Raw genomic sequence first — 72,089 nt, forward strand, 5'->3', positions numbered from 1 at the left:
AGTTTATATTGCATTTTCCTGATAGTAAGTAATGATGAATATTTTTTTATATGCCTGTTGGCCATTTGCATTTATTCTTTATTTTTTGCTTTTTTAAAAGATACATTTTATTTATACAAGTGCTAGAATACAGGCCAGATGCACGGGAGCGTGAAAGGATTCACCAGAGACAGAGCGGGGAACAGAACAGGCAGACTGATGAAACACACTGCTGAAGGGAACAGCAGGCGAGACAGGAGAGGAATTTCAGTTCTTATATTTGCAACTTGCTTGTTGTATATGTTTCTTTATTATATCAAGGTAGGTTTCTTGTATGCCTAGCTCTTGTTAAGAGTTTTGTCATTAAGAGTTTTGTCTTGTATGCCTAGCTCTTGTTAAGAGTTTTGTGCTGTATCTTCTCAATGCTTTTGTTTGCATAAAATTATATTATCATATGAATTTTATCTTTATTTTGTTGACATGATTTAACATATTAATTGATTTACATACATGGAATTAAGCTTTCATTGATTGGATAAACTCACCTAGATAATTGTCAATAATCCTTATGAATTAGTTTTGCTAACATTTTGTTGAAGATTTATATACTGATGCTCATCATGGATATTGGTCTGTAATACATTTTTTTTTTTCCTGTGCTGTTTTATCTGGTATCATTAGAATACTGTGTACTTCATAAAATACCTTAGGGAATGTTTCCTTTTATTGTATTTTTAAAAATATTTTTTAGGGAACATTCATTCTTCTTTAAAGACCTAATACAATTAATTTATAAGCTATAGTTATTTTAGTTCTGCTTATTTTCTCATATCTTGGTGCTTCATTCTTTGGTGCATCTATTGTTATTTGTGCATACATTGTGTTATTTCTTCTTGTTGGATTAGACCCCTGTACTGCTATAGTGTCCATTACTATCAGTTATTACATTATTTTTTAAATTGGAAGTCTATATTTACAGATTTAAGTCTAGCATTTCCTATTTTTTCCCAGTTGCCATTTGCTTCTTTACCTGACTATCTCCCATTCTTTAGGTCTGTGATGATCTTGTTGGTAAAATTGTTTCCTGTAAATAGTAGAAGTTTGGCGTTTTATTAAAAGCTATACAGACACTCTATATCTTTTGACCATCTACATATAATGTGATTATTGAGACAGAAGTGCCCATTGTCATTTTTTTTATTTTATTTGTTATGGTTTCCCTTTTGTGTTTTATTTTGGACATTTTCAATTTTTTCAATTGGTTTATATGTTAACTGTATTAATGTTTGTGGTAGGGTTCTGCTGAGGTTAGTATATGATGGGTTTTTTTTTTTTTTTTTTTGAATCTTTGAACAGTCTGGTCTCCAATTTGTTTTTCTCTTGCTATTTCTTCTCTATGACAATTTAGGCATCTTTTATTGTTGTTGTTGTTGTTGCTATTATTATTACTGCTTTGTTGTTTTATAATATCCCTTTAAGAATTTATTCATGTGTGGCTGGATGTTGATAAATTCTTTTAACTTTTGTTTTACAGTGAAACTCCTTCTTCTTCTTTCTGCATTAAATGTTGATCTTGTAGAGAAAAGGATTCTGGTCTCAATGTGCTTTTAGTTAATTACTTTAAATATCTATCAGTCTGTTTCTGCTTGTCATATTTCTACTGAAAACCAAGATCTTACTTGTAATCCCTTATAGGTTTCTATACTTTCTCATTGTTTAAAAAAAAAATTGTTTATGCATACAAGAACTGGGGTGAGGGTCCAGGGATGGAGGAATGAGATGATTCACCAGAGACCAGTGGAACAGGCAGATCTACTGAAATACACTGCTGAGGGGAGCAGCAGGGGAGACCGGAGAGGTCTGCTGCACCCTGCCCTGTGGGTTAGCTCCCTGGCTGGGGTTCAAACTCAGATCTCAGTGGCTGGTAATAGATTGACAGTGCTGAAACTTAATCACTGAGCCACCAGTGAGGCCCCTTTCTCTCTCTCTCTCTCTCTCAATCTCTCTCTCTCTCTCTTTTAGTATTTTTCCTTGTTTTTGGATTTCCATGTATTTATAATAATTTATCTTAGTGTATATCTCTTTGGTATTATTTTCTTGGAAATCCTTTGGGCTTCATTGATAAGGACATATGAATCATTTGTGAAATTGAGGGTTTTTTTATTTATTTATGCATATAAGAACTGGGGTATAGGCCAGAGGTGGGGTGTGATAGGACTGATCAGAGTCAGAGTGGAGAACAGAACAGTCAGATCTACTGAAATATACTACTTAAGGGAGCAGTGGGTGAGACAGGACAGTTTCCTGTGTCATGTGGGTTAGCTTCCTGGCCAGGGATAGAACTTGGGCCTCAGTGGCTGGCAGTAGCTTGATAGCACTGAAACTTTAATCCCTGTGCACAAGGGTGGCCCCAGCATTTGTTTCTTTAAGCAAATTTTCTGTGTCTTTCTTTATATTCTTCTCCTTCCAGAATCCCCATTATATGGTTGTTTTTAATTTTTGAGTTTTGCCAAAGCACTTTTAAAAAATTTTCAATTTTTATTAATTTCCTCTATTTTGTTCTATTAATGTGTTCCCTCACATTGCTTCAAACATATTAATTTTTTCCCTTGCTTCTGTTTTGGTTTGAGTCCCTCAATGACTATTTTTTAAATGTGGTTATAGTATTTAATCACTCTAGTACTTCTAGTTATCACCGACTCATATTTTCCTTATGTTTACTTTTTGCTATTTTACATCACCATTATTTATTTATTTATTTATTTTTAGTTCCACAAGCACAGTTGAAAATTACCTTAAACTTTTTTTTTTTCAATTTTGCTTTTATTTCCCATGGCATGGGTTCAATTTTCCAAAAGCATTTTTATCATAGATGTCATGAAACATACTGTCAATGTTTTTATCTACATATTTTATTGTTATAGGTCTTAAATTTCAATTTTTAATTCATTTGGAATTTGTTTGTGTGCAAGAAGTCCAAGAGTGATCCAAATTCATTCTTTTACGTCTACTTTCACAGCACCATTTCTAATGACACATCACATCATTTCTAAAGACACAGCACTGTATGGTCATGGCAGCTTTATCATAAAATAAGTATTAACATTTATGTTGGCAAGGTTGTGGAGAAAAAGGAACTCTCCTGCATTGCTAGTGGGAGTGCAAACTGGTCCAACCACTATGGAGAACTGTGTGGATATTTCTTGACCTACTAAAGATGGAGCTTCCATATGATCCAGCAATTCCACTCCTAGGTATTTACCCTAATGACACAGAAACATTAATTCCAAAGGGCACCTGCATCCCTATGTTTATAGCATCACTATTTATAATAGCTAAGCTTTGGAAACAACCCAAATGCCCAAAAATAGATGACTGGATCAAGAAGATGTGATATTACTCAGCAATCAAAAAAGATAAACACATGCAGTTTGCAGCAACATGGATGGAGGTAGAAGGGATCATGCTCAGAGAAATAAGTCAGAAAGAAAAAGAAAAATACCAGATGGTCTCACTCATAGCAGGGATATAGAAAACCTAAATAAGGGACCAGGAAAAAGGCTAATTAATACAAAGTAAAAATCAAAATCAACAATCAACTATAAATCAGAGACACACTATGGGTGGGGGGGAAGGAAGGGGAGAGGAAGGACTAGGGTCAAAATAAGGGGGGGTGCAATTGTATGGGGAATATAACCAAAATGATAATGAGTACATTTACCTTAAACTTTTTATCAGGCATACTCTGTATTTCTGCTGGATTGATCATCTTTAAGGGTATTTTTTTGTACAGCATTGGTTCTATGTTCTTTGTCTCATCATTTTTAGCCTTTATGTGTTTTAATAGACATAGATGTCAGACTGTTGCCTGTGCATCTTTTCAAGTAATCACAGAATTAGTACTGGTATGGAGTAATAGGGTTATAAAAGGATCACATCCTACAAGCATCAAATTTAATTTTTTGTACTTCGCATAATTTCTTGTAATTTTATCCAAAATTTTCGATGCATGAATCAAGAGTAAGTTCCTTTTTACTGACATATGGTATCACAAAGAATATATGTACTATAGTTTCTTTAACCATTGTCATAGTCATATCCCTCTCGATTCTCTCAGGCAGGATGAATAATCAAAACAGCAGCAGTTCAATTAACAATAGAAAAACAATGAATTAAATGACAAACACATAAATAATCCACATGGCTGTAAATCATAAAGAATAATGAAACAGGTCATGTTATTTATCCTGGGTTTTAACATCAGGTGCATCAATGAGAGAGAAGGGTAGACTTCACATTCACATCACACACAAGAAAGGGGTGACTATCCAATCTGTACTCTGGATTGAATATATACTTAGATAGAAAGAACATGTTTATTGTGAGTACCCATAGCACATTCTTCCAGGTCATAAAAGGGAAATCACTGCTTGCTTCCTTGATTAGGGAGGGCTGAAAGACTTGGTCAGGTACAGAAACATCTCCTCAAAGCCTTCAACAAAAAAACAACTTGAATCCTTTCAGTAATGGTAGGAGAGCTCCTGAGTCTCACAGATCCTTGATTGACCTCTAGTTCTCATACCAACATGACAAGAGGCTTACTCTAGGTTTATTGAGAAAACTCTTATCTCACTATTTTAGGACAACTGATGTCAGACCATTCACATATGAAGGAAATAAGAGTTTTTCCCCCCTGGTTTTTGACTACTTAGAATGAAACTTCTATGAATATTTGGCTACAGATTTTTGTATAAACACAAATTTTCATATCTCTGAGATAAATGCCCAGGAATATAAGTCCCAGATTGATACAGTGCAGCAAAGGGACACTAAAACTGGCCAAGGGCATACCACAAATAGTTTACCAGTCACTGTCTTAGTTCTTCACCCACCCACACAAATGCAAGACTACTCAGGTTCAGAGAACAACAATAATGGAATTTATTTAACAAGCCAGGGAAAAACAGTTATTGAAGCCATTTCCAGTGTTTTGCAGTCCTAAACACAAATGTTCCCAAGAGGGCATCTTCCAACCATTGAGGATACGGAGTGGGTGGCAGTCAGATTATAAACCTGGTTCCATCTCACCAAGATAGCAGAAGACACACCAGGAAATACTCATGAAGCTGTCAAGATGCCCCAGCACAGCACCAGACAAGCAACACACAAAATAGTAGCTGCAGTGGCCGAATAACCTGACAAACGACCACACTTATGTAGCTCAGCAAGGTGCCAGGCTCTGTGTCTTTGCCTTCCCTGCCAGGTTGTAACAGCAGAAAAAACAGAAACAGATTCAGTCACTTGGCAACCTGCAAAGCCTCTGAAATTTTCCTCTCTGAGGTTGGCTGCTGGAGTCCTCTCCATGTTCTTCAGAGACCCACAACAGCCAGAGGTGTCGGGAGTGAGAAGATATACCAGAGAGAGAGTGGGGAACAGAACAAAAAGATTGACTGAAATACACTGCTGAGAGGAGTGGGGTGAGGGGGCAGGAGAGGTCAGCTCTCTGGCCGGGGATCGAACTTGTGCTACAGTGGCTAGTGATAGCTTGATAGTTCTTTGTCTTCAACCCCTCTGCCACCGAGGTCTATATTTCAGTATAGACTCTTGCAGAGCTCTGAGAAACATCCATCCCTCAACCCCTGCCACATTGCAAGCTCTATGACTGCCAAGGTCTCCCCTACTGTGCACAGGGTCTTTTCCACCTGCTGTGGGAATCCACCTGTCTGGCTATTCATAGGAAGATCCATACTGAGAAAGGAGGCTGGTCATCACGTTCCACCTACTTGTGGCCAGCCACCCTCAATCCCAAGGCCTCAGAGGACTCCAGGCCCATCGGTGTTGAACCCTGCTGACTATGCCACTAATTGTGCAACCATGCCAGGCCTGGCAGGTTGACTGCTGACTCAGGCAAATGGAAGAGGAATTCTGGAGCCTTATATGTGTCTGACATGCCTTTAATGTTGAAAAAGGAATGTATACAAAGACAGACAGGCAGATAGAAAGAGACAAAAAGACTGAATGGCAGAATAACCACTGAGCCTCCTAGCCTCCTTTATTCCATTGAGCACCAGTGACTACAAAGCTGATACCTTATTGCACATGAAAGGCCCATCTGTTGTTTTCTGGATGTCAAAATGTAGAAAACATAACAGTTTCAAGGTTACTAGTTGTCTGTTGTTTGTAAGAAAATATGGCCTTTATTTTCTTTTAAAAATGTCCTTTATTTTACTCATTTTCTTTACAGCCACTCTTTCTCTAAAGAGTTGTGATATGAAAACAGATACTTATATTTTTCATTTCTGTATTTTTATAGCTTAGAAAGTCAACTAGCACACCATAGAACCTAAATTAATAATTGTTGGATAAATAAAAAAGTTAATGAATGATAAAATAACTTTTAAATCTCTAAAATATTGAAGTCCCATATATTTAAATATTCCAACACAATCTCTTAAAAATATGAATTGGTATGGAGTAGACAGTGAAACAGCTGAACATGAACTTTCTTTTCTTTTTTTTGATTTTGAATAGATTGTTTGAAATCATGACACTACCAGCTGGTTAAAACCTGAAAGCATTCAATGAATTATGTGCTCTCTTAAAAATTTCTGATATTATTTTACAGTGAAAATGTTATCCCAGGATGAGAGTCATAGTTATTTTAAATATAATTATTTTTTAAACCTGAATGTGCTGTAAGTGAAGTTTTAGAAAAAAAATATTTCCTAATGAGTAATTGCATTAACACTATGTTTCATTAGCAATAGTGACACATTCATCTTCTTTCACAAAACACTTCAGCTATTATATCATCACAGTAAATTACCGTAGAAAACAATACATTAAAAATTCTCACATTAGGGTGTGAAGATAGAATTTTATGTTCTGCATTTCATTTGGGATAAAATATTTTTATCATTTGAAAATATAAATTGGTATGGAATAGACAGTGAACCAACCAAACTTGAGCTTTCTTTGCTTTTCTTCCTTTCTTTCTTTCTTTCTTTCTTTCTTTCTTTCTTTCTTTCTTTCTTTCTTTCTTTCTTTCTTCTTTCTTTCTTTCTTTCTTTTTTTTTTTTAATTTAGGGCAAAAGAAAAACGAAAAACTCAAAATGAAATTACTTCATCAGAATTCACATTTGATTTTCATCTTTTCAGCTATCCAGCTGCATCAATGATCAACTGACTATACACCCAGCTGTGTTATTCAAGGGAGTTATTCCAGAAGGAATACTTGCAATGTGTATTATGCTGAGTAGCAAGGCAATTAAAGTAAATTCACAGCTGGAATTTTAGAAGGGCTTACTCATAATTGTAAGGTGCAAAAAAAAATGCCTAATGGTTGGATTTTGTTCCTTATACCCTAAATTCAAGTCTACCCTTATAAAACTAGTGATAAGAACTGTTCGTGAATGGATGAGTGAAACCCTATCTCTGCTCTGTTTTCTCCTGTTAATGCTTAATGTACTTGGGATCATATATATTTTTTTTACATTCAAAGAGGTCCCATGCTTTGGAGTTATGGTAAGAATGTAACAGTATACCCATTTCACCAATTTGTGTTCTGAAAAAGGTATTCCCCTAATTTAAGACATATTTGCAATAATTTACTTTGGTTAATTTCTTTCTTATCTAAGTGTAGGGCTTCATTTTCCCTAAAGTGTGTAATGTAAGATTTAGGTTACATTAGCTCTAGAAGGGTAGAGGGGAGACAAAGATTATAGTGGATCTAAACAGAAAAATAACATAATCGAATATAATTAACATAATGACAATGACATTGGTTGAATGTGCAGCAATACAATAACTAGGTCCTAATCTAGTTTTGTCACTGACAAATAGTGTGAATGTGAATCTGTCATAGTTTCTGCAAATTTATTTATTCAACTACAAATGTGTAAGTTGATAATTCAGTTTTCTAAATTCCAGAGGTAATATTTTTAAGCAACTGAAAATGTATTCCTACTGGCATAAGCAAAATAAGGGCATTTAAAGTAAGGGTAACATAACACATTAATTATATCAAAAACGGAAAGTATAGTTGGGGTTTATATGGAATTCGAAATCCACCAAAAAGTGGTCTTTCTGAAGCTATTTTGTTTCTTCTCTCTGCTGTGCTCTCAGATTAAATTTTGTTTGTTCTGTTCCCTCTAACTTTCTCTTTACCAGCACCTCCTTATTTTCTTTATATTCTTTGAACAAGTCCTTGATCAAGTGCCTACTCTTGCTAAGTAGAGTTGATATGTTCTCAATACAAATCACTCATAAAAAAAAAAAATTGTCAAGTGTGAATTAGAATCTGACTCTTTGAATCAACAGACATTAGGAATGTGTGCACATGAATTAATTACTTCTGTTTATCAGCTACCCTGGTAACTACACTGAGAAAGGATATCAAGAGGATAGAACATAATGATTGAAAAACATGTCTACCTTACTGAAGAGAGACTATTTCGGATCTTAGTAAAAAGATAAAAATATTTTCTTTAAGCATGTAACAAAAAAATCATCTATTCTAAATAAGATTTGCATATAAATATAGATTTAAAAAGTGTATTGATGAAAATAGATTTTCTTGAAGAGAGACTGCATTTTTTTTGTAACAATTTTACTTTCATTATTAAAACTAATTTGGAGAAGTCTGTTTCTCTTGGTCTTATATGAATATGAGTTGCTAGACACTCTTTGGATTATTTCCATTTTCTGCAAAATAATATGCAAAAGTAGTAGCTTTATAAAAAGAACTGGGTGTTATTTAGAAAACTAGATAATTTACATATATTAATATTAAGTTAAATGAACTGAGATTCTTATTTTCAAAAATGTTCATATTCTTAGGACATGGTTTACCCACTACCATAAACCATCTCAGTATTTTCTTAAGTTATTTATTCATCAATAAGTTAAAATTACATTAATGTCTTAATTTTAATTATAATTTTCAGTTTTTCAAAAAAAAACTTTTAAAAAGTTGAAGTATTTAGCACTTTTAAATTTTCAAAATTATTGTCTTTCTTATTTAACAGAACTTTCTCCAAAATCTGAATTACATATAGTCACCCAGATAAAGATGTGTGGACAACTAATATTTTAAACTCATCATTGAGTTTGCCAGGAAGGATGTGATTTATTTAGAAATAAGCATAACAAGCAAAGTGATGGACCAGTGTAATGATTTCCCTGGTAATTGAGGCAAAATAATAAAAATAATAAATGTTATTATTACATATATTTGATATTGTTTTATTTTTTTAAAGACTTTTTATTTATGCATACAAGAACTGGAGGGCAAGTCAGAGGTGTGGGGGGTGAGAGGGTTCACTAAACAGTGGGGAGCAGAACAAGCAGATCTACTGAAATACACTGCTGAAGGGAGCTGTCGATGAGACAGGAGAGGTCTGCTGCACCATTGTAAGTCACCAGCCTAGCCAGGATTTGGATTCCTGCTTCAGTGGCTGCCAATAGCTTCATAGTGCTGAGACTTATTACCTTGTGCCAGGGAGTACCTGATACTGTTTTATTATTTAAAAGATCAATTTTTTTATCTGATCTTAATTAAAATTCAGAAGAAAAGATAGAGATTATTATTCATTCTACAATGGAAAATATTCATAAAATGAATTATCTTACCTATATCAATGTGGCTACAGAGAAGAACAGAAAAGACAGCCATACCTACTCTGATTCAAATTTATCATACATTTCCATTATAATTCAGAGTTTAATATTCATGAATAATTACTATGTGCATGATAATCATCCTGCTCATTTAAAATGATCCAATTGGAATATTATTTTATCTTTAGCAGAAGAAATATAGTTTCTTTCAGAAGGTAATGATAAATTCTTTTCAGTAATTTTCTTTAAAAAATCCTAGAATGTAATTATGTAACCCATAGATGCATAATTTTGAATAGTTATTTATGATTTATATAAATTCTTCTTGAGTTTATTTAGAATTCCATGCTCAACTCTTTCTTAGAGCACTGTCCACTGTAATAGTTTATTTTCCTCCTTCAATTCCAATACCAAAGTCTCAATACTAGAATTCTATGATTTGAAGATTACTTTCACATGCAATGTAACACAATATTTAATACTTTCATCCATATTTTAAAACACTAAATAATTAGATTTTATTTAATTTGGGTCAACCTAATTTGAACAATGACTGCAGACTCAATCTAAACTCATTTTGGTGCAGAAAAACAGCTATCAGAATTGAAAGTTATTGATAAAATTTTCCTTTAGGAAAGGTAACAACTAGGACACTTTTATTGCCAGTACTAATACAGAATTCAAACCTGCATGGAAATTAAAGTTTATTTTGTTTCTTTAGAGTGTACTACTTGTTTTGTATATGCAGACTATTTTATATTTGTTGAGTTGTATCAGCACTTTGTAGACCAAATCAAAAAAATGGGTATAAGAGCTAAACAGGTACTTCTCCAAAGAAGACATGCAGATGACCAACAGACATAAGAAAAATGGTAATCAGTTATCATCAGGGATATAAGATCAAAATCACAATGAGATACCACCTTATATTAAAAAAAAAAAGTACTGTGAGGATGTGGAGAAAAAGGAACGTACTTGTGCTGTTGGTAGACTGGTGGAGTCCTTATGGAAAGTTGTGTGGAGGTTCATCAAAGCACTAAAAGTGGATATTACATATGACCCAGCAATTCCACTCATGAGCATCTACCTGAAGAACACAACATCACGAAATTGAAAGGGAATCTCCACTGATATATTTGTTACACCACTATTTACAATAGCCAAGAAATGGAAACAATCTTAATGCCCCAAAACAGATGAATGTATCAAGAAGATGTGTTATATATACATACTTGGAAACAACACAGTGATCAAAAAAGATAAATCCATGCCATTTGCAGAAAAATGGATGAAGTTAGATCAAGCTTAATAAAATAAAATAGAAGAAGAAAGATAATTACTGGATGGTTTCACTTATGTGGGGACTATTGAAAAAGTAAAGAAAAGTTCACACATATAGCTTGAAAGCTGACCACATATCTTAGGCATTTGGGAGGGGAGGGGAAATGGAGAAGGAGAGGCTGAGGGCTGAAAACAGAAGGGGAACAGAACATGGCACTACCTGAAAGGGGGTGTAGTGGGGTGGGAACAGTCAGGAGAATGTGTATAATTAAGGATTTCTGGGGCTTCAGTTGTGGGTTTTTGGTGAAATAGCATACAATTGTAGAAGTGTGAACTGATTTCCCTAAGACATATATGATGATGTAAATGAGCCTCATGACAGTAAATATAATAAAATGTTTTATATTTAATTTTTATTCACTTTATTCAGTTGCTATTTTAAATAAAATTGTATTTTTAAAAGTGTACAATTGGGCCTCCCCTGGTGGCGCAGCAGTTGAGCGCTGGGCTGCGAAGCTGCCCGCAGCTTCTGCAGTGCCGGTTCTATCCCTGGCCATGGGGCGAGGGTCTCACATGGTGCGCAGACCTCTCCTGCTGTGCCCGCTGCTGCTTCCCTCAGCAGTGTATTTCGATGGTCTGCCTGTTCTGTTCCCCGCTCTGGCTTTGGTGAATTCTCTCCCCCTCCCATGCTACTGACTGTACCCAGTGCTTATATAAATAAATAAATAAATCTTTAAAAAAAAGAAAAAGTATACAATGGGGCCTCCCTGGTAGCACAGGCAGTTGAGCGCACGCACTGTGAAGCTGTTCACAGCCTCTGTAGCGTGGGTTGGATCCCAGCTTGCCAGGGAGAAACCCACATGGTGCAGCAGACCTCTCCTGTCTCTCCCGCTGCTCCCCTCAGCAGTGTATTTCAGTCAGTCTGCCTGTTCTGTTCCCCACCCTCTCTCTTGTGAATCCTCTCACCCTCCCCCACATCTGGCCTGTACCCCAGTTCTTGTATGCATTAATAAATAAATCTTCAAAAAAAATCTTAATTGTTCAAATCATTCCTATCTCCAACTCTTTCATGAACACTGAGAAGACTAGTATATAGTATTAGAATTTAACTTGCTTTTCATTCCAATTATATCTATCTTACATCTATCACCTATGTATGATCTATCAACCTTTCTGTCTATCTCTCTATTTCTCTTTCTAATCTCCTCTGACCATTGTCAAGACTTCAGTATAAGCAGATACATAGAATTGTATAACAGCACATAGATGGTATTTTCTCTAAGTTAAAATTTTTTGAGCAATATTCATTCTTTATTCTTTATTCTCCTACTGAGCAATGGGATGTGAAACAATGAAGAAGATACATAAGTAAGTATAAATTTAAGTGACAAGTTTGAGAGTAGTATCAGAACAAATATAAATCAAGCCAGGTTTCCTTCAGTGCATGTTAGACGAGCCTTGGCTGGGAAAGGAGCAGCATGATGGAAACAGCAAAGTTCTCTTTATTTCATTTTTCCCTATTTAGTTAAAATCTATAAACATAAAAGTGAATCGATTCTCTCAAATATTCTTCAGCTATAAACAATATATGTGTGTTTGTTTTTTCCAAACTTTGGGTGGTCCTACTGCCTATCTCTAACTGGTAACTGCAACACACACATATGAATCTATTTAGTAGTCTTTAGTCCAGTCCAACATATATTTATAATTATCTTTCTTGGTTCACTACTTTGAAATTAAATGTAGCCATGTGTCTGACTTTGGTCAATATGAGAACAAGTGACATGCATCTCCTCTAGTAGACATTTTAGGAGCTAAGGTAAAAGTTGCTATACATTTTTAGCTCGCTGACAGGATACCACCAATTATTTGTTTGTTTGTTTATTTATTTTAATTATAATGCTTTTTTTTTAATACAAGAACCGGGGTACTGGCCAGATGCGCAGGAGGGTGAGAGGATTCACCAGAGACAGAGTAGGGAGCAGAACAGGCAGACTACCGAAAACATTGCTGAGGGGAGCAGCTGCAAGACAGGAGAGATCTGCTGCGCCATGTGGGTATCGCCCTGACCGGCTGGGAATTGAACCCGCACTGCAGAGGCTGCAGACAACTTTACAGCGCTGTGCTCAACCTGCTGTAGCACCAGGGAGGCCCCCACCAATTTTTTAAATAGCTCCTCCAGCTAGAGAGAAGAAGAAAAGTAGCAGATGCCCTGATGATCCACAGGATTTGTAACACCAGTGAAACTTAAACCAATATTATTATTTTTAAAGGTTTGTGTATTTATACATACAAGAACTGGGGTGTAAGCCAGAGGTGCAGGGAGGAGAGAGGATTCACCAGAGAGAGTGAGGAGCAGAACAGACAGATCTACTGAAATACACTGCAAAGGGGAGCAGCAGGTGAGGCTGGAGAGGTCTGCTGCGCTGTGTGGGTTGCTCCCTGACCAGCCAGGGATTGAACTAGTGCTGCAGTGGCTGGAGATAGCTTGATAGCACTGTCTTTAACCCCTGAGCACCACGGAGGCCCTAAACTAATAATATTTTAATCCACTAACATTTGGGAAGAGGTATTTGTAACCACAGTGTAATGTCACTTACATTGTTTCATTTTACAAATACCAGTTTATCCAGGTTTCTTTACAGTAAATGTACACTGAACATTTAGAATAGTTAAACAACTTATTGGATGGTGTTGGATGTGTGTCAGGGGAGGGTGGTAGTTGTTACCATCTTCTTATCAATACATGTAGCAAAAACCATATGGATGTCAACCCCTTTATATTAGGTTATGTACTATAAGACTCCATCTTAGCAGTTTGTTATGAGAAACTCTTTGTAGGGTTGGAGTAAACAGCTGAGTTGAATTCCACATGAATAGAAACTATGGACTGCCTGTAGAACCTATAGGTGGATTCAAGCTAACATGTTGGTAGGAGTTGGAACATTTAATTATATTATTATTATATTATTATATATAAATTTTGTACATAAACTCTGCCAACATCTGGAATGATCTTTGAAGTATTCTCTTACCCAGTTAAGTCTCCAGACATGAATGCAATATAACCAACACAATGATATCATGTGACACCTTAAGTGGAAGAAATAGTTGATCTGTACTTGGACTTTTAACACATTAGAATGTGAGATAGGGCCTCCCCTGGTGGCGCAGCAGTTGAGCACTGGACTGCGAAGATGCCCGCAAGCCTCTGCAGCACTCCGGTTCGATCCACAGTCACTGGCGAGGGTACTTCATGGCGCGACAGACCTCTCCTGCCGCCCGCTGCTCCCCTCAGCAGTGTACTTCGGTCCTTCTGCCTGTTCTGCTCCCTGCTCTGGCTCTGGTGAATTCTCTCACCCTCCCGCGCTTCTGATTGTACCCAGTGCTTGTATAAATAAATAAATCAATAAATCTAAAAAAAAAAAAGAATGTGAGATAATGAATAAACTAGCATTTTGATAAACTAATAATTTTTCAGTAAATATCATGGCATCAATATGTATATATGAATGATTGTTCATTGTCATTTATAGGGCTAATCTCATCTGTACAGTTCTGTTCCTTTTTTAACATGGGGGGGTGGCAAATTCTTTTCTCAGGTTGTTATAATCTGCTGAAGATGGGATTGCAGATATGTGACCATGGAAAAGGAAGGAATTTCTACCTGATGCATCATCATTTGCTTTCCTTTGAAATGCCTGCAATTAAAAACATTCAAAATAAGAATTAAAAAGAATGATAGTGAAAAAAAAAAAAAGAATGATAGTGCCCTTGGAATCAATATCATTTTATTTTATTTCCTATCCAAAAGTATCTTTGTTTTTTTCTGCTGTGTTAGCACGAATGATTCCATTTTCTCCTTAGTCTAACATAAGTTATACACTGATGATAAAGTAAGTGAGAGATGAGTAGTTTTAATGAAATATACTATATAAATAAATAAGCAGCAAATCCAAACAATTGAGGATCCTAAAATAATGAAACAGGATATTAATGCAATATCTTATTTTACGATAGTCATAAAATATAGAAAATATAGTGATTATATGGTTATGCCATGGGACAAAAATTCTGTATTTATATACACTGAGAAGGAACATTACAGAGAATACTGCATTGGTAATTAAGAGGAAGTTGAACTCACAGTTCCCCAAATAATGATTTAATTGACTACTGGATGCCAGAGGCTTGTAGTTGTTGTTAACCAAATCAGAAGCTGTAGCATGATAGGAAACATGCTTCTGCATATTTCTACACACATGCACATATACATTATGTATATACATTACTTTTTAGTAGCTAATAACACATAAATAAATTCCAGTCAATAGTTTCATCCATGACTGCATATTATAATCTCGCAGGGAGTTTTTATAAACTAGTTTTTCTGGGGTACTGTCCAGGCCAATTCAATCAGTATCTCTGAACTGTATACTCAGCAGTGATGATTTTTTAATCTCTCCAGGGGTGATGATGTATTGTGAAGATGATGTCTGCTTCAAACTATATATTGAAAGACAGGCTTACTTCATATTTGATTTTGTTTCAAAAGTTTGTTTCTTTGATTTTTTTTTAAGATTTATTTATGCATACAAGAACCAGGGTACAGGCCAGAGCTGCAGGGGTGAGAGGATTCACCAGAGACAGAGTGGGAAGCAGAACAGGCAGATCTACTGAAATACACTGCTGAGGGGAGCAGCAGGGCAAGTCAAGAGAGGTCTGGGGCACTATGTGGTCAGCTCCCTAGCCGGGGATCGAAATCCTGCTTGCAGTGGCTGCGGTTAGCTTCATAGGTTGTGTCTTAACCCCTTGCGCTACCAGGGAGGCCCTTTGTTTCTTTTTATATTTTTAGTAATTGATTTTTTTTACATCATTGTAGTCCCTGTATTTCCCCTGCCACCTTACCACCCATGAACCATCATTGTATTTCCTTGTGTTCTTCCCTCCACATTTTGATTCCTCACCTGCCCCTGCCCCCTGCATAATGCTGTATACATGGTTTCTCAACTGCTGTCAGTAAATATAATTCCTTTCAAAATTTCACAAACCTTAAATAGAAAGTTGCAATAAATCCTGAATTGAGCATTTGGAGCATGAAATTTATTTTGTTTTAGCATTTTATTATGTTTATTTTTTCTTTTTTTTAACAGACTTTCCTTATTCAAATTCTAAATTTTACTAGATATAAGTCAAAAAATTAGTCTAATAATTTTAATAATGCAAAAAGAGTAAATATGCATCAGATCTGATTTTATTTGAGCTGCACCATCATTAATGCCACAAAACATGTGAAATCTAGATATTTTCAGTAAAATCATATTAATACATTTATAGTATTGATATATTTCTATTAAGCTGTTATGTAATATCTTCCACATATTTTTTTTTTAATTTTTTTTTTTATAGAGGCATGTTTTTTTATTTATTTATTTATTTATTTGTTTGTTTGTTTTGTTTATACATGCACTGGGTACAGTCAGAAGCGCGGGAGGGTGAGAGAATTCACCAGAGCCAGAGCGGGGAGCAGAGCAGGCAGAAGGACCGAAGTACACTGCTGAGGGGAGCAGCGGGCGGCAGGAGAGGTCTGCGCGCCATGTGGGACCCTCCTCTGGTGGCCGGGGAGCAGCCGGGGATCGAACCGGCGCTGCAGAGGCTGCGGGCAGCTTCGCAACCCAGCGCTCAACCGCTGAGCCACCGGGGAGGCCCCGTCTTCCACATATTTTAATAAAACTATTATGGTTGTTGTTATAGCTATGAGGTAAATATTGTGCATAAGATTTCAACAATTCTGCTGCAGAGGCTGCGGACAGCTTCACAGCACTGCGTTCAACCAGCTGCACCACCAGGGAGGCCCTAAATACACTTTTTAAAAAAAGATTTATTTATTTATTTATACAAGAACCGGGGTACGGGCCAGATTTGTGGGAGGGTGAGAGGATTCACCAGAGCCAAAGCGGGGAACAGAACAGGCAGACTGACGAAATACATTGCTGAGGGGAGCAGCCAGGCCATGTGGGACAAACTGATGCTGCAGAGGCTGCAGGTAGCTTCGCAGTGCAGCACTCAGCCGCCTGCGCCACCAGGGGAGGCCCCTTAAATACATTTTTTAAAACTCTTTTTTCTATTAACTGTTCTATTGGTAAGCATTTTTTTTTGACAGTTTGCTCCTTCTGTATGGTTTTCCTCGGTTATTTAGTGTTTCTTGGTTTATATGTGGAAGGTTTTTTGGTATTATTTTTAGTCAGAGGCAGGAAATCAGAGCAGTTATTAACAGCTAAAATACATGTTGTCACCCAAATGAATCACTGTATGCCTGGTGATAAACAGGATTCCCCATTACAGGAACATATAATTGGTAATGAATGAATGGTGGGATGTGAGGTGAAGTGACAGGTTATATTCATAGTTTGATTTGTGGTTGTCAAATTTTATAATTGTCAGGTCATCAGATCTCTTGGGTAATTTTCTCTTTCTGACATCTTTTTTTTGCATCTCCCTCTGTTAGAACCACTTCATTATTCAAAGGACACATACAAAGGTTAATGATTTTTCCATTTTTATACATTTTCACATTGTTTTTGTGAAGGTACACAGTTAAATTCTGTTCTTAGTCTATTACTTGCATGCTTGGGAAAGTAAGGCCAAAGAGTAAGGACCACATTTGCTGGTTGTTGCTATACACGCTAAGCATGTATGAAAGAAAGACTGGGTTATCCTAATCAGCTCTTCTAAACACAGTATTTCAATTAATTATCTTCCTTAAAATACTAGAGTCCCCTTTTAGCCATTGTATTTAATTCTTAGAATTGCTCTGTTTCTAATTCTATTTGAGATTTAAATTTTGACTGAGAGCCCTATTTTCTCTCTCTTAAACCACTATCTCTTTTCTAATCATTTACCAAAAAGCTATCTATTTATGATACATGTCATTTTATATCTATGATGTACTCCAATTTAGAGTAATATTGACTTCAATTTTGATGGAGATTGATTCAAGTGCTTTCGTTAATACTTGATCAAATCACTAGTCTCCATTCTAAAGCAATTCCTTGTAGTCAATGTTTTTTTATTTCTTTATATAAGGATTGTGGTCTTTACAATCATACACTTTTGAAACAAAATCACTGAATTCACCTAAAGCTGAGGTTTAGAAATATTATTTGATTAGAAATAGCAACATTAACATATCAGAGACAACCATATTTCTAGAGGTGTTTCTTATCCCAGAAGCACTTAAAAGCTATTAATGTAGAAGATGTTTGGATGGTGGTAAAATAATTAAGACTCTACCCTGCACATCTTTATTTAGATTAAAAATGGATCAATAAGATTTCATGTACCTAATTTAATTCTATATTGAACATTTACTAACATTTATTTCAATAATAAAAGAAAAATATGATTATTGCATAAAACCCATGCCATCTCTAGTAGTCCTCTTCTTCACATTCCCCTTCCTCTTTAGACAGGTGTCTTTTTACCTCTTCTGCCCATTTTTTGACTGGGTTATTTCCTTTGTTTTTGCTGAGTCTCATCAGCTCCTTGTAGATCTTTGCGATCAAAGATAAACTCACGCCATTCACAGCAATGTGGATGGAGCTTGAAAGGATCATGCTCAGTGAAATAAGCCAGAAAGAAAAAGAAAAATATAGAATGGTTTCACTTATAGGAGGAATGTAGATGATCCAAATAAGAGATCAGGAAAAAAAGTAATTATAATAAAGTAAAAATCAAAATCAATAGGCAACTATAAACCAGAGACATTCTCTGGGGGAGGGGAGAAAGGAGTAGGATCAAAACAGGGGTGGGCACAAGGGACTTTGGTGATGGTACACAGGTGAATGGGTGGTGGGAATTTCATGGAGACTTTAACCGAGATGAAAATGCATACGTTGTACAAAAATGAAGAAAGATGTAAAAATATATAAAATAAAAAAGGAATAAAGTATACTATTTCACATAAATTGTATTTGGCAAATGTTTATTGAAAACTTAACACATATGAATTATACTTAATGGAATTTATATACAGAAATGAACATTAAAGTAAATGACTGAGGATATTAAAAAAAAGGTTTGGATTTGAAATATAATTGTATACACACTTTAAATGTAGGGTAAAAGCAGAGAAGGTAAATATACAGAGCAAAATTGATCAAGAGTAATTGTTTTTCTTTCTGGCTTATTTCACTGAGCATGATCCCTTCCAGTTCCATCCATGTTGCTGCAAATTGCATGTGTTTATCGTCTCACTCATAGCAGGAATTTAGAAAACCTAAATAAGGGATCAGGAAAAAGATTAATTGCAATAAAGTATATGTCAAAATCAACAAGCAACTATAAACCAATGACACACTACAGGGGGAGACAGAAGTAGGATCAAAACAAGGGTGGTGGGAATTGCACGGAGACTATAACCAAGATGAAAATGTATGCATTGTAAAAAATGAAAAATGATGTAAAAACTATATAAAATAAAAATAATAAGCAAATCCATTAAAAAATAATTTCAAGTTGTCAACTCAGAGTCAAATGCATTAGAAAACCCAACTAGAACAAACCTTAAGAGAAAGTTGAAAGTTTTGTGATTGATACATCAGTCTATTTTGAGAGATATTTTAGTAAAGGTTATTGGTAGAAGACCCATTAGTTGATGAAATAGGTGGTAAAATAGTATAGAACATAGCCTATAATTTCAAAATGGAAGGACATGGAAGGACAAAATAGAGAAATGAAGCAATGAATGTCTCGGTTCTTTGAAGCCAAGTGGGAGTTATTATAGGAAAATTGAGAAACCAAAGATACAATAATAAAAGGGAAATTCTGAGAGAGTTGGGTAGACACGAGACCATTTGTTCAAACAGATGACACAAAATTTTCTTTTAAATGGTGAAAAAAGAAATAATTTAAGATATGGAGAAAGGTAAAGAGAAAATTAGATAATTGATAAAATTGTTATTGGGCAGTTTCTATCATTCCATTTATGTATGAAATTAATGCCACAAGATGAAAGTAAGGACTTCATTTACTTCTCATTAAATAAATTACATGAACATTTTTAAGTAAGTTAGATACATTGTTGACCATTGGGAATTATTGCAAATGAAATATACATGATATCTGCTCTAGCACAAGAGCCAAACTAAACGAAAAGACAACAGATGAAATATAGTTGTAAATAGAAATAATGATTTTAGGGGAAATAAAAACATAGTGAATTGAGGTAGAAGGCAGTTGAGAGAGGAAATCAGACTTTAAAACTAGTGGACAGAATTTTTTTCATTAAACTTTCAAAATTTAAAAGGAGATTGAAAGGATTAGGTAAAATAAGTCATGTAAAAAATGGGAGTAAAGTCTAAGGATCCTGAAGATAAGAAAAAGCTCTCCAACATAAAATAGCATGGGATATTGAAAATAAAATAATTTGAGTTTATTCTGGATATAAGAGGCAAGTGAGAACTTAACAAGACTTGAACTTGGGGAAGTAATGCAGATAATGCAAAACTTTATATAACAGACATTATAATTTGAGTATTGCTTTTGTAACATTTGAAACAAGGGAAGCCTCTCTGGTTGCACAGGGGTTAGAATCTCAGCATTATCAAGCTATCACCAGCCACTGTGCATGGCATGAGTTCGATCCCTGGCAAGGGAGCCAACCCACGGGGCACAACAGACCTCTCCTGTCACACACTCTGCCCTCTGCTCTCCTCAGCAGCGGATCTGCTGTTCTGCTCCCCACTCTGTCTCTGCTATATCCTTTTACACCCTGCACCTCTGACCTACATCCCAGTTCTTGTATGCATAAATAAATAAAAATAAATTTAAAATAATTGAAACAAGACCAAATGTAATCTTTACATTCTACAAATATCACTTGGTAGATTGTTCAGAGAATGACTTATAAAGTAATGCATAAGAGAAAGAAAGACTAGAGGCAAAAATGTGGGCATTGCCCAATTAGTAATCAGATATCTTTAAGTATATGATAAGAGACATATCCACATCCTACAAAATAGTCATACAACTCAAGAAATCAAAACAAAAAGTCCAATGAAGAAATGGGTATGGGCAGAAGATCTAAATGAACACTTCTCAAAGAAAACAGTCAATAAACACATGAAAAAAACTCATAATCACTTATCACTAAGGAAATGCAAATCAAAACCAGAACAGATTATTTTCACACCTGTGAGAATGCCCCATATGTAAAAGACCAAAAAACCTATTTAGAAAGATGTAATGAGTAAGGGATTCTTGTAAACTTTTGGTGGAAATATAGATTGATCTAGTGTAAAACAAAAGGAGGTTTCTCAAAATATTAAAAAATAAATAAACCTCAGAGCCCATAAATTCTACTCCTTGGTGTTTATCTAAATAATTCAAAAACACAAATTTGATGGAATATATGCTCTCCTATATTCATTATAATACTATTTACAGTAGCTAAGTTGTGAAAACAATAGAAGTGCCCAGAGGCAGATCAGTTATGTGTGTGTGTGTTTGTGTGTGTGTGTATGTGTGTGTGTGTGTGTGTGTGTGTGTGTGAGAGAGAGAGATAGAAAGAGAGAGAGAGAAAGATATATGAATGGGCTATACAATGGAATACTATTCAGTTATTAATGTAATGAATTCTGGCCATTTGAGACTGTATGAAACTAGAGGCTACGTGAAATAAACCAGAAAGAAAAATAAATACTGGATGGTTTCACTCATATACGTAATGTATAGAAATAAAAACAAACAAACAAAAAACCCAAAAAAATAGTCAGACAAAAACAAACAAAAACCAAAACCTAAAAATTTAATTGTGGACCTCCCTGGTGGCTCAGGGATTAGGGCCAGTGCTATCACTGCCACAGCCTGCGTTCAATCCCTGGCCAGGGAGCTGACCCAAATGGTGCAGCAGACCTCTCCTTGCCTCACCCTTTGCTCCCTTCAGCAGTGTATTTCAGTAGATCTGCCTGTTCTGCTCCCCACTCTGTTGCTGGTGAATCCTCTCACCCCCAGCACCTGGGCCTACACCCTAGTTCTTATATGCATAAATAAAAATAAATATTTTTAAAAAAGAAATTTAATTATAAAACAGACTACAAGGGGGGGCCTCTCCGGTTGTGCAGCAGTTGAACGTTGAGTTGTGAAGCTGCCCACAGCCTCTGCAGCACTGGTTTGATCCAAGGTCACCGGGTGAGGGTCCCACATGGGGCGCAGATCTCTCCTGCCGCCCGCTGCTCCCCTCAGCAGTGTACTTCGTCAGTCTGCCTGCTGTGCTCTCCGCTCTGACTGGCGAATTATCTCACCCTGCTGCGCTTCTGACTGTACCCAGTGCTTGTATAAATAAATAAATAAATCTTTAATTAAAAAAAACAGATTATAAGTGGGACAGTGGGGATGTGGTTCACAAAGTTGGGACAGGGTCAATGACTGGAGTAATGATTATGAATGCCTTGGTGGTAGGTGTGATATTAAAACATAACTCTGAATAGGGGTGATCCTCAACTATATATGAAATATAGATTGTAAGCCAAAATTACTTCAATAAAAATTTGTAAAAAAAATGGAAAAATTTAAATTATCTATGTTGAATGCGCTGAATATTAGACATCTTTCTCAGTTAGCTCACATCAAGGTTTCATCAAGGCTCTGTACCTTCTATAGACTCTAGGGAATAACCTATGCCCTTATATTTTGAACCTTTAAAGACCACCTGCATTCCTAATTCATGGCACCCTTTTCCAATTTGAACTATTAAGGAATGCATGCTCTAAAGGGATCCAGACGTTCCTACGCATAGTGGCAAAGAAAAGCATACTCGTAGCATAACAGCTATTTCATAGATTTAATTTGCATAGTGAGAGAAGAGAATAAGTAATATTCCTAATAATAGTTTCCCAGTTATTTCCCTTTCAAACCTGTGAAAGGAAAAAAATTGCAAAAAATAAAATTAAGTTGATGACTGCCATTGCCTTGGCCAAGGACAGTCTCCCCACTTGTCTCTTTCATGTGTGTCTCTTACTAGTCTCCAACAATTCTCTCTTCCAAGTCTCCTTCAAAGCAGGACCAGGGTGCAGGATGTGTCTGTGTAATGTAAGTCACTGAGTTCTGGCCTTAGTCACCAGTAGCTCCCCAACTGAGGTAGTTTTAGTTCATGGCATATAGGGGCTTTTAGTCCAAAGCAACTTCTTTCAAGTGAGAGAGAGGAAAATGGAACATTCTTACTGCATTTTAATGATCTTCTACCTTTTCTATTGATCCATTCTGTGGTAATTCTCTTCTTATCTTTGCCACCATTCCTATGGCAAAAGAAATTCTGGAGTGTGCCCTTAGGAGACATTGTTTTGCAAGTTTCCAATATAGTCAAACAATATAATAATCAGTAATGAGGTGATGATTCTCCTATGAAAATAATTTTCTCCCCTCATTCATCCAAATTATATTGAATATTATAGCAATATGCATTTATAAGTTAATCTTGTTCCAATTCATTTGACATATTTTTGCATAAAGTCACAAAGTGGAATAACCAAGCAGCAATTTCCTTGACTTTGCTCGAAGTTAAAGGCACACATTTGAATCCAACCCACAAATTTCATATGTTGCCATGAACCAAAATTATCCCAGACTATGCCTTCTGAACACACTTGTACTAGTTCACATTATATATCTAGACTCAACATTTTTAAAAGTGCTATCGATACCAATCAGCTAAAGGCCAGAAAAACTAGATACAAAGAGGAAGATATACAGATATATGATATATAGACACAGAGAACTTACTTATTCTTATTTTTAGCCTATGTGGAAAATACTATACAACTACAGTTTTTACTCACAGGTCCAGAAAAATTAAAAACATAAAAATCAAAGTTCTAAAAAAAATCAAAAATCGTGCCTTCCTTGTGGCCTACGGGTTAAATCTCAGTGATTCCACCTCAAAGGCCTGAGTTGGGTCCCCAGCCAGGGACCTCTACTGTCTTGCTGCTGCTCCCCTCAGCAGTATATTTCAGTAGATCTGCCTGTTCTGCTCCCCACTCTGTCACTGGAGAATCCTCTCACCACTGCAACTCTGGCCTACACCCAATTCTTCTATGCGAAAATAAATTTAGGGCCTCCCAGGTGGCGCAGTGGTTGAGCGCTGGGTTCTGAAGCTGCCCGCAGCCTCTGCAGCGTCGGTTCAATCCCGGCTGCACCCCGGACACCCGTGGAGGGTCCCACATGGCGCGCAGACCTCTCCTGCCGCCCGCTGCTCCCCTCAGCAGTATACTTCGGTCTTTCTGCCTGCTCTGCTCCCCGCTCTGGCTCTGGTGAATTCTCTCACTCTCCTGTGCTTCTGACTGTACCCAGTGCTTGTATAAATAAATAAATAAATAAATAAATCTATTAAAATAAATAAATAAAAATAAATTTAAAAAATCAAAACTTAAAAAGCCAAAATAAAGACCAAGTTATTTCTATGAAGTCAAAATCACACTAGTCATGTGGATCAAAAAGCCATTTTATATACCTTAGAAAGAAGAAAGGTTTGGTTAGAACAATTATGATGGAATACCAAGGGAGATTCATTGACTTATTCATCATCTCTGTCTTTCCATTGTTCAGTATTCTGAGGCAAGATCAGGACAACCAATATGGCCTCTGTGCCAATCTCCTTCAGGGAGGTACTTGACTCCTTGGTTTCTTGAGGCCTGGTGGTCAAGAATGCACCAGAACCTCCTGGTGGACACATTGAAGGACAAGTCATGGAGCAGGTTTGCAAAGCAGACTGCTGCTTAGTGAGCAGAACTCTTGCTTTTTATTAGAAGAAATGAACAAGAATGATTTATGTGACAATGGCAGGAGAAACAGGATCCAGGGGAAACAAAGGGTATTCAACTTTATGGGGAACAGAACTTCAAAGGGATCAAAGAGTTATCAATTTTTTTGGAGCAGGAGGAAACATATTGGCCACATATACAGGGAGGACTTCCCAAGCAGGTGCTTGGTGTAATTTCTGAGCTACTCCCAGACCATCTTGGGCTCTGACCACATACTCAGTCAACAGTTACCTAGGCATCACCGGCCACCTTGTGATGTGGGTCATTGTCTCAAGGCAGTCATGCAGGAGTGCCTTATCCAATTCTTTCACATGCAAATATGTGCATGGAGAGGCCATGCACACATAGGTGCAGAGGCCCTGGGTGGAAAAGAGGCTACATATACCTCCTTTTTTGTTTTATAGGGCAGAAGGGAAGATGGACGTGAAGGGCAATAGAAGAAGGGTCATCTGGTTAATCATCACTGACTGCCGTTGTTGTCTGCAGAAGTAAGCATCAGCATCCTATTATAAAGACAAGGAAAATAACAAAGAGGCATAAGATAATCTGAATAAGAGTATGAACAGTAAGACTAGACCTCCAGTTGTGGGATCCACCAAGGAAAAGAAGGTCAGGGGACCATCAATAGTTTGCTGTGATGTTTATTGCTGGATCTTACGATGTTGGAGAAGAAATCTGGTTTGCAGCTCTTGGACAGAAGTATGTAAAGGAGAACTACATGATTGAAGCAGGTCTTGTTTTGAGACTTACAAGAGTAAGAAGTGAAATTATCCGCAGTGATATTGGTGACACAAAATTGGTCATAACTGATGTCACATTGGAGGAGAGACTCCGCCCCTAAATCCTGCTGGTGTTCACCAAGCCATAGTAAGCAGACTCTAGGGTGACAAGCCTGGCAAGAATCTGTTGATCTATTGCAGGCCTGTACCAACAAATCTTCAGTGTTATTGATCGGAGAACCTCTTGTTTGAAGAGATTTAGCCAAAGTAGACACAGCCAAGGCTTCAGTAGCAGCAGAGAAAAGAGGAAAATAATTCCAGCAATCAAAGAGGTTAAAAGCAACAGACTGTATTACAGTGGACTAGAGCAGGAGAAGGGTCCCACTGAGGAGTTCCCTGGAATGCAGGAGAGGAGAACCAGAAATAGGTTTTTAGAGGTGCAGGGTACTCCCTGGTTGGCGAACAGATTTTCAACATTAGTGGTTAGATCTTTGATGTGCCCGCACTTGAGTTTTTCTGCTGGCATGATGAGCTGTTGTCCTTTTCAAGAAGGCTGGTCAATCTTACCGTTTTTGCTGGAGCCCTGAGTGGTCCTGTTGGTGACGGTGCAGAAACACAAACTCTCTTGCAGGTTAAAAGTTATACAAGTCCAGCTAGGTTGGTACTTACAAGGGGTGATAGACATATTCTGTCCATATTTGTTTTTATGGGGGCAGGTTACTCTCTAAACACCCCCCGTTTTTTTTTAAGTTGTGATTTTAAGGAGCTCATTGACTCTTTTAACTATAGTCTGTCCTGTAGCGTTACGAGGGATGCCAGTCATACACTTAAATTTTTTAAGATAGTAGGAAAGAATGAATGGCTTTTATATAGTTTTGGGGTCTATATTAGTATTTTTTTTTATAGCCTCAGCAAATCTAGTCTTAAATGATGAAGGGTATTATGGCTTTTGCTTAACTTTACTTAGTTTTTTTTATGATTAACTGGCCTTGTTAATGTCTTGAATGAGGCAAGTAATCAGATGGACACTGTTTTTAGGGGCTTGGAGTTGGTCATTTTACTGTGGTCAGTGTTAGGACTGTCTACCAGATTATATTAGGTTTTAAGAAGTCTTACGTATTTTGAAACATTTTATTAGTATATTATCAATATTAACTTAAATATTTTGTAATGTTGTTAAAATATATAAAATATTTAAATACATTTTATTTGTATTTGCAATGATTAAATAATTACTCCTTTTTTTAAGTTTTAGCTTGTAAGACATCGTAATAGCTGTTTTACTATCATACCTTTAGACTAGATGACTTATACATAAACACATGATTTAATTGTATTTTAGGTGAGATGACATTATATTGAATACCATGAACATTATTTTAAGTTAACACATTTACATATTTTTTAAAGATTTATTTATTTATACAAGAACTGGGATACAGTCAGAGGCATGGGAGGGTGAGAGAATTCACCAGAGACAGAGCGGGGAACAGAACAGGTAGATGGACAGAAGACACTGCTGAGGAGAGCAGCAGGCAAGGCAGGAGAAGTCTGCAATGCCGTGAGGGTTTCTCCCTGGCTGGTGGGGAATCAAACCCGCGCTGCAGAGACTGTGGACAGCTTCACAGCATGGCACTCAACCTGCTGCACGACCGGGGAGGCCCAGTAAACACATTTAAATACAGAATTAAAAGTATCAATATTAACATTATAACCTTAAGGCATGCATGTTTTAGATTAAACCTTTAAATTTTGAACTAGTTTTTGTTTATCAAAATTGTAGATGACAATCTCAAAATTTGGGTTTTTAAATTAGAAATTATATAGGCACCATTATAATTAACCCTCAGAGATAAAAGGCAATGACAGACACCGAGATCTCTTGCTTTTTATTTAAAATTTTGGCCATGTGTATTAGTTTTTTTAAGATTTATTTATTTATAAAAGGACCAGGGTACAGGCCAGAGGCACTGAAGGGTGAGAAAATTTACCAGAGACTGAGTGGGGAGAAGAATAGGCAGACAACCAAAAACACTGGTGAGGGGAGCAGCGGTTGAGACAGGAGAGGTCTGCCACACCATGTGGGTATCTCCCTGGCTGCCTGGGAATCAAACCCATGCTGCAGAGGCTGTGGACAGCTTCACAGCACTGCCCTCAACCCGCTGCACCACCGGGGAGACCCATGTATACTAATTTTAAGTAGTTATTTTATTTGTGAAGACAATGTGAAACCTTGATCAAATTTTAGCTATTTAGTAACTTTTTTAGGTAAAACAAGCCTTATTTTTAAAGAGTGACCTTTTTAGCTTGAACTTAGGTTTTTGTTTATGTTTGACACATGTATTTAACTTTTTTTTTAATTATTATTTTTTTTAATTTTTTACATCATGTTCATTTGCTTCCCCCACCCCCTCAGGTGTAGTCCCCATAGAGTTTCCTTCACCAGTGCACCCATGTACCATCACCTCAGTCCCCTGTGCTCCTCCCTCCCTCCCTCTGATCCCTCTCCCACCTCCTCCACCACTGCAGTATGTCTCTGATTTATAATGGCCTGCTTTTGCTTTGTTGTGTTTTGTACTGTTGTTATATTTTTACACTGATGTCTTATTTGGTTCCCCTATATTTCTACTATAAGTGAAACCATCCAATATTTTTCTTTTTTCCTTCTGGCTTATTTCACTGAGCATAATTCCTTCTAGGTCCATCCATATTGCTGTGAATGGCATGAGTTTATCCTTTTTGATTGCTGAATAATATTCCATTGTCTAATATGCCACATCTTTTTGATCCAGTCATCTATTTTTGGGCATTTGGTTTATTTCCAGGTTTTACCTATTGTAAATAGTGCTACAATAAACACAGGGGTACAGGTGTTCTTTTGAATCAATGTTTTTGTATCCTTTGGGTAGATCCCTAGTAGTGGAATTGCCGGGTTGTATCGTAGCTTCATTTTTAATAGACTGAGGAAACTCCAGACAGCTTTCTGAAAGGAGGTATCATACATCCAAACTTCAAGCTATACTACAAAGACATGATAATTAAAACAATTTGGTACTGGAACAAAAACACACACACAGACTAATGAAACCAAATAGAGAGCCCAGAAATAAAACCCCATTTTTATTGACAACTGATCTTTGACAAAGGAGCAAAGACTATACAATGGAACATGGGCAGTTTGTTCAATCAATGGTGCTGGGAAAACTGGACCACCACGTGCAAAAAATGAAACTAGACCACTACCTTTCACCATGCGCACCAATCAACTCAAAATGGATAAAAGAACTGGACATAATACCTGAAACCATAAAATATACAGAAGAAAATATAGGTAAAACACTACAAGACATACATCGCAATAACATCTTTAAAGACTCATCACCCAAAGCAAAGAAAGTCAAGGAGAAGATAAACACCTGGGATTACATCAAACTGAAAAGCTTCTGCACAGCAAAAGAGACATTTACCAAAACAGAGAGACACCCCACTGATTGGGAAAAAATCCTTAGAATCCAGTCAACTTGTTAGGGGGAAAAGGATGTCCTAACGCTAATTCCATACAGGCTTTGTGGACTGATAAGGGACTGTTCACAAAGATATACAAAGGACTCAACAGGACTCAACAAAAACAAAATAAATAAATATTCCAGTCAAAAAATGGGCAGAAAAACTTAAAAGACTTTTCTCCAAAGAGGAAATGCAAATGGTCAACAAGCATATGAAAAAAAAAAAAATTAACTATGCTTTTAACGTTAGTTTATGTCATAGAGGTTTGTAATAAGATCGAAACTAACATTGTTATGTACAATGAGTATTAAATACTAACCACTACCAAAGACCAAGGGCTCAAGATTACAACGATTTTAAAGTCAAGCAGTTTATCTTAAACTGTCTAGGTTAAAGATTAGGAAAACACAAGGAAATATAATTTTTGACCTACAGAATGGACCAGAAATATTTGTAAAGGTGGATAAAAGGAGAGTCCAGTTTGTTTTTTTTTTTTTTTTTCCCAAGATTTATTTATTTTATTTATACAAGCACTGGGTACAGTCAGAAGCGCGGGAGGGTGAAATAATTCACCAGAGCCAGAGCGGGGAGCAGAGCAGGCAGAAGTGTTATAGGACAGGGAGCGGGGCAGCCCAAGCCCCGCAAACCTGCCTATTCTAAATGGGTTCTGCCATCCGCCGCATCAACACAAAACATAGGAGACTTTAATGGGAAGGAACTTTAATTAAACTAGGAAACAATACAGGTAAGGCAAAGAGTCTAGTTTCTAAATGAAGCACCCAAAATTACCCATCCCCTCGTGGGTAAAAGTCCATCCATATGGGATCGGCCCAGAACAAGGCCCCAAAGTCTACCACAAGTCTAAAACATCTTCCAGTGGGGACCCACAGAAAAGGGTCACAAACAACTGGACAAGCCCGGAAGGAAAAGAGCAAAATCAACATCAAGATAAAAGCTGCCATTGTCACCTCCCCACGGGTCTCACCCACATCTGTGTCACCCAGTCCACGACCAAAAGACAAGCACAGTTTCTTCACGTGTCTCTAGGCTCCATGTACCTCCTCCAGGTCTCCTGGCTCCATCCTGCTTCCTTCCTCAGTCTCTTCTGCAGCTTCTCCTCTTCCTGCTCAGCTCCACCCTCCCTTGGGTGGGGCAGGGAACCTCCCCCTTTCCTGGGGACCACCCTGTTGCAATCCCCCCTATTAATTTTATTCCACCATATCTATGGTGGCACAATCTCTGGGTGTAGTCTTAGGAGACAGTGTTTTTTTTCAGGGTTACAATGTGTGTAAGAGAAGCAACAATTAGTCAGCAGCATTGTCCATGAATGTCCAGTATGACAGTTTCATTACTTAAAAATAGTCCATTATCCAAGCCAAAAGAAAAAAAAATCTGGAGAATTGGCTAAAACAAGATAGCAAATATATCAAAATCACAGGGAAAAAAATGTTAAAATGGTTCAACTGATGTAAAACACAAATTTTCTCAACCTTGATCCCAAACTTTTAACAGCATAGCAAAAGTTTGCAAACTAAATCTACTTTTAAACCATTTTTCCTATTTTTGCATAAAATCACAGGGCAGAAATAACTAACAGCAATTTTTTTAGCTGGCTTTGTTGAAATACCCCATATAGGATCAGAGCAAACCGTTGGCATCCGGTCGACGTAGGCTTCAGGTGTAAAGTTGGTCTCATCAGACTCCACCTGGGCTTTCCTCTTCTCGAGGGTACCAGGGCATTTTCGTTGGCCGGGTTGTCCAGTCCTGCCAATGGAGGCAAGCTTCCTCACCTTCTTTGGAGGTCTCTGGAACCCTACAAACAAGGCAAACAGGTTCTCCTCTTCTTGGTTCAGCTCTGTTTCAACTTTCTGGAAGAACTCCACACAAAGCCACACAATCAAACTCACGTCCAATTTTTTTCAGTTTAAACAAAATCCCTATGGAAGTTATGCAAAAACAGACTCTGAGATAAGTAGTAAAAGATTACTACCACTATTTTTATGCTGTGTTGGTATCAAGGGGAGAGAAAATGCAAACACAAGTTAGCTTTGTTGGGGAAAAAAAATTACAACCTTGCTGCAGATCCTGGTCACCAAAACAAAACAAAAACTTCGTGGATTCAGGACAGAATGCATAAAAAAATTTCCAGTATTATGTCAAAGAAACCATAGTAAATGTCAGGTGTATTTCCAGGTCTATTCAGTCCTTTGTAGGAAAGTTTTTTTACTCTCAACAGTTCCATCAATAGGAATCTGTTGAGACCTTTTCTCCCTGTATTTCCAGAAACAATTTCTGTAGATGTGAAACAATTGAATTATACAATATTACAAGGTGACAATCACCATTGACAATATACATACATACCAGATACTGAGAGTTTTTTTTTTTTAATACACATTTTAGAAAACTACTGTTAACATTCTGTACATACCAAAGTTTTACCATTTTCCCAAGTGACAATGCTTCCCTTCTAGTTTTACTTCATTAGGTAAAAGCCAAATAGAACAAATTCATCTAATGCCTTCTCAGGAGGAAAGGGAGAAACTTTGTGGAGTATCTCAGGAGCTCTACTGAGGTTCCACAAAATTTCCTTGCATCAGTCAAATGACAGGCTACCAAATTTGTACTTGAATTTAGATTTCTGGGAAGCTTTGCCATAAATATCAGAAAATTAACAGAAACAACAATATTTTAATCTCTATGAATGCACCGGCTTAGTTCAGTAGCACAATGTTGACAATCAAACCATAACCTTTAGTTTTTCTCATAACTGGAGACTCTTTTTTTTTTCAACGTCTATGGGCACCACGTATACCAATATTTCAACCTCTCTAGGCCAAGACAGACACAAGGACATACAGACATACAACATATAGACAAAGACAGTTTTTTTTTTTTTTAGTTATGCCACGTAGAATGTTATGTAACTGCAGTTTTACTCCATAGGCTCAGAAAAAAATGTCAAAGTCCAAAAAAATGTGGAGTGTTGCTGGCAGAAAAATTTCCAGTTGTCGTCCTACAAACCTAAGACTTTGGAAATAGGAAGGAAAAGTTTTATTAATCACAAGAGTTACATGACCTTGTTTATCACCTTAGGGTTTTCAGTGTTGAAGACTTTTTATTAGAAGTCAATCCTGGGGTATTCTGTACAGCAACTGAAAGAATAAAAGTAACAGTTAACTTTTAAGCAAAAGGAGTCATCTCTTGTTAGCCACCAAGCAGGCATTCCTTGGGTTTCCTGGAATAGAACATGAAAAAGCAAAATCAAAATATCAGTAATTAACTTTCAATTAAAAGGAGTCATCTCCTTACTTCTGTTAGCCACTCTGGGACAGAAGCTGAAAGAGCAGATTAAACATCTAAGCACAAATTACACCTCCCCCACACTAGGGAGGGACAACAACAACACAGGTATGAAAACCTGGTACAGTTACATGATGCACCCTAAAGAGTGCTTTCCATAACAGACCTTCCTCAGTAGGAAGCAGAAACTTAGAATCTTGTCTTACACCAGCAATTGAACAAATCCAGTATTCCAAATGGCAAACATGCTCAAAAAAAATTGTGTAGACAAAATTCACAGTAGCAAATCCTTTCAGACTCAAACAAAATCTTGTTAATTTTTCTGATCCAGACTTTGCAAAAATTCAAGTTATCTCCAAGAATCCATCAAGGATACCAGCAATTACCAGTTACTGCTTAAGGCTACTCTTTCCTTAGCACCCAGGCATACATTTGCTAATTTAAACACCACTGCTCCACAATTGGCTTGCAAAATCCATCAGGCAGGAAGTAGCCAAAGACAAAGCAACAAACCACTGAAGAACCATTATTGCCTTTAGAAATGCTAATGAGACAGCAGAGATTACAAAAAGAAAGAAAAAAAAGTTCCAAAGTCCTAGCAACAAGAACCTCTGAATTTTACAAGAGCACGCCAAGTGGCCTCAGACGCCATCTTTGATCTGGCCACATGGTCCAATGTACTGCCTAATCTTTTGAGTAAAACCGGCACAGAACAATTTCCACAAAATCAAATGTCTTAGCAAGTCACTACAAACAAATTACATACAGACACACAGATCTTCACAAAGCCCAAGCCAGTTTTTCAACAGCAAATCAACATATGAAACAAACACACCGGAGAAACCAAAAATCACATTTGCGCTTATGGTAGCCAGTGCCATAGGGAAGCCCAATTTCCCCATGGGGCTGACTAACTATAACAGGGTGGTCCCCAGGAAAGGGGGAGGTTCCCTGCCCCACCCAAGGGAGGGTGGAGCTGAGCAGGAAGAGAAGAAGCTGCAGAAGAGACTGAGGAAGGAAGCAGGATGGAGCCAGGAGACCTGGAGGAGGCGCATGGAGCCTAGAGACACGTGAAGAAACTGTGCTTGTCTTTTGGTCGTGGACTGGGTGACACAGATGTGGGTGAGACCCGTGGGGAGGTGACCATGGCAGCTTTTATCTTGATGTTGATTTTGCTCTTTTTCCTTCCGGGCTTGTCCGGTTGTTTGTGACCCTTTTCTGTGGGTCCCCACTGGAAGATGCTTTAGACTTGTGGCAGGCCTTGGGGCCTTGCTCTGGGCCAATCCCATATGGATGGACTTTTACCCACGAGGGGATGGGTAAATTTGGGTGCTTGATTTAGAAACTAGATTCTTTGCCTTGCCTGTATTGTTTCCTAGTTTTATTAAAGTTCCTTTTCATTAATGTCTCCTATGTTTTGTGTTGATGCGGCGGATGGCAGAACCCATTTAGAATAGGCAGGTTTGCGGGGCTTGGGCTGCCCCTCTCCCTGTCCTATAACATAACCACGGATGGCTGTCCTAAATCTTCGTGGTCGCCAAATCTGTTATAGGACAGGGAGAGGGGCAGCCCAAGCCCCGCAAACCTGCCTATTCTAAATGGGTTCTGCCATCCGCCGCATCAACACAAAACATAGGAGACTTTAATGGGAAGGAACTTTAATTAAACTAGGAAACAATACAGGTAAGGCAAAGAGTCTAGTTTCTAAATGAAGCACCCAAAGTTACCCATCCCCTCGTGGGTAAAAGTCCATCCATATGTGATCGGCCCAGAACAAGGCCCCAAAGTCTACCACAAGTCTAAAACATCTTCCAGTGGGGACCCACAGAAAAGGGTCACAAACAACCGGACAAGCCCGGAAGGAAAAGAGCAAAATCAACATCAAGATAAAAGCTGCCATGGTCACCTCCCCACGGGTCTCACCCACATCTGTGTCACCTAGTCCACGACCAAAAGACAAGCGCAGTTTCTTCACGTGTCTCTAGGCTCCATGTGCCTCCTCCAGGTCTCCTGGCTCCATCCTGCTTCCTTCCTCAGTCTCTTCTTCAGCTTCTCCTCTTCCTGCTCAGCTCCACCCTCCTTTGGGTGGGGCAGGGAACCTCCCCCTTTCCTGGGGACCACCCTGTTGCAGAAGGACCAAAGTACACTGCTGAGGGGAGCAGTGGACAAGACAGGAGAGGTCCGCACACCATGTGGGACCCTCACCAGTGGCAGGGGATTGAACTGGCACTGCAGAAGCTGCGGGCAGCTTTGTGTGGAACCAAGCTTAGCTGAGGTTTCGCCATTTTGTATATCCTCCACCTTGATATGTTAGTCCTTGTCCTGCCGCATTCCGGAGATAGTTTCAGCAGTCACAACCCTCACTCCACTTGGTGACGAAAAAGCAGACCACCCCAGCCACCAATGAGGGCAGTCCTGTCCATAAATGGGACAGCATCTCTAACCGTCCAATCAGTTTGAAACTGTAACCGCGCGCGCCCAAAGTGCCTTTGTAGTAGCCAATGAATAATTGCCAACTTCTTTCAAAGTTCCCGCCACTCGCGACCCTATAAGATGTCCCAGCTTCCTCTGTTCGGGGCTCTCGACCTCTGCCGTTGCATCGGTGCGTGTCGAGGGCCGGTCTCGAGCCCGTATTAAACTCCTTTGTGCCCTTGCATCGGTTGTCTGTGTCCTTGGGGGCTGCACTGGTCGACGTGGGCACAACATTTTGGGGGCTCGTCCGGGATCGACGAGTGCAGACCCCAACTGCCGAGCAACCGAAAGGAGTTCTAAAGCGCGCAGGTGAGTTCCAACACTCGCCCAGGTAAGCTTCAAGTCTGCAGACCTGTAGTTGTACTTAGTACCTGTATCTTTTGTACTTTGTACCTGTAGAAGCTGTTTTGTACTTAGTACCTGTATCTTTTGTACTTTGTACCTGTAGAAGCTGTTTTGTACTTAGTACCTGTATCTTTTGTACTTTGTACCTGTAAAAGCTGTAATTGTTTGCAAACCTGAAAATCTGTTCAATAGCCAGGTCAGGCTTAAGTGGACGCACTTGAAAGCCGCAGGCGTGGACCGCGGGAGACGTCCCCGGACCACATGTTAGGAAGGCCACACCCTTTGCGGGGAAGCAGATACCCCTTTTGGGGGCCTTTTGAAAAATCAGTCTTTGGCCTGTTTCTTGTGACGACAGCCACTGTACTTCTAGCATTTGTCATCATGGGTCAATCACCATCTACCCCTCTATCCGTTGTTTTACAGCATTTTAAAGATGTCAGGTCCAGAGGGTCGGACCTCAGTGTAAAATAAAAAAATCCCCTCTAATCACCTTTTGTTCCTCAGAGTGGCCGAAGTTCGGAGTTGGTTGGCCCCCGGAGGGAACTTTTGATTTACAGATTGTCCGTCGCGTAAAGGAAATCATCACCAGTGAAAGAAAATTCGGACATCCTGACCAACTCCTGTATATCTTAGTCTGGCAAGATCTAGTCCAGAACCCCCCTGCTTGGTTAAAGCCATTTTTGTCGTTACAGGCACAACCCGTACTGCCGGCTAAACTGCTTGGGTCCCACCCCAACACCCCGTCGGCACCTGCGGTTTTCCAAGACTCTACCCCGGAGGAACTTCTATTTCCACCACCCTATCATAACCCTTGTAGTAACCCTCCCCAACTCCTGCGGTCGGCTGACCACCCTCCCCCAGAGGCGGGCGGGGCTCGTGGGCAGGGTCCGGCGGCAGGCACCCGCTCAGTGAAGGCGAATTCCCCGGATTCCACCGTCCTGCCCCTGCGTGTGGCAGGATTGCCTAATGAGCAGGGCAACCAGCCCATGCACTACTGGCCGTTTGCGACCAGTGACCTCTACAACTGGAGAGCACAAAATGCACGTTTCTCTGACAACCCTAAAGACCTTGTTAATCTCCTAGACACTGTTCTATTTACTCATCAGCCCACCTGGGATGATTGCCAACAGCTCTTGCAGGTCCTCTTCACCACTGAGGAGCGAGATCGTATACTGACGGCCGCCAGGAAATTAGTCCCTGGAGAAGATGGCACACCCACCACAAACGCGGCCCGCATAGATTTAGTGTTTCCCTTGACCCGACCTGACTGGGATTTTAACCAGGCTGAAGGTAAGGAGAGACTCCGGGTGTACTGCCAGACTCTAATGGCAGGGTTGCGTGCAGCAGCCCGCAAGCCCACCAATTTGGCCAAGGTAGGGGATGTGCAGCAGGGAAGGGAGGAGACCCCCGCGGCTTTTCTAGAACGCCTCATGGAAGCTTTTCGGCAATATACTCCTATGGATCCGGAGGCAATGGAGAACAGGGCCGCGGTGGTAATGGCCTTTGTTAACCAGGCGGCTCCTGACATTAAACAAAAACTACAAAGAATAGATAGGCTGGGAGAAAAATCTATTCGAGATCTTATGGAGGTGGCAGAAAAGGTGTACAATCGCCGTGAAACTCCTGAGCAAAGAGAAGACCGCATCCGCCAGGAAGAACGGAAGGTAAGGGCGGCTGAAAACGCACGCCACACTCGGGATATGGCCAGAATCCTGTTCGCCGTCACTCAAAAGGACGACCCGGGTAAGCTACACCCCTCCCGCCGCCCCAGCTCCACAGGGACAGGCAGGACCCTACAGCGTGATCAATGTGCATACTGCACTCAAAAAGGACACTGGGCCAAACATTGCCCAAAGAAACGGGGAATAACCTCAAACAACCCCGCCGTTTCTGACACTCCTGTCCTGGTGCTCGGGGGCACAAGAGATGACAGTGACTAGGACCGTCAGGGCTCGACCCTCCCCGAGCCCCGGCTAACCTTAAAAGTGGAGGGGAGACCCGTTAATTTCCTTGTGGACACGGGGGCACAGCATTCAGTCCTCACGGAACCCTTGGGTAAACTTTCCGGTAAAACTTCGTGGGTGCAAGGGGCTACGGGATGCAAGCAGTATCCCTGGACCACGAAAAGATCTGTAGACCTGGGAAAAGGTCAGGTCTCGCACACCTTCGTTGTAATTCCTGAATGCCCGTACCCATTAATTGGAAGAGACCTTTTAACCAAGGTAGGAGCGCAAATCTCATTTGGACAGGAAGGTGTCGAAATCAAGGACTTTAAGGGCTCTCCCCTACACGTCCTCACGATTTCCCTTCAAGATGAGTACCGCCTTTTGGTGGCGCCAGATCACCCACCCCTTTCTGGGTGGTGGATGGAATCTTTCTCGAATGTTTGGGCAGAAACCGGGGGCGTTGGCCTGGCGTCCCACAGACCACCCATTATAGTCCAGCTAAAGCCTGGGGCTGAACCCATTCGGGTAAAACAGTACCCTATGCCTGCAGAAGCCAAGGCAGGAATAACGCCTCATATTCGGAGGCTATTGGACAGTGGTATCCTTAAAACATGCCATTCGTCATGGAACACCCCTTTGTTACCGGTGCGAAAACCACACTCGCAAGACTTCAGGCCGGTACAGGACCTCAGAGAAGTAAATAAACGGGTCATAGATATCCACCCCACAGTCCCAAACCCTTATACCTTGCTGAGTGCCTTGCCACCTACTCATGTGTGGTACACAGTATTGGACTTAAAAGATGCCTTCTTTAGTCTACCACTAGCACCCCAAAGCCAGGAAATGTTTGCCTTTGAATGGCAGGATGCGGAACGGGGCATCAGTGGACAATTAACTTGGACAAGGTTGCCTCAAGGGTTTAAAAACTCTCCCACCCTTTTTGACGAGGCCCTTCATGAGGATTTAAGAAAATTCCGCAGCCGATTTCCCGAACTAACTTTGCTCCAGTATGTTGATGATCTGTTACTTGCAGCGGAAAGTGAGCATGCCTGCCGAACAGGAACAGCCGAATTACTGACGGAACTGGGCCAGATGGGATACCGCGTCTCCGCAAAAAAGGCACAAATTTGCCTGCCCGAGGTAATCTATCTGGGCTACCGCCTCAAAAACGGTTATAGGTGGCTGACGGAAGCCAGAAAAGCTACTGTCTTACAGTTGCCGACACCCACCACCAAAAGGGAGGTACGTGAGTTCCTGGGATCTGCTGGGTTTTGCCGGCTATGGATACCTGGATTCGCAGACCTGGCCCAACCCTTGTATGAGGCTACCCGGGAAAAAGTAACTTTTCAGTGGACTCCCCAGATGCAGCAGTCTTTTGAGTCCTTAAAGAGGGCTTTACTGTCTGCACCAGCCCTGGGTCTTCCGGACATTACAAAGCCTTTCCATTTGTTCGTAGATGAGGCAAAGGGCATAGCTAAAGGGGTGCTCACTCAGTCCTTGGGCCCCTGGAGGCGTCCTGTGGCTTATCTGTCTAAAAAGTTAGACCCGGTGGCGTCCGGCTGGCCACCGTGCTTACGCATGGTGGCAGCGGCTGCCCTCCTTTTCAAGGACTCCCAAAAACTGTCTCTGGGACAAGTTACTTCCATAACCACCCCCCATGCGGTGGAAGGAGTCCTCAGGCAGCCGCCAGAGAGGTGGATGAGTAATGCCCGAATCACACATTACCAAAGCCTATTGCTCAACCCAGAGAGGGTCAATTTTTCGCCACCCACGGGGCTAAACCCCGCCTCCCTCCTACCTGCCCCTGACCTGGAGGCCCATCTAGACTGTGTTGATATCTTGGCCCAGGTCCAAGGGTTACGCCCTGATCTGCGAGATAACCCTCTGCCGGACGGACTGGTTTGGTTTACGGATGGGAGCAGTTTTATCCACGAGGGCCGAAGAGCGGCAGGGGCGGCAGTGGTGTCCATGCAGGAAGTCATATGGGCTGAGCCTTTGCCATCCGGGACGTCCGCTCAAAAGGCTGAACTAATTGCCCTAACCAAAGCTCTCACCTTGGCTCGAGGGAAAAATTTAACTGTGTATACTGACAGCAGATATGCATTTGCCACGGCCCACGTACACGGGGCCATATATCGAGAGCGCGGGCTCTTAACCTCCGACGGCAAAGGCATTAAAAACGCTCAAGAAATTATGGATCTCCTGGCAGCGCTGTGGCTACCACGTAAGCTGGCTATAGTACATCATCCAGGTCATCAAAAGGACTCCTCGACTCCAACTCAAGGTAATAAGCGGGCGGATGAGGCAGCACGCCAAGCTGCCCTAATGCCGGTAAATGCCCTGACAGTAAAACTCCCAGACCCAGGGGACCCGCAGCTGCCGAAAGACCCAGAGTATAGTGCTATGGACTTTGACTACATACAGTCTCTACCGGGTGCTTTTTCTTTGGGACACTGGTGGTACACCCAAGAAACTAAGGCCATCTTGCCAGCACACTTGGCCACTGATCTCATTCAGCGCTTGCACCGAGCCACGCATTTGGGAGAGAGAAAAATTCTAACTCTAATCAGGCAATGGAACCTCCATGTCTGGGACGCAACCTGTACCGTGCGACAAGTAGTGGCATCCTGCCAGTCGTGTGCCATGGTAAACGCCACCAAGACAACCGGTGAACCAGGAATGAGGCCGCGAGGAACGCGCCCCGGGGGTCCATTGGGAAATAGACTTCACCGAGGTAAGACCAGGTAAATTTGGCTATCGATACCTGCTGGTCCTGGTGGACACGTTTTCCGGATGGCCGGAGGCGTTCCCGACAAGAGGTGAGTCAGCTCGAGTGGTAGCCAAAATCCTGTTGGAAAACATTTTTCCTAGATTTGGGTTTCCAGTGACCATTGGGTCAGACAATGGACCAGCCTTTGTCTCTCAGGTATCAAAATCTGTGGCTTCTGCCCTGGGAGCAGAGTGGAAGCTCCATTGTGCCTATCGGCCCCAGAGTTCAGGGCAGGTGGAGAGAATGAACAGAACTTTAAAAGAAACTTTAACTAAATTAACTTTAGAGTCTGGCGGGGACTGGGTGACTCTCCTTCCCTATGCCCTCTTCCGGGCTCGCAATTCCCCTTATCGTCTGGGTCTGTCTCCGTTCGAGATTATCTATGGAACCGCCCCCCCAACCACACCGCACGGTGCGCAGTTAGCTTGTGATTTGCCTTCTGATTGTGAACTTTTTCTTTCTGTGTGGGCTGTACAGCAGGCTCACCGGGAGGTCTGGCCCCGCCTCAGAGCGCTCTATGAAGGGGGAGGACCTTCTCAGACAGCCTACAAATTTCAGCCTGGAGATCTTGTCCTTGTCCGCCGACACAAGACCGACGGTCGTGGCCTCCAGCCCCGGTGGAAGGGTCCCTACATCGTCCTCCTGACCACACCCACCGCACTCAAAGTGGACGGCATCGCGGCCTGGGTTCATCACTCACACGTCAAGACGGCACCAACTGACGACTCCCAGCTGCAGTGGCGAGCCCGGAAGCATCCCACCAATCCACTCAAGCTGACTCTTCAGGCGCTCCCGGCTACAACCCATCGCTCCCAGACCACTGCCCACGCCGTGAAAAATGACACCAAACTGTAATGTTGGCTACCTACTGTCCTTCCTTTGTTTTCTCCTTGTCGGGGCTGACTGGGATCCCTGCCGACGGTGCATCACCGAAGGCATATTCGGTCATATTCAGAGCAAGTGCTATGTTAGTAAGCGTGCTTGCAGCCTTAAGGGAGTTCCTCTGTTTGTGGCGACCCTGATTAAGGGCACCACCCATGGATGTCCAGGTACAGTGGGGAGGGTGGTCTGTTGGAAGCGTTTAAATCAAATGCCGCCTAAAAATGAAAGTTGCAATCACTGTAAAAAGGGGGGGAGTTTTTCAGCCTATACCTTTGTTCATTTACAGTGCTATAAAAGGTCTACTGTTTATCAGTGCACAGAGTCCAATCAAACTTTCTGGACTGGTATATCCTTAGGAAATAACGCGGGATATGTATGCCCTGTCAAAGCAGGAAAACCCTTTTGTTGGACTCTGCAAACCCACTGGGGGATGACAGATGGTGGGGGTGTGCAAGACCACGCACGAAAGCAGAAAGTTCAGAGGGTTTTTGAACAAGTTGCCCAAACACAGGATCGGTGGTTCAAGCCGATACACATCCCAGGCCCGGTGGGTTCCCTTAAATTGGAATAGACAGTACAGGCCATGTTAGACTCAGCCCTACAATTTTTAAACAAGACCAACCCAACCCTGGCCAGCGATTGCTGGTTATGTCTAAGAGAAGGACCCCCCCGTTACACAGCGATCCCTGCTGTGTACAACTGGATTAATTGGACGAACCTAAAGGGCCCAACCCATACGTGTAACCAGACCTTGCCCATCAATAATGTCAAGCTCTCCCCAACAGTTGCTCAGATGCCATGCCTTAGTCACAATGGGACCTTAAGAGTGGGTCAAGTAAATAAGGTACTCTGCAGTTCAGTAGTCAGTGCAACTAAGGCGCCCAGTTTTAATGGCTCTGCCTCTATGTGCCCGCCGGCACTGGGCACTATTTTCTTCTGTGGCACCACAGCCTACCCCGTACTCCCTGCTAACTGGTCGGGCTTGTGCATTTTAACATATCTCATGCCCGATGTGGGAGTGGTCCCAGGCAACCAAAGCCTTCCCATACAGCTCATCCAGTCTGTGCCTGCCGGACATAAGCGGGCCATAATTACCCCACTACTGCTCGGCCTGGGGGTGGCAGCCGGAGTGGGGACCGGAGTTGCTGGAATTGGGACCTCTGTTAACCTTTACCAAAAAATTTCAGCTCAGCTGGTGGGGGACATTGGGCGGCTAGCAGATACAACCTTAGAGTTACAGTCTCAGTTAGACTCTTTGGCCGCGGTGGTCCTGCAAAACCGCCGCGGGCTAGATCTTCTCACAGCAAAGAAAGGAGGCATCTGTCTCTACCTGCGGGAAGAATGTTGCTTCTATGCTAACAAGTCAGGAATAGTTAAAAATAAAATTAAGCAATTACAAAAGGAACTAGAACACCGGAGAAAAAAGCTAGAAGACAACAATGCATTTCTTTGGGAAGGCTTAGGAGGATGGCTGCCCTATCTCTTGCCTCTTCTGGGCCCAGTCGTTACCCTCTTCTTAATTCTGTCTATCGGGCCCTGTGTCATTAATCGACTCGTGGCCTTTATTAAACAACGGGTAAACACGGTCCAGTTAATGGTGCTGCGCTCCCAATATGCCCCCTTACGCCAATATAACTCTCCCCAACAACCCCTAAAACAGGACCCCTCCCAATACATAGGAGTGGAGCCCTGACTGTTTCCCCTCATCGCCCACTTTCAGCAGGAAGCAGTTACTGATCAGAACGACGCCCCTTTTCCCTGACTGCAGTTAGGGGCTCCATTCCCAAAAAGGGAGGAATGAGACATAGGGCGAGTTAGGGTGATTAAGCAAGTTTCAGGAACAGTACAAAAGAGGACCTCTAAGGAGTTTAGGAAGGCTTCAGGGATAAAAACAACTAAAGAAACATCTCTTGTTTAAGCAGAGTAATTCTCATTTGTGGCTGAGAACTTTTGCTGGACCTATAACCCTGTGAATGAACAACAAAATGACACATAATGTGACTAAACGTAACCATAATTCTGAGACTGACTAACTGATAAAAGGCTTGGTAGCTGTGTTATTTTCTTAACTGACTAGCCGTTTTTTTTCAAAAAAAAAAAAAAAAAAATGGGGAAATGTGGAACCAAGCTTAGCTGAGGTTTCGCCATTTTGTATATCCTCCACCTTGATATGTTAGTCCTTGTCCTGCCGCATTCCGGAGATAGTTTCAGCAGTCACAACCCTCACTCCACTTGGTGACGAAAAAGCAGACCACCCCAGCCACCAATGAGGGCAGTCCTGTCCATAAATGGGACAGCATCTCTAACCGTCCAATCAGTTTGAAACTGTAACCGCGCGCGCCCAAAGTGCCTTTGTAGTAGCCAATGAATAATTGCCAACTTCTTTCAAAGTTCCCGCCACTCGCGACCCTATAAGATGTCCCAGCTTCCTCTGTTCGGGGCTCTCGACCTCTGCCGTTGCATCGGTGCGTGTCGAGGGCCCGGTCTCGAGCCCGTATTAAACTCCTTAATGCCCTTGCATCGGTTGTCTGTGTCCTTGGGGGCTGCACTGGTCGACGTGGGCACAACACTTTGCAGCCCAGCACTCAACCACTGAGCCACCGGTGGAGGCCCAGAGTCCAGTTTTTCTACAGCAGGAAGGAAGCAGAGACATGTCATGAGTCTCAGTACTGGAGTAAAGGTCCAGGCAGCCACATACTGAGACCAGACGCAGCCCCTCCCCCTCCTCCAGCCAGCCAGAGTAATCTAAGGGGGTGCTAAAGGTGGTAGAGGAGGGAGTTACTCTGGATCACCAACCCAAGCCTGTTTGGCAGGTTTTGTTTGTTTGTTTGTGAAAGGTACTGCACTGTAAAGAACAGCCAGGCCAAGATTCCTGGGGGAAGGGAAAGTTTATTGCTCTGGGTGGACCTCACAGACCCAAGGCAGGGGGGTCAGAGTTGTGGCGCATGTTGTTAGGGGGAAGCAGGGTATTATAGGGTAAGGAGGGGTCAGGTGGGAAGTTGGGTTGGTATGGCGGGAGGGAAATGTTTGTGGGGCAGGTAGAGGTTCTTTGTCTGAGAAGAGACTCTTAGGGGGAGGGGAGAGGTTCATTGTCTGAGTCCTCCAGGCAGGTATACACTTTCCTGACCCCAGGTGGGCTTCCTGGTTGGCTTTTGCATTCTGGCCTCCTGCAAGGACCTCTCATACCAGCCTTTTGTTGATAGGAAAAGGGGCAAAGATTCTTTCTTTGGCTACTTCCTACTGAAAGGGGGCGAAGACCAAGGGAGTGGCTCAGGCCTGGTTATGAGGGTCTTCGGCAGGGATGCTAGAATAGGGATGGAGAAGGAGTTGGTTAAAGGTGGTAGGAGACATTTCCCGAATGCGAGCCTGTATGAATTTTAGGAGGCAAGGGGCGAAAAGAAAAAATAAGGTTATCATTAGTATTGGCCCCAAGAGTGGGAGGAGCCATGACACTATAGGATTTTGAAACTGTTATAGAGCAACCCCGATATTAAACGGGTTCCTGGCTGTGGGTCCTCACCCACGCGCTTTAAAGGGACTTATGAATACTCTACTACAGACACACACAAAAGGTTAATAAAAGGTTAATTTATAAGGGAAAAGGAAATAAGAAAAATGTACAACTCAGGGAGAAAATAGGGAAATAAAGTCTTTAATGCGTCCTACCCGATCGGCTGACCTGGAAACCCAAAAGGCACTCTCAGAGCTGGCCGGATGCTGCTAGCTGGCAGAGAGCCAAAAATGGGGGCTCCCCAAAGCCCACGTGTCTGCCTTTTATATCCACCTGGCTGCTTAACCCCACCCTCAGGTCCCAGCCACCTTCCCTTTGGTGATGATGGTATTTGGAGTTCCCAGTGTCTTTGGCTTTGACCTGGGGTGGGGGTGGAGTCCACAAAGTCTACATGGAATTAGCTTTGGGACATCCTTTTCCCCTAACAATACCATGTCAGCGGAGAGTTGGAACTCCCGGTTTCCCATTCTATGTCTTTGCATAGTTTTATTAAGGCTTCTACATTTTGTTCTATAATCCCTGATTTGTTGATATAGTAACAACATTCTTCCCTGAGAAACAGGCAGGTACCCTCTTTATTAGCTGTTAACAAGACCAGAGCCCGCCGGTTTTGGAGAGTGACCTGTGCCAGGGAGGTGAGCTGTCTTTGTAATGATGCTAAAGACACATAGGTTTTTTCTAAGGAGGTATCTATTCTTTCATGAAATTCCTGGGCAATTCCATGATTGGAAGAAAGGCTGCCCGCTTAGTCCGATGTGGTGAGAATAACCAACCTAGCTCAGACAGTTCGTACAGAGTTAACTGTGAGACCACGAGGACTTGGATACATGGGCCTGGAGTAGCAAAATTAATACACCAAGAGAGAGAGCCATTGCACCAAAAAAAAATTTTCCTTTGCTGTTGTTTGGAGCACAGAAGTAACCGAAATGTTAGAAGTACAGGAATAAAAGCTGACAAGGGCATCAGTTTGATAGCAGGGGTAGCTGTGATTGGAGTCCCATAGGGGGACTGAAAGTTGGGGAGTCTGGCAAGCAGCGTCCTTATTTTGGTGGTAGTGGTATTGAGATTGATTGGAACTGCCGCCAGTAGAGGTCTCTGCAGGGAAGCCCAGAGGAAACAAGAGGAGGTATTAGTCCCGAGAGAGTCATTTAGGAAGGCTATAGCATTTTGGATTATATGAATCCAGACTGAGGGTGTCTCAGTATTTTCTAATGATGTTAGCTGGCTTTGCTAGACTTGTTCTGAGTGAAGGATATCTTGGGAGACCTGGACGGAAGCATTTTGTGTTGGGACATAGGCTCTATCTATGTTGAGGGTTGCACACGGGTAGGAGCTATATCCTGTAGCATATAGTTTAGCTACCACTCCAGCTACCCATCTGGTGTCCCAGGGGTCTTGGATTTTAAGTTTAAACTGGTTTCCTTTCAGGAGGAAAAAGGAGCTCTGTGGCTGGGAAGGCGAATGTATCTTGCAGCTCCAATATGGGCAGCCTCCGTATTCTTCCCCATAAGTGGACCCCTTTTTGCAGTAGTCCCATGTTTGATCATAGGTAAAGCAGAGGAAAGACGTGGTGTTCACTGAGCCAAGTTTAAGAATTATTGAGATGTCTGCAGAACAGCCAGCTAGGGGGCAGTCCACTGTGCCCACCAAATGGGTGGTCTCGGTAGACCCTGAGACAAAGGTCTCCCTAACTTTGAATTTCCATACATAAGACACTGAGCTAGGGGAGATTTTGACAAGAAATGCGCACCCTAGTAGGACCCAGGTTATGACATACATACTGTTTGTCTTCGGGGGCACGTTTGACCCGTGACTGATGGTGCCAGGAGGGGTCTCCCAGAAGTTTTATCGCTGTAGGTGTGGTGAGAATAACCGTGTGTGGGCTGGTCCACCGAGGCTGCAGTGGTTTTGGTTGAAGCGATTTGAGTAGGACTTGGTCTCCCGGATGCAGTGGTGGGGAAAGTCGGTTGAGAAGGTCGAGATCCGAGGCAGGACTGGGTAAGTACCTATCTGCGTGTTCCCGGAGCAGTTGCCTGAGTAGGGAAAGGTACGGGAGATAACCAGCAAGTGGGGGGGGGGGTTGGATAGGCAGGTCATGGTTAAGGAGAAAGAAGGGGCGGCCGTACATCAGTTCAAAGGGGCTTATGAAAAGGGGTCCTCTCGGAGTGGCCCGTATCCTAGTGAGGGCCAGTGGGAGAAGTTCGACCCAAACTTACGGAGCTCTAGCGAGAGTTTAGTCAGGTGATCCTTGATAAGCCCATTGGCGCACTCCACTTTCCCTGAGGATTATGGATGGTGGGGAATATGAAGCTTCCAGATGATACCCAGAGCCGTGGAGACCTGCTGAGTAATTTTTGAGATAAAAGCTGGACCGTTGTCAGATTGGAGAGAGGTGGGGTAATGTGGTTAAGTTTGCTTGTTTGTTTTTAAGGTCCTGGTGACTAAGCAGCACAAGCTCCAGTGAGATTTACCACTTGTAGAAACTGAGTGAGCTCCTTATCAAAAATCTTACATTTTACAGATAGGAGGAGAACCTTAAGATGTTCACCATGTTGAAGCTAAGCAGGAGAAAGATGGCCACCCATTATTAGCTTATCTTATTGAAAAAAGGAATGGAAAGTAAAAGATCAGGCGTCTAGCAGTGAAAATGTGATTTGTCCATTAAGTTTACTTAAGATGTCATGACCAAGGAGGGGGGATTGGACACTGTTCCATGTATCAGAAGATATATTAGAGGTTTGTGTTGACAAATTGGTTTTCCATAGGTTGTAATACGACTTTCTTTTGTGCCCTTCCCAGAGACTGATACAATGTTCTTGTCCACCCAAACCAACTTATTTATCAAGGCTAAACAGGTTGTTGTAGTATCTCCCAAAATGGTCAATTAAAAAGTCCTCCACAGTGAGGTGGTGGCACTACAAGGTGGATGACATTAGCGTACTTTTGCAGATTGTCTGGAACTTCTGCCCTCACCCCTCCATGCCTGTTCTTCATTTGAACCAAATTAGCCATCCATTTAAGGTCCTGACAGTATGAAGTTTCCAAGAGGAAAGTGGGATGTTTGATCAATATTATCTGGCATGTTATTCCTGGTCATTCAATCAATCCACTGGGAGTCAGTGAAGAGAGAACTTTCCTACACCAGGGCAGGTAATGAGGGCAAATTGGGTGCCCCCTCTGGTGTGAGGAAAAGTAATTTTAGTTCTAATGTGGGAGACTCAGCATGACCTGTAGTGCCTCTTTTCTCTCCCTATTCTCACTTTGTACACTTATCAGGAAAAGGAAAGGGTTCTCCCCTCTTTGTTTCATCAACTTGACCTCTGCCTTTTGATTTGTGCAATACAATCAGAATTTATTCTTGCACGCTCCCTACTGAAGTTGCTAAATCTGATTTATGGAGGACACCCTGTACAGCCTCAGCGGCTTCTGCCATTTCAGCCAGAATTTGTTCTTACAAGCTTTTGGTGGATAAAGTAGGTTAATCTAATCTAGAGAGGCAGCCTGCATTTGCTCTTGCAGACTCTCAGTGCTCTTGGCCTTTACTAAATCTACTTTAGGAGGCAGCCAGAATATTCTTGCATGCTCTCAACGGTCAAAGTGAGAGTCTCACTTCCTCTTGAACCAAAACCAATGTTGCATAACATACTTAAATACACACCCAAGGACAACAGAAGCACACATGCTAAACTAGAAGTTGAAACTGAACTTCACAGGAATAAAACCATTGCCCATATATCAGGTTTTATGAGGTTAGTCAGATCAAAAGCGTTTAATGAAAAATATGAAAGAGGATAACTGCCTAAACTAGTGGTTAAACCCATATTTATTTTTTTAAAGATTTATTTATTTGTGCATACAGGCCAAAGGTGTGGGAGTAAGAGGAGACAGAGTAGGATTCACCAGAGACAGAGTAGGATTCACCAGAGACAGACAGAGGATTCACCAGAGACAGGGGAAAACAACAGGCAGACAACTGAAATACAGTTGTCTGCTGAGAGGAGCAGCGGGCAAGTCAAGAGAGGTCTGCTGCACAATGTGGGTAGCTCCCTGGCCAGGGATCCAACTCGTGCTGCAGTGGCTGTGGATAACTTCATGGGTTGTATCTTAGCCCCTTGCACCACCAGGGAGGCCCGGAAGCAATTTTTTTAAATATTTATTTATGCATACAAGAACTGGGGTACAGGCCAGAGAAGTGGAGTGTGAGAGGATTCACCAGAGACAGAGTGGGGAATAGAACAGGCAGATTGACTGAAATACACTGCTCAGGGGAACAGCAGGCAAGTCAGGAGATATCCTCTGCTCCGTGTGTATAGCACCCTGGCTGGGGATCCAACTCGTGCTGCAGTGGCTGTGGATTGCTTCATAGGTTGTGTCTTAACCCCTTGCACCACCAGGGAGGCCCCCATCCATTAATTTTTCAAGGTCATGGTTTGATATTATTTTCCTAGATCCCTGGAATGGAAATGCTGGGTCATATGATACTTCCATGTATAGTTTAAAGGTAAATTCAGATCACTTTCCAAATTGGTTGCACTGGTTTTTATGATCACCAAAAATGCAACATGGTCCTCCTTTATCCACACCCTTTTCAACACTTGCTTTAAAAAAAAAAAATATATATATATATATATATATATTTATGCATACAAGAGCTGGAGTACAGGCCAGAGGTGTGGGGAGTGAGAGGATTCACCAGAGACAGAGTGAGGAACAGAGCATGCGGATTGACCAAACTACACTACTGAGGGTAGCAGCGGGCAAGTCAGGAGAGGTCTGCTGAGCCATGTGGGTAGCTCCATGGCCGGGGATAGAATTTGTGCTGCAGTGGCTGTGAATAGTTTCATAAGATGCATCTTAACACTTTGCACCACTAGGGAGGCCCCCAACACTTGCTTTTTTAAAATATGTGCCATTCTCACACACACACACACACACACACACACACACACACACACACACACACATATATATAAATATATATATCATTGTAGTTTTAGGCTGCATATCCCTTACTAAGAGTGATGGTGGACATTTTTCTATGCATCTATTAGCATTTTGGATATCTTCTTTGATGAATAATATGTTGAGATCTGTTGCTCATGTATTCAATATTAACTGGGTTTGTTTTTCTTTTTTAGATTGTATAAGTGTTACATATCTTAAATACTTACTCCTTGTCAGTTGTACAATGTGTAAACATTTTCTCAAATTTGGTAGGATATCTTTCATTGTCTTACTTTTGCACTGTGTAAAAGTTTTTCAAATTGAAGTAATCACAATTATTTATTATTTTATTTTATTTTATTTTATTTTATTTTATTTTATTTTATTTTATTTTACAGTCATAGGCACGGGAGGGTGAGAGAATTCACCAGAGCCAGAGCAGAGAGTAGAACAGGCAGATTGACGAAATACACTGCTGAGGGGAGCAGCGGGCGGCAGGAGAGGTCTGCGCGCCATGTGGGACCCTTGCCCTGCGGCCGGGGATTGAACTGGCGCTGCAGGCAGCAAGGCTGCAGGCAGTCTTGCAACACAGTGCTCAACTGCTGGGCCACCAAGGAGGCCCCACAATTATTTATTTTTGCTGTTTTTTGTTTTTTTCCCCAGTGCTGTAGGGGCTGAGTCTCCAAAATCAACTTTATCATTGATATCATGAAACCCATCCTCACACTTTTCCTCCTGTATTTTTAACTATTACTATGTAAATCTTTCATGCATTTGTAATTTATTTTTGTGAGTGTAGTTAAAGGGTGCTTAATTTCAAAAGACACACACACACATATATATATATATATATATATATATATATATACACACACATATGTGTATACATATTTATAGAGAAAGAGATAGATATAAATATATCTTTCCAATTTTCCCAGTACCAGTCATAAAAGAGGATCTCCATTCTCCATCGAAATATATTGGCAACTTTATCATGAATTAATATTCAAACAATCATTTCTGAGGTGTGGGGGTGGTTCTGTTCCCTTGCTCCATCTATGTATTTTTGTGCCAATACCCTATTGTTTCAATTACTGTTTCTTTAGAGTGAGTTTTCAAGTCAGATATCATGATGCCTCCATTTCTCTTCTTTCTAAAGACTGCTTTTGTTATTAGAGGTATTTTATGGTTCTATATATATTTTAATACTTTTGTTCAATTACTTTGAAAAATATTGTTCATATTTTAATGGAGATTAAATTAATCTATCATGTTTGGTATAACAGTCATTTTTTATTATGTTGATTTCCCCATTGAGCATTGGGTTATCTTCTCATCTCCTGAAGTAATGATATAGACTCTTTAATAACCCCTGTTGTTTTTATTGTATAAATCTTTCACACCTTTTGGGTTAATTATTTTGAAATAATTGTGAATAGAATATTTCCTTATTTTTCTTTTATTCTTGTTCATTATGTTATATAAAAATGTAGCAATTTTTTCTGCTTAATTTATTTATTTATTTTGACAGAGAAACTTTTTTTTTTTAATCCATACTCTTCTTCCCCCTTATCATCTTTGTCTTCTTCTTCCACCTTTTTTTGGGCAACTTTAATGGGACCATTGGTATCATGAAATTTTCTATTACTTACAGTTGGGAACATCTTTCTCATACTTTTTCAGCTTTGCAGCCTTGTTGTAAGGTTACTTTTCATTGTCATTTATGTTATTCCACTCCTTGCACACCTATTTTGTCATGTCTTCAATAGAGATGCCAGTGTTCCCAGACTTGGTCTTGGGGTAGAATTGTAAAAATGATAGGAAGAATCCAGATGGTGGCCATTTGGGTTTATTGGGATCCTTCTTCTTGACTTGCTCAGCTGGTCAATAATCCTTTGTTCCCCAATTGTAGTGTGCTTTCTGTGCCTTTCCCATTCCATCATATTTATTTTTTTAACATTTATTTATTTATGCATACAAGAACTGGGGTATAGGCCAGAGTTGTGGGGGGTGAGAGAATTCACCAGACAGAGTGGGGAACAGAGCAGGCAGATTGACCAAAGTACACTACTGAGGGGAGCAGTGGGCGAGTCAGGAGAGGTCTGCTGCGCCATGTGGGTTGCTCCCTGGCCGGCCGGGGATCAAACTAGTGCTGCAGTGGCTGCATATAGCCTCATAGGTTGTGTCTTAACCCCTTGCGCCTCCAGGGAGGCCCTCATTTTATCACATTTAAACTTCTCATTCCCAGGGCCTCCCCTGTGGTGCAGTGGTTGAGCGCTGGGTTGCGAAGTTGCCCACAGCCTCTGCAGCGCCAGTTCGATCCCCGGCCACCAGGTAAGGGTCCCACATGTCGCACAGACCTCTTCTGCTGCTCCCTGCTCCTCTCAGCAGTGTATTTCATCAGTCTGCCTGCTCTGTTCCCTGCTCTGACTCTGGTGAATTCTCTCACCCTCCCGTGCTTCTGACTATACCCAGTGCTTGTATAAATAAATAAATTAATCTTTAAACTTCTCCTTCCCAGACATTGTCTATCATCACCTCTCTAAGCACTTCTTAGAAAACTGTGAAACTCTGTCACAGGGACCTCTGGGTTTTTCTTCTTATGCTCCTCCTGAAAACTTCATGTGAAGAAAGCATAAATAGACATTTTGTCCTTTGATTTCATGGTATCACCTTTATCCATCCTGACTTTATTCTTTCCTAGTCTAAGCAGCACAGGACAAGACTGTTTATTATTTTTTTTTTATACTCCCATGTTGCTATCTTCATATATGATTTCTAATAGCTTTTCTGGTTGAGTTTTTATATTTTCTATATATAATACAATATCTGTGAATAATGATAAGTTCACTTATTTTCTGACTTCTTTTTTCATTTCCCTTTGTTCTCTGATTGTTCTAGTTAAAATCTCTAATAGTAAATCAAACAAAAGAGGTGAAAAGGGCATCCTTGTCTTCTTCTTAATGTTTTACCTTTTCACCATTAAATACTATATTGACTATTAATCTGCAAAATTTTGGTTTTATTATATTATGATCAGGTATTTCTATTCCTATCTCCTTTAGAGTTTTTATTATAAATGTGAGATTCTAAATCAATCAAATGTTTTTCTATGCCTATTAATATAATATGACTTTAACCTTTACTTTTGTTGCTATATTGCATTATATTGACTGAATTATATATATTAAAACATCCTTGCATCTCTGGGATAAATCCCACGTGGATATGATATATAATCCTTGTCACACATTGCTGAATTCAGTTTGCAAGAATTTTGTTGAAGATTTTCCCATCAATGATAACAGGGATATTGGTCTGTAGTTTCTTTCCCTGTGCAATTTTTATTTAGTTTTGGTAGTGAGGTAATGTTGGCATAATAAGATATACTAGGGAACACTCCTTCTTTGATTTTTAGAAATAATTTGAGCAAATTAAGCAAAATTTTCCATTAAAATTTGATAAAATTAATTTGTTAAACTGTTTGGCCCCGGACTTTTGTTTTTGGGGAGATTGTGGATTCTATTTCTATGCTTATGGTCAGTTCATTTGTTTTTTGCTGGTTTTGTCTTGGTAAATTATATTGTGGTAGATATTTACCCATTTCTTCTTTTTTTTTTTTAAGATTTATTTATTTATTTATACAAGCACTAGGTACAGTCAGAAGCACGGGAGGGTGAGAGAACTCACCATAGCCAGAGTGGGGAGTAGAACAGGCAGACTGACGAAATACACTGCTGAGGGGAGCAGCAGGCGCGTCAGGAGAGGTCTGCACACCATGTGGGACCCTTGCTGGCAGCCGGAGATCAGAGATCAAACCAGCGCTGCAGAGGCTGCGGGCAGCTTCTCATCCCAGCGCTCAACCGCTGCGCCACCAGGGGAGGCCTATTTACCCATTTCTTGAAGGTTATAAAATTCATTGGTTTATAATTAATTGTTCATAGCAATTTCTTATGACGATTTGTATTACTATGCTATGTTTATTATTTTCACTCATTCATTTCATTCTGTTTATTATTAGTCTTTTCTTTTCTATTAGTCTACCTAGAGATTTAGTTAAAAAAAAAAAAACAAACTCTAATTGCATTGCTTCTTTTATAATGTTTTTAATCTTTATTTCATTGATTTCCACTCTTGTTTTTTTATTTATATCCTTTTTTATAAATTATATCCTATTTATAACTTTTGGTTCCTATTCTTTCCTCCTTTACATGTTGATTTAAAAGCAGTATTAGATTAGTTATTTGGATTTTTCTTGGTTTTTATTTGATTTTTTAAAAACATTTATTTATTTATTTATTTATTTATTTATTTATTTATTTATTTATTTATACAAGAACCGGGGTACAGGTCAGATGTGCGGGAGGGTAAGAGGATTCACCAGAGACAGAGCAGGGAACAGAACAGGCAAACTGATGAAATATACTGCTGAGGGGAGCAGCGGGTGGGACAGGAGAGGTCTGCCCTGCCATGTGGGACCCTCGCTGGCTGGCTGGGATCAAACTGATGCTGCAGATACTGAGGACAGCTTCACAGCTCTGTGCTCAATTGTCTGCACCACCAGGGGAGGCCCTAATTATATTTTTATTTTTTTTAATTTATTTTTTTGCATAGAAGAACTGGGGTGTAGGTCAGAGATGTTGGTGTGGGAGAGGAATCACAGAGACAGAGTGGGGAGCAGAACAGGCAGATCCACTGAAATACACTGCTGAGGGGAGCAGTGGGCGAGACAGGAGAGGTCTGTTGCACCATATGTGGGTTTGCTCCTGGTGGGGATTGAACTCAGATCACAGCAGTGATAGTGCTAAGACTTAACCCTTACACAGCAAAGGAGGCCCTTTCTTGGTTTTAATATGGACCTGAATTATAATTGTCTTTCCCCTTAAAACTTATTTTGCAACATCCCATAGATCCTTGTAGTTTGTATGCTCATTTTTATCCATCACAAAGTATTTTTTGATTTCTGTTTAAATATCCTACTTAATCTTATAGGTATTAAGCAGCATGTTGGTCACTCTCCATGTCATCATGTCTTATTTTCTGTCGTGTGTGTGCCCCAATGTACAGTGTGCTTTTGAAAGTTTTCCATGTGTACTTCAAAAATATCTATATGCAGTAATTTGTGGTGGAATATTCTGCGGGAATTTGTTCAATCTCTTGGGTGTATTTCCTCATTTAAGGTTATTGATTCCTTGTTATTTTGTCATGCCATGTGTCCATATTTGTCATGCCATGTGTCCATATTTGTCATGCCATGTGTCCATGGATTTTAGTGGAGTATTAAAGTTTTCCAGTATTATTGTGTTGTTCTAATATCTCTATTTATATTAGTAATGTTCTTATATATCTCTGTGTCCCTCATTTGGTGTATGCATGTTTATAAGTGAGCGCTCTTTTTGTATTTAGTTGTTACCCACATGTAATGTCCATTTATTTTTTGTTACCTTTTTAAAAAATTTTTTAAAGATTTATTTATTTATTTATTTATTTATTTATTTATACAAAAACACTGGGTACTGTCAGAAGCGCGGGAGGGTGAGAGAATTCACCAGAGCCAGAGTGGGGAGCAGAATAGGCAGACTGATGAAATACACTGCTGAAGGGAGCAGTGGGCAAGATAGGAGAGGCCTGCCGCGCCATGTGGGACCCTTGTTGGTGGCCTGGGATTAAACCAGCGCTGCAGAGGCTGTGGGCAGCTTTGAAGCCCAGCGCTCAACCGCTGAGCCACCAGGGGAGGCCCTTGTTACCTTTTTTAAATGAGAAGTTTATTTTAACCCACTTAAGTAATTGGATTCTATGATTGCCATTTTCTTGTAGGGTTATCTTCCAGTTTCTAAGTCTTAGTCTGTACTATCTTTGTTGATAATGTTGGGTTACTATAAATAGCAATCAGTTATAATTTATTTTAAATTTATTCAGACACTCTCTACATTCTAACTAGTAAATTCAGGCCATTTGCATTAACGTAATTATGGAGACATAGGTATTCATTGCCATTTTTCTTTTTTAAGTTTGTGTCTGTGTTTACCTTTTGACATATTTCTTTTGTTTTATTTAGGCTCACTTTCCATTGTATTATGTGTTTCTTCTCTTTATTTTATTGGAAGGTTGTGCTCAGGTTAGCACATGATGGACTATATATGTGATCAGTTATATTGGTCTGATCTCAAACTCATTCCTATGCCCATGTTATCATTCACCTTCTCCTCCATGTTGTACAATTTAGTGTTTGCTTTTCTGTTCATTTATAATGACCCCATTAGCACTATTCGAAGTTGATAAGTTCTTTCAGTTTTTGCTTAAGTGAAATTTATTACTATTCCCTCCATTGTAAATGTCAATTTTGAAAGTAAAGGATTCTAAGTTGAAAATCTTTGTTTGAGTACTTCAAATATTTGTTCTAGAGCCTGTAGTGTCACTACCAAAAAGTCTTCCTACCACTAGAGTTTCTACTCAAAAGTCCACAGTTCAATTAGTGTTCTTGTAAAGATCATTCTTTATGATCTCAATTTTTTTTTCCTGTATTCTACCCTTGTCATTTGTTTTCCATAGTTTAATAATATTGTATCTTAGAGTGTGTCTGCCTGGTATATTTTGTTTGGATCAGAATATGTGTTTCATTTCTCATGTTGAGATGATTCTCCGTAATCTTTTCTGAGATAAAATTTCTATGCCTTTCTCATTCTCCTCTTTCTGTTAGCCCCATGATTGGATAAATACCTTGATTTAGGTTAAAGTACACTTCTATTTTTTGCTTTAATAATGTTTAGTCTTTATTTTCTATTTTTGTACTTTGCTATTGTACTTTAAATCTCAAAAATACCATTCTATTTTTAAATTTGTCTAATTTTTTGATTCATTAGTCTTAATTGTAGCAATGCCATGTTTTATTGTGTTCCTGTTTTATATGATCCATTATTTGTTTTTTAGTTCAGCAGCATTTTCATTAATATTACTTTAAACTTCAGACATATTATGCAGTTCTAATGGATTAGGGCTTCTCATATTTTAGTTTGTTGTTGTTCCAGTATTTTGGATATGTTTTTCTATCTTTTCATTTTTGGTGTGTATTGATTGAATTGAAATACACTTTAAGACTTCTGCAAATGCACCTGTTCTCATGGCTGGAAAATTGATAATGGCAAGAAGTAATATGAAAAAAACTAACCAGAACAATAGACCAATGAAGTTTTGTCTCTGGTGACTATGAATTATTGAAGCTTCCACCTAGTTGTGAGTTAACTAATTGTGTGGTAGGATCCACAGTATCGCATTCCTTAGGCCCACTTCTTTTTCTAAATATCTTATACAGTGTTGTACCAACTTTTAGTTCATGTTTGAACAATAGGTGTACTGCTGCGTGAAGACTATATTTGAGATATTTCTAAGAGTCAAAAGTACTCTTTGCTTTTTTCAGTGAGGAGAATGACCCTGGTAGCTTCCTTCTATTATTATTATTATCTAGGTGCTGGTACTCCCAAGTGGCTCAAGGGGTTAAGCACAGCACTATGAAACTATCCACACCTTCTGTAGCATGAGTTTGATCCCCAGCTGACTGGAGAGCTACCCACATGGCACAACAGGCCTCTCCTATCTCACCCACTGCTCCCATCAGCAGTGTATTTCAGTCAGTCTACCTGTTCTGTTCCCCACTCTGTCTCTGTGGAATCTTCTCACCCTCCAAACCTCTGGCATCTACCCCAGTTCTTGTTTGCATAAATATATATTTAAAAAATAAAAATATCTAGGTGCTTAAAGTTTTTAATAAAAGTTAAATGGCAAAACAATTCCTAAGGGTAACAATGCATAATAGAGAGAAAAATAATCTACAGAGCCAAATCACAAAGGCATGAAAAAAGTGTTTGTTTTTTTTTTTTAGATTTATTTATTTATTTCTACAAGCACTGGGTACAGTCAGAAGCACAGGAGGGTGACAGAATTCATCAGAGCAGGGAATAGAATAGGCAGACCGACGAAACACACTGCTGAGGGGAGAAGTGGGTGCAGCAGGAAAGTTCTGTGCTCCATGTGGGACCCTCGCTGGCGGCCGGTCATCGAAACGGTGCTGCAGAGGCTGCTGGCAGCTTCGCAGGCCAGCACTCAACTGCTGCACCATCAGGGGAGGCCCATGAAAAAGTGTTTTGTTTTTAACCTAACAAATATAGAATTCAAAATAGCCATGATTAAGAAAACTAATGAATTGAAACAATGAAAACTCAGAAAAACAAAATAGCATATGAGGAAAACAATTGATGAATAGAAGATTGAAATTGATCTTTAAATTATAAAATAATGAAACAGTAGTATGTTGAATAGTCAATGGCGGCAATGAAAAATTTCGAGAAAGCCAAGGAAGTAGAATAAACAAAATGGTAGATCAAATCAGTGAGCTTGAAGATACAGTGAAGAAAGACGCAGAATACAAAAAGAGAAATACAAAGGAAAAAAAAATACACAACAATTTAAGAATAAATTATTTGATACAGTAAGTGAAGAAAATATAAAAATCATAAAAATCTCAGTAGGAGGAGAGAGGAAGAAATGGGAAATGAAAAATTATTTAAAGAAATAATGAAGACACTTCAAATTTGAAGAAGGAACTAAATATACAAATACAGGAAGCAAAAAGAACACCAAAATAAATAAAAGAACACCAACATAAATAAATAAAATGAGAAAAATGAGACCTACAGCAAGACATATAGTAGTAAATTTCTGAGTCCAAGAGAAAGAAAAATAATGAAAGTGATGATAAAGAATAACCAGATAACTGGGCCTCCCCGGTGGCTCAGTGTTTGAGCTGCTGGATTGCGAAGCTGCCCGCAGTCTCTGCAGCGCGGGTTTGATCCCCTGGCCACCGGTGAAGGTCCCACATGGTGCGCAGACGTCTCTGCCACGCCCACTGCTCCCCTCAGCAGTGTATTTCATCAGTCTGCCTGTTCTGTTCTCCGCTCTGGCTCTGGTGAATTTTCTCACCCTCCCACGCTTCTGACTGTACCCAGTGCTTATATAAATAAATAAATCTTTAAAAAAAAATTGAATGGTTTAATCATGGGTGATTCTATTTTTTCTTTAATGTTATAGTTGACTATATATTTTATGCATGGATGATTGTGTATTATTTTTGCAATACAAACATATACTAAAATGAACAAATGCTCTAAATAATGTCAGAGAATCATTTACTATAATACTCAAGCCATGTGCAACACAAACACATAACACTAAACAATTTTATCAAAATATCATATTTATTCAATTTTATGTGGGTAATCCATATGAGACAACTATAATCCCATCAATTTATTGTTTGGTGCTTGTTAACCACAAACAGAGTTGTATTAGAATCTACTAAGTTGTTGCATTTTTTTTTTACCATTTTAGCAATTCCACATCCCATGATTTTATTCCAGCACCACTACATATGAATCTCATGGTCCATGATAAAATAAAAATGAGAAATCACAGAAAAGTACCAATATTCATTTATGCTGTTCTTAATTTGCATAGATGAAAATTAAGCTTTACAAATAGCATTACTCTCATGATTTGTTTGATTAAAATCATGGATGCTAGAGAGAGAATGCCTAAATTTGAATCCAGTTATGCCAATAAAGTTATGTGACCTTGTGCAGTTTAACTTGTCTTTCTGTGTCTTTCAGCATTATCATTCCTAAATAAAGGAATGACAATAATATTTGCTTCTTATAATTGCTATGCATATTAAATGAGAATGTGACATTCTAAATATAAAGCACTTAATAAAATGTGTGGTGGAACCGGGCACCATGTAAAAGTAAACATCTATTATTATTCTTTTTTAAGATTTTTTTATTTATTCATTTATTTACACATGGAAGAACTGTGGTATGGCCAGAGGTGCAGGTAGTGAGAGGATTCACTAAAGATAGAGTGGGGAGCAGAACAGGCAGATCTACCGAAATACACTGCTGATGGGAACAGTGGGCAAGGCAGGAAAGGTTTGCTGAGCTATGTGGGTTACTTCCCTGGCTAGGATTGAACTCAGGACATGAGGATGTTAGCACTGAAACTTAACCATTATGCCACCAGGGAGGCCCACATCTATTATTATTCTGAACTCAGGACTGGTTGCTCCCTGAAATATTAGCAATCTTGACAATGAAAATTATATAGAAAACAATGTGATTGAACATTGTGATTATCAGTGATAGAATAACTTTGATCAATAATATGTAGACCCCTCAGAGTAGTAAAGTAGTATTTGCGAGATTTGAATCAAACATCCATACCATACGCAAAGCTACATCTTTCTCTTCAACTATCTGTAGTTCTTTTAAATATCAAAGAAAAATTAGGATCATAAGTATTTATATTAGTTTTTCATTATGAAATAAGATATTCAATAGTCATACATTGGCTAGAAATATTTATTCAGGCTCTCCATCTTGCATGTGGTAGGTAAAATAATCAAGTAGGGGGCCTCCTGATGACACAGGTGGTTAAGACATAACCTGTAAAGCTATCTGCAACCACTGCACTTCAGCACTAGTTCAATCCCTGGCCAGGGAAATACCCATATGGCACAGTAGACCGCTCCTGACTCTCCTGCTGCTCCCCTTAGCAGTGTATTTCAGTCAATCTGCCTGTTCTGTTCCCCACTCTGTCTCTGGAGAATCCTCTCACATGCCTCGCCCCCCCCCCCCAACCTCTGGCCTGTACTCCAGTTGTTGTATGCATAAATAAATAAATATTTAAAGAATAAAATAAAATAATCAAGTAGAGCAAACAGCTAATCTTTTGAAATGCATTCCAATTTCAAGATCCTGATTTTAGCTGTATTCAAAGATGACAAGAATATCTGTCACTATATCTTCCAGAATATCTTTGCATGTGTCAGAAGAAGCATTCATAGCAAAGTGCTACTTGGAGCATTTGAAAGACAAAACCAGTTTCTCATGGTGCTTACAGAACAGGATTAAGACTGATTGCTAAGAATGGTCATTATATGATTACACTTTTAAAAAGTGTGTATTCATTGAAATTATACTGTAGCAAGGTCATGTAAAAAGAGATATAAAGCTGTTCATTGCTAATAAGTGTATGCTACTGATAACTATCAAAATGTCATATAATGGTGAGAGAAACCTTTATTTTAGGAAATATATGATAACATCATGCAAAGTGATCACCATAGAATTTAGCATACATTCAGTAGATAAAGTTAAATGAATCACTATATGTAGTGAGTTGATGAAGTTAAATGAATGATAAAGTTAAATGAATGACCTCTATATTCTTGTTGTCCAACACTGACATTGATATTTTAGGTCAGATGATAATTTTTATAGGGGATGTTTTGTGCATTATATTGTGTTTTTGTAGCATCCTTTTTTCTAATCACTAGATGCTAACAGCACATCTTAGTTGTAACAACAAAAATTACCTTCAAAAATTCTCAAAATTTCATGAATGACACATCTTTCTGTTGTGAACCGCTGCTATTCCTAGCACAATTTCTGAATTAGAAGTTATATTTTATCAAGAGTGGCTTAGTTCATACAAACCTCATCTGATCAGTCCTCAAGTATCTAATTAACTATGTTTTTTTCTGCAACTTTTTCTAATACCTAAAAACTTTATCCAAATCATGATTGAAACATCATCTAAATTTTTATTTAGTTTCATATACTGAAGGGTGCATTTTTGATGTATTAATTCCATAGATGGGAAGTAAAAGAATGGTAGAAACAATGCACATATTTGCCCCTTTATCCTCCTGTATAAGTAAGAATTATTTCTGAGCTACTATGTCAAAGAATTCAGAGCACATTTGCTAAATTATGGGGGAAAAGTTGGTTTCTTATGTATGAATCATAGCAGCAATTGATACTGTCATTTTTTCTAACATAAATGATATGTTAAATGACTAATTATTATTCTAAAACAATTGCATTTTGCTTTATGTTAGTAAAGCTCATGCTGATTCACTCACTAAATTATAAAGACCAGATTGATAAAGTTAAGGTGCATAGTAAATTCTGAAAACACCTTAAAAAGGCATGCAATTAATATGTATTCTTGTGTCATATTTATAGACAAAATAAAATAATAGATTCTTTAGATTTAGAATTGAAGATTACTTATTTTTTTACTATTGGCAAATTATTATAGTTTCTTAATGCATCACATTTTTTAAAATTTCAAATTAGAGATTAATATCTTCTAAGATTAAAATCAACTAATTTCAACATAAAGACATATAGCACATTATGCTTATATGTAGTGAATATAATCTCCTTTAATTCTCATAATTTTAATATAAAGAAAATTTATACCAAAAGGATGGAACAAATGCTTTTGAACATCTCAACTTTAATTTATATAGTTACAAAATATAGCTCTCCAAGGAAATAAATTATATGCATGACTTAACTCCAAAATTACACAGTTCTGGCATTAATAATTGTATTTTCCACTATGCCTAGATTTATAGTTTTGAAATGGCATGCAGTTTAAAATGGAAAATGTAAACTCTGTAATATTTGAAACATTTGGTTACATATTTTTTCTCTGGATAAAAAGTTTTAGAAGCATCACCACATTTTCGAAATATTTGAACATTTATGGAATATCTACCATCTACCAAATATTGCATTAAGTTTCAAAAAAGTTGACTAAGAATATTTGAAGGTATCTTTGCTAATAAGTCAGAAATGATAATTCTATTCGGGGTTTTTTGTGATTCCATATGAATTTCATCAATAATTGTTCTATTTCTTTGAAGAATGACATTGAGATTTTTATTGGAATAGCATTGAATCTGTATATTGCTTTTGGTAGGATGGCCATTTTAATAATGTTTATTCTTCCAATCCATGAGCAGGGGATTTCTTTCCATTTCTTTGTGTCTTCTTCTATTTCTTTTAACAGTGTTTTATAGTTTTCTTTGTATAGGTCCTTTTCCTCTTTTGTTAGATTTATTCCCAAGTAATTGATTTTTTTGGTTTGGAAAATAAAAGGGATTTTTTTTTTATTTTTTATTTCTTATTCTTCTGACTTATTGTTTATGTATAGGAAGGCTACTGACTTTTGCGTGTTGATTTTGTATCCTGCCACTTTACTGAACTGATTGATGAATTGAATTAGATTTTCTGTGGAGTTTTTGGGGTTCCCTATGTATATTATCATATCATCTGCAAGTAGTGATAGTTTGACTTCTTTTTTTCCTATTTGGATTCCTTGTATGTCTTTCTTTTGTCTTATTGCTCTGGCTAGGACTTCCAGTATTATATTGAAAAGCAGTGGTGAGAGTGGACATCCTTGTCTTGTTCCAGATCTTAATGGAAATGCTTTTAGCTTTTCACCATTGAGAATGATACTGGCTGTCGGTTTGTCATATATGGCTTTTATGATGTTGAGGTATGTTCCTTGTATCCCAAGAATTTCAAGGGCTTTTATCATGAATGCGTGTTGCACTTTGTCGAAAGCTTTCTCAGCATCTATTGATATTATAATATGATTTTTATATTTCTTTTTGTTGATGTGTTGGATAACATTGATTGATTTTCAGATGTTGAACCATCCTTGTGTCGCTGGCATGAATCCTACTTGGTCGTGGTGAATTATCTTATGGACACATTGTTGGATTCTGATAGCTAAAATTTTATTGAAGATTTTTGCATCAGTGTTCATTAGGGAGATTGGCCTGTAGTTTGTTTTTTTTTTTTTTTTTTTCAAAGATTTATTTATTTATTTATTTATACAAGCACTGGGTACAGTCAGAAGCGCGGGAGGGTGAGGGAATTCACCAGAGCCAGAGCGGGGAACAGAACAGGCAGAGGGACACGCCAGGAGAGGTCTGCGCGCCATGTGGGACCCTTACTGGTGGCCGGGGATCGAACCGGCGCTGCAGAGGCTACGGGAAGCTTTGCAGCCCAGCGCTCAACCGCTGCGCCACCAGGGCAGGCCCCGGCCTGTAGTTTTCCTTTTTTGTGTTGCCCTTGTTCGTTTTGGGTATTAGTGTAATGTTGGCTTCATAGAACGTGCTTGGTATTGTCCCTTCTTTCTCAATTTTTTGGAAGAGTTTGTGAAGGATAGGCACTAATTCCTCTCTGAATGTTTGGTAGAATTCATTTGTAAATCCATCAGGTCCTGGGCTTTTGTTTTTGGGGAGGTTTTGATTACCATTTCAATTTTGCTGCTTGTCATTGGTCTGTTTAAGTGTTCTATTTCTTCTTTATCTAGCTTTGGGTGATTGTTGAGTTGTAGGCATTTGTCCATCTCCTCTAGATTGTTGAACTTATTTCCATATAACTGTTGATAGTAGTTACTGATTATTCTTTTGATTTCTGCTGTATCCGTTGTGATTTCTCCGCTTTCATTTATGATCCTGTTTATTTCTGCTTTCTCCCTTTTTTCCTTTGTGAGCCTGGCTAGGGGGTTGTCTATTTTATTGATTTTTTTTGAGGAACCAGCACTTGGTTTCATTGATCTTTTGGATTCTTTTTTTAGTTTCAATTTCATTTATTTCTGCTTTGGTTTTTATTATTTCTTTTCTCCTACTTGTTTTGGGGTTTTTTTGTTGTTCTTTTTCTAGGTCTTTGAGCTTTGAGATTAGGTTGTTTCTTTGAGTTCTTTCTTGTTTCTTGATGTGAGCCTCTATTGCTATATACTTTCCTCTTATTACTGCTTTTGCTGCATCCCCTACATTTAGGAAATTAGTGTCCTCCATGTTATTCAATTCAAAGATTTTTTTAATTTCTTCTTTGATCTCCTCATTAGTCCAGTGGTCTTCCAGTAGTGTGGTTTTCAATCCCCCTGAGGTAGGAGAGTTCCTTGCCTTCTTTTTATGGTTTATTTCTAGTTTGATGCCTTCATGGTCAGAAATGATGCTTGGTATGATTTCAGTCTTGGTGTATCTGTTGAGGTTTGTCTTGTGTCCCAGTATGTGATCGATCCTGGAGAATGATCCATGTGAGCTTGAGAAAAATGTGTACTCCATTTTTTTTGGGGGGTTTAGTGTTCTAGAGATGTCTGTTAAGCCCAAGTGCTCTAGATCCTTATTTAGAGCTTTAGTGTCTTTACTTATTTTTTGTCTCGTTGATCTATCCATTGTTGATAGTGGTGTGTTAAAGTCTCCTACTACATATGTGTTTTCTCTGATGTTTGTTTTCAGATTTGATAATAGTTGTCTGATATTATTTGGTGCTCCTTCATTTGGTGAGTGTATGTTAATGAGTGTTATTTCTTCTTGAAGTATTGTCCCCTTGATCATAATGTAGTGACCATTGGGGTCTCTTTTTATCTTTTTGAGTTTGAAATCTGTTTTATCTGATATAAGTATAGCTGTTCCTGCTTTCTTTTTTGGTCCATTTTCTTGTAGGATTGTTTTCCATCCTTTAACTTTGAGTCTATTTTTATCTTTTGTAACTAAATGTGTTTCCTGGAGACAGCAAAAGGTTGGATTTTGTTTCTTAATCCAGCCTGCGACTCTGTGTCTTTTTATTGAAGAGTTTAGTCCATTTACATTTAGAGTTAATATTGATATGTTAGCATCTCTATATGCCATTGTGTTTGTCTTTCCTTTGATTTTATTTATTTATTCTTTTAATAACTTTTTTTTGGCCTTCTTTCGTTGTTATTCATCCTTCTGAGGTTCGGGCTTTAGGACTCCTTGTAGTATTTTTTGGAGTGGGGGTTTAGTCGTAATGAAATTCCAGACTTTCTGTTTGTTTGGGAAGGTCCTTATTCTTTCTTCATAGAGGAAGGAGAGCTTTGCGGGATAGAGTATTCTTGGTTGGCATCTGTTTTCTTGGAGTCTTTTGACTATGTCCCTCACTCTCTCCTTGCCCGTAGTGTTTCTTCGGAGAAGTCTGATGTCAGCCTGATTGGTTTTCCTTTGAATGTTAACTGTTTCTTCCCTCTTGTCAGCTTCATTAATTTTCCTTGTCCTGGATTCTTGGGAGCTTTACTATTATGTATCTTGCTGTATTTTTCCTTCTGTCGTGGAAGTTTTGTGTTCTTCTTGCTTCTTGTATATCAATTTTCAGCTCCTTCTTCACATTTGGGAAGTTCTCTTCAATTATCTCCTTGAATATTTTCTCTGTTCCTACATCTCTCTCATCTCCTTCTGGGATTCCTATAACTCTTATATTTCCTTTCCTCATGCAGTCAGATAGTTCCCGAAGTCTTTCTTCGGTCTTTTTCCTTCTTACTTCTCTTTCCTTTTCTGTTTTGGTTCTTTTTATTTCTTTGTCTTCAAAAGTACTTATTCATTCTTCCATTTCGTCTATTCTGCTTTCATTGCTTTTCCCAGAGTTCTTTAGCACCTCCATTAATTCTTTGATCTCCTGCATTTCTTTTACTTCCCTCTTTAGGGACTCAATTTCATTCTTCTGATTGTTGATTATTTTTCCCTTATCATTGTTTTCCTTTATGGCTTCTGTCAGTTTTTTAATCATGGGCATTTTTAATTCTCTTTCTGGAAGGCTCAGAAGTTCTTCCAAGTTACTGCTATTGCAATCTGGGGGATGGTTTTCTTTTTGTGGTGTGCTTTTTTCCTGAGGAGTTGCTAGGTGTGTGTGGTTCTTCTACTCCCTACTATCTGTTTTCTAATTTGCCTTATGCATTGGGGCACTGTGTTCCTGGGACTGGCCGGCATCTTGGCTGAACTTCTAAGGTCCCCTTTGGCTCCTCCAGGAGCTATCTGTCAGTTTTAAGCAGTCTTTACTGAAGAAAGGTCCCTGTTCTAAAATGGCGATGTGGGATGCACTCCCTGTGTGCCTGGTCTGGCCAGGTGGTGGGTTCCCGCTGCCCCTCTGGGCTGGGACTGCAGGCCAAAAGGGGCCTGGCGTGGGCGAACGTCCCAGCTCACCTCTGGTTCCTCCGGGAGCCTTCTGTTGGTTTCAGACAGTCTTTACTGAAGAAATGTCCCTGTCTAAAATGGCAATGCGGGACGCACTCCCTGCATGCCTGGTCTGCCCTGGCATTGGGTTCCCGTTACCCCTCTGGGCTCAGACTGCAGGCCAGAAGGGGCTTGGCGTGGGCGAACTTCCCAGGTCACGTCTGGCTCCTGAGGGAGCCTTCCATGCAGTTTTGATTTTTATGGCTTGTAGAATTGTTTGAAGTCTGGGAGTGTGATTCCTCCAAACCTTTTTTTTTTTTTCCAGGAAAGCTTTGGCTATTCGGGGATTTGGTGATTCCATAAGTATTTCATGAACATTTTTTCTATTTCTTTGAAGAATGTGTATCCTAAACTGGTTGATTATTTTGAGTAGTTTTACTGTGGAGTTTTTGGGGTTCTGTATGTATATTATCATATCACCTGTGAATGGTGAGAGTTTAACTTCTTCCTTCCCTATTTGGATTCCTTGTAAGTCTTTCCCTTGTATTATTGCTCTGGCTAGAACTTCCAGTGTTATATTGAAAAGCAGTGGTGAGAGTGGACATCCTTGTCTTGTTCCAGATCTTAATGGAGATGTTTTCAGCTTTTCACCATTGAGGATGACACTGCCTATGGGCTTGCCATATATGGCCTTTACGATGTCGAGGTATGTTGCTTGTATCCCGAGAATTTCAAGGGCCTTTATCAAAAATGGGTGTTGTACTTTGTCGAAAGCTTTCTTAGCACCTATTGATATTATCATATGGTTTTTATATTTCTTTTTGTTGATGTGTTGGATAACACTGATTGCTATGGGATGTTGAACCATTCTTGTGTCCCTGGAATAAATCTTAATTGGTCATGATGAATTATCTTTATGGATACATTGTTGGATTCTGATAGCTAAAATTTTATTGAGGATTTTTGCAACCATGTGCATTAGAGATATTGGCCTGTAGTTTTCTTTTTTGCGTTGTCCTTGTTTGGTTTTGGTATTAGTGTAATGTTGGCTTCATAGAATGTGTTTTTATTGTCCCTTCCTTCTCAATTTTTTGAAAGAGTTTGCGAAGGATAGGCACTAATTCATTTCTGAATGTTTGGTAGAATTCATTTTTATTTTTTTTTAATAGATTTATTTATTTATTTATACAAGCACTGGGTACAGTCAGAGGTGCGGAGGGTGAGAGAATTCACCAGAGCCAGAGTGGAGAGTAGAACAGGCAGAAGGACCGAAGTACACTGCTGAGGGGAGCAGCAGGTGGCAGGAAAGGTCTGTGCTACATGTGGGACCCTCCTCCAGTGGCTGGGGAGCAGTCAGGGATTAAACCGGAGCCGCAGAGGCTGCTGGCAGCTTCGTAACCCAGCACTCAACCGCTGCGTCACTGGGGAGACCCAAGAATTCATTTTTAAATCCATCAGGTCCTGGGCTTTAGTTTTGAGGGAGGTTTTTGATTACCGTTTCAATTTTGCTGCTTGTAATTGGTCTGTTCAGGTGTTCTATTTCTTCTTTATCTAGCTTTGGGTGATTGTAGAGTTGTAGGAATTTGTCCATCTCCTCTAGATTGTTGAGCTTGTTTGCATATAACTTTCAAAGTAGTTTCTGGTAATTCTTTTGATTTCAGTTGTGTCTGTTGTGATTTCTCCTCTTTCATTTGTGATCCTATTTATTTGTGCTTTCTCCCATTTTTCCTTTGTGAGCCTGCTAGGGGTTTGTCTATTTTATTTAGTTTTTCAAAGAACCAGCTTTTGGTTTCATTGATATTTTGGATTTTTTTTTTTTTTAGTTTGTCTTTCCTCCAATTTTATTTTTTTATTCTTTTAATAACTTTTTTTTTGGTCTTGTTTCGTTGTTATTCATCCCTCTGTTGGTTCCAGCTTTAGGACTCCTTGTAGTATATTTTGCAGTGGGGGTTAGTTGTAATGAAATTCCAGAGTTTCTGTTTGTCTGAGAAAGTCCTTATTCTTTCTTCATAGAGGAAGGAAAGTTTTGCATGATAGAGTATTCTTGGTTGGCATTTGTTGTCTTGGAGTGTGTTGACTATGTCCCTCCACTCTCTCCTTGCCTATAATGTTTCTTCGGAGAAGTCTGATGTCAGTCTAATTGGTTTTCCTTTGTATGTTATCTGTTTCTTCCCTCTTGTCAGCTTCATTATTTCTTCCTTGTCTTGGATTCTTGGGAGTTTTACTATTATGTGTCTTGTTGTATTTTTCCTTTCATCATGGAAATTTGGTGTTCTTCTTGCTTCTTATATGTCTATTTTCAGCTCCTTTTTCATATTTGGGGAGTTCTCTTCAATTATTTCCTTGAATATTTTCTCTCTTCCTATGTCTCTCTCCTCTCCTTCTGGTATTCCTATAACTCTTATATTTCCTTTCTCATGGAGTCAGATAGTTCCCAAAGTCTTTCTTCATTCTTTTTCATTTGTACTTCTCTTTCCTTTTCTGTTTTGTTCTTTTTATTTCTGCATCTTCGAGGGTGCTTATTTGTTCTTCCATTTCATCTATTCTGTTATCAATGTTTTTCCCAGAGTTCTTTAGCTCTCCATTAATCCTTTGATCTCCTGCATTCCCTTCCCTTCCCTATTTAGGGACCCAATTTCAATCGTCTGAGCATTGTTTTCCTTAATGACTTCTGTCAGGTTTTTCATCATGGCAATTTCAAATTCTTTCTGGAAGGCTCAGAAGTTCTTCCAAGTCACTGTTGTTGCAATCTGGTGGGTGGTTTTCTTTTTGTGGTGTGTCTTTTTTCCTGAGGAGTTGCTAGGTTGCATGTAGTTTTTCTTCTCCCTGCTGCCTGTTTTCTAAACTGTTGTTTTCCCTATGTGTTGGGACACTGTGTCAATGGTACTGGCTGGCATCTTTTTGGTGTGTTCTTTCTGGGATTTTGGAAACTGGTGGTCCAATCAAGTCAAATACTCTTATGCTAGAAGCCCAGTGAGTCAGTGGTACTTTGAGTATGTTAATGGTCACTGTCACAGAATATCTCCTCCTTCTGCATTATTTGTTTAATTCCAAAAGTGTGTCTTGAAGTGCCACAGACTTCCCTGGAGGTGGGGCAGCTGAATTTCACTCTGGGCCCAAATCACTGGATCCCCCTCTGGGCTTCAACTCCCTGCCAGGCGGGAACAGGCTTGTGGGGGGCCTTTAGCTCACCTCTGGCTGCACAGGGAGACTTCTCCTGGTTTCAAGCAGTCTTTATTGAAGGAAGGTCTCTATTCTAAAATGGGAGTCGGAGACTCAACTTCCTGCTCGCACTTGGTCTTCCCCGGCCATAGAGGCCCACTCCCTCTCTGTGCTTGGACTGCTGGCAAAACAGGGCCTGGTGTGGGGGTGCTTCCCAGCTCATTTCTGGCTGTGTGGGGAGCCTTCTCCTGGTTTCAAGCAGTCTTTATTGAAGGAAGTTCCCTATTCTAAAATGGTGAGTCAGAAACACACATTCCTGCCTTGATATTGATGATAATTCAAAATTCCCTCTTGTGCTTCTGCTTTATGTTTGAGTTCACTTGCATATGAATTAATAATAGAGATTGAAGTGTTCTGTTCTTGCTTTTTCTATTTGTGCAGCTTTTTAATCCTTTTCTTTTCTAAAACTATATTCAGATGTTAATTTCCTAACTTGATTTGTATTTTATCCCCCTGTGCCATTTATTGTGTAAGTTCTGATTTCATTTTGGACCATTTCACTACTTGTTTGCATTTCAACCTTTTGTACACAAATGATCTGAGCTTCAAAATTTCCTTTGAATTTCTATTTCATTTCCTTCAGAATACTCCCTTATTTAGCAAATTATTAACTACATTAATTTTCCTTTTTGTTTTCTTCTGTATTCAGTAAACATCGACCATATTTTATGCATATAAGTATATCATATGCTCAGCCTCCCTGGTGGTGCAACAGTTTGAATGAAGCGCTGTGAAGCTGTCCGCAGCTTCTCCATGCAGGTTTGATTCCTGGCCAGCCAGGGACATAACCACATGGCGCAGCAGAAATCCCGTTTCGCCTGCTGCTCCCCTCAGCAGTATATTTCATCAGTCTGCCTGTTCTGTACCCCACTCTGTTGAATTCTCTCACCCTCCCATGTCTCTGGCCTATACCCCAATTATTGTATAAATAAATAAATCTTAAAAAAACAATAATTATGTCATATGCTTTTGCCCTACTGTGTTATTTGCAAACATTGACATTTATGACTATTAATATCAAGATGTATTTTCTGCAAATATTGTTTTACAATTATAAAAACGGAAGAATGAATTTTGTAAATTTATATAAATGAGTCTATAAATTACCATTTCTAAAATAAATTTAAAATTCATTTTATAACTAAGTTTTCTTTTTTTTTTTTTAAGATTTATTTATTTATTTATACAAGCACTGGGTACAGTGAGAAGCACGGGAGGGTGAGAGAATTCACCAGAGCCAGAGCAGGGAGCAGAGCAGGCAGAAGGACCGAAGTACACTGCTGAGGGGAGCAGCGGGTGGCAGGAGGGGTCTGCACGCCATGTAGGACCCTCCTTTGGTGGCCAGGGAGCAGGTGGGGATTGAACCAGCACTGCAGAGGCTGCGGGCAGCTTCGCAACCCAGCGCTCAACCGCTGCGCCACCTGGGAGGCCCTCATAATTAAGGTTATAATATATTATAATATAGGGTTTGAGAATATATGTCTATATAAATGAATAAAGAAATACTCTATGCATTCACCAGTTTCTAAATTCCTCATTTTCTTCTTCTAATTCCAATATGTGTATAATCTAAAAATACAACCAATCTTTTACACTTGAACAGACATTCCATTCAGAGTTTTGCAAGGTAGACCGACCTCTCATTATAGTTCACAGGTTAATAATTTTCATAGCATACATGTCCACACATGCATTCACAAATATACACAAAGTATAAAAATATGAAACTGCAATCAACTTTACATAATATAAACAGAATAGGTTAATCCTGAGAAATGATTTATATTGCAGAAATTTAAAAATAAATTAGATAAAACCCAATATACATTTTTTCCAAGACAATATAGTTATATTTGTCAACTCTATTATTAAACATATGGAGTTAATATTGCTTTATAGCAGTTTATGACTTAGACTTGTATATTCACATATCTTCTGATATATGTTATCATACACCCACCCATAAAGATGTTTTGAGTTTTATTTATTTTTAAATATTTATTTATTCTGCATAAAAGACCTGGGGTAGAGGCCAGAGGTGTTCAAGATGAGAGGATTCACCAGAGACAGCATGGGGAACAGAACAGGCAGATTGACTGAAATATACTGCAGAGAAGAGCAGTGTGTGAGACATGAGAAGTCTGCCGTGTCATGTGGGTTATCTCCCTGGCTAGGGACTGAACTCATGCTGCAGTGGCTGTGGATAGCTTCATAGTGCTACAGCTTACCCCCTTGCACCACTAGGAAGGCCCATGTTTTTATTTTCTTAAAGTATCTGAATAAATGTGACCCAATGAAATTTAGAAATATTGTTAATTTATGTTTATTGAGTTAATGCTGATTTATAGCAATACACACATTTTATTTGTTCAGGCCCACAGCTCTTCAAATGTAGGTTGTTATACCATACCCACCATCAATTCTCCAATAATCTCCCCCCATAGTCCACTAAGACCCTCTTTGTTACCAACCCCAACCTCTTTTTATTGCATCCTGAGTTCTGCATTCAGATTTCAATTCATTGCTTTGGTTGATTTTGTTTGTCCCTTTTTTTAAATTTCCTATATATGAGTAAAACATCTTTATTTATCTTGCTCTTTCTGATTTATTTCATTTAGTGTCATCTCATGAAATTCCATCCACATGGTTGTAGATAGCAAGATTTAATCATTTTTTTTATACCTGAGCAATATTCCATTGTGCCATTATACCACATTGGCTTCATTCATCTCACATTGTTTTCATAAGCTGTTTCCATAACTTAGTTATGGTATATAATGTATTAATAAACATTATAGGCATAAACATGTATAGGCATAAACATATCCCTTCAAATTACTGGTTTTTTTGTTTGTTTTTAAGATATATATGCTTACTTATACAAGCACTGGGTAGAGTCAGAAGCACGGGAGGGTGAGAGAATTCACCAGAGCCAGAACTGGGAGCAG

The 72,089-nt window shown here is 39.5% G+C and overlaps 2 protein-coding genes across 2 annotated transcripts; both read left to right on the forward strand.

Annotated features, from left to right (window-relative positions):
- The first annotated feature begins 25,332 nt into the window (after positions 1 to 25,332).
- LOC119258173 (uncharacterized) lies at positions 25,333 to 40,877 on the forward strand. Its single transcript, XM_037526648.2, is given in 5 exon segments — positions 25,333 to 25,480; positions 35,546 to 36,534; positions 36,631 to 36,705; positions 36,982 to 39,687; positions 39,689 to 40,877. Coding segments are annotated over 5 exon segments (4,842 nt in total). The 3' UTR covers positions 40,613 to 40,877.
- A 345-nt stretch (positions 40,878 to 41,222) lies between these two features.
- Positions 41,223 to 42,332, forward strand: LOC119258174 (syncytin-1-like). The gene has a single exon (XM_037526649.1). It carries the CDS (start codon positions 41,223 to 41,225, stop codon positions 42,330 to 42,332), a length of 1,110 nt encoding a protein of 369 aa, XP_037382546.1.
- The last annotated feature ends 29,757 nt before the right edge of the window (positions 42,333 to 72,089 follow it).

This window comes from Talpa occidentalis, unplaced genomic scaffold (assembly GCF_014898055.3).
Source record: "Talpa occidentalis isolate TD23 unplaced genomic scaffold, MPIMG_talOcc4v2.1 talOcc4.4, whole genome shotgun sequence".
Classification (NCBI taxonomy): Eukaryota; Metazoa; Chordata; class Mammalia; order Eulipotyphla; family Talpidae; genus Talpa; species Talpa occidentalis.

Coding starts and splice junctions, on each gene's coding strand:
- LOC119258174 (XM_037526649.1), top strand. CDS start 41,223: ATGTTAGACTCAGCCCTACAATTTTTAAACAAGACCAACCCAACCCTG.